We start from the raw sequence: 72,089 nt of genomic DNA on the forward strand, positions 1-72,089 counted from the left end.
CTTTTCGTTGTACTCTTGATAAAGTCTGCATTTCATATGCATTTTTAGCCAATTCATTCATGTGGGGGATTGTTGGTAATTTCATAAATTTGAGCTAAGTTTCAAGTGGGGCCCACATATTATTAATAATGGTTAATGGTGGAATTATTTTAGCTCAAAGTGTACTTTATTGTCATATATTCACTTAGTCAAATCCATGAAGAGAAGTGAATGAAAATTGGCTCTAAAGTGGGTATCATGGCAATGGTAAATAAAGAAAAGTAAGTTTAGTACCATATTGGATATTTGAGAAATGTTTGTATGGTATATAAGTAACAAACTTCTTATGGGCTTTGGGCCCCAAAAGGGGTACCTATTTTGTGGGTAAAGGTTACTATGCAACTTAATTCACACACGCGCGCCGCCCGGCTCGGTTCGGTTCGCACGCACGGGTCAAGTCCAATTTTTATTTTTTGCCTGATATGGGTTCAAATCTGGTTTGATTCGGGATCGAAGTGGTGTGTCCCTTCGATAAACAGTTAATCAGTCAGTTAGTTGGTTGAACCCAACCTGAAATGATGCATCCCTTCACAATGTAACTATTAATTAGTTTCAGACCCGAAATGGTGCATCCATTCGGTGACATTTTGCATCTTTTCGTCAAGCCTGTTTACTTCTATAAATAGGCTGGCAGTCAGCATAATAAGACATAACATCAGACAGGGAAACTTGGTTCATTCCTTCTAGAGTCGAGTCTTTAATTTTGAGTCTGTATTTGAGAGAGAGTACAGCACGGTTCAGGTTTAATCAAGGCATTAGAAAGCTGCTTCCTTTCCAGTGCAAGGCAGTCGTTGTATCCTAGGAGACCGACGTCTACTGTTCCAGAAGCAATCAGTGGAGGGCGAATTGGTCTTAAGGAGATAGTGTCCAACACTAGACTTAGCTATTCAGAATTTTATTTTGTAATCTGTAAGTTTATTTAATTTAATTTGATCAAATTTTTTGTGACTCTTTGGAATCAGATTGTTACCGCCAATAGTTCTATCCTTTGTAATTGTAACTATTGAAATCATACACCTTAGCAGTCATTGCCAACTTATATGCTTTCAACCAAAGTCAGAGAATAAAATATTAGTTATGAGCTCATTCTAAACATAGTAAATAAATATTAAAGAAGGTAATGGCATCTCGCAATTGTACATGGCTACGCCACAATCGTTCCACTGTATCTCCAATTATTTTATAACTTTTGTAACTTCTAATAAGATTTGCGTCGTGTATCATTGGTACATTGATTTATACGTCCTAAAATTGAGGTCTCAACTCTACTCCATCAACTTTTGAAAATGAGTTTTAACTAATAATTGTTTCCTGTACAAAGTAGTTGTAACGTGTCTTGGAGCTTCCTAGGTAAACTTGCCTACCAATCTTAATATGAAGACTCCATGAAGTAAATAGATAGTGCCAAGTATAAAATGCATAGCAAGGATAAAGTTTAGATAAAAAAAACGATCAAATTCGCCTCACTTGAACGATTATGGAGTATCTTGGTCTATTTACATTAATACCCTTACAATAAGTAATGATAATCAATACAAATTCAACTACTTTACATGAAAGAAACAAAGAATAAAGAATTTGCGTAACATAAGAAAATATTCCAGTATACATGTATATGTTAAGGTTTTCTAACAAAAGATATCATGATAACTATTTACCTTATTAATCCTCATGACTAAATTGGGAGCGTCACGACTAAATCAGGAGGAATGTACTTTGTCAGAGGAGTTTTTTTTTTTAAATAAAAGAAGGATTTTATAAATTAACTTCCACAGTTACAAAATGCTCCGTTAGAGTCGGAGGCCAACAACTGTAGAAGATCAAAAGGAAAACCCCTATCGCAGATACAACTATAGCCATTGGTTCTACCAAAATTAGCAAACCAATCACCAGGATGATTGACCTCTCTAAAAATATAATTAACTTTATAATTTTGGTAATTTCAAGTTAGGAATTTGATGTCAGACACTATAGCCTCTACTAACCACGTAGGCTTAGTTGCATCATTCAAAATGTTAACTGGAAGGAGAGTCTGATTCGATGATGATTCTTTGACAGTCTTTGTCCCTTAGGAATAGAAGCGCCTCCCTAATTGCTACTGCCTCTACTATCAGGACTAACGGGTATAATAAACAGCGAGCACCTGCAAAGAGAGAGGCGCAGTTAGTGTGTCAAACCACAAAGCTTGCACCTCCAATTTTCTCATTACTCTCAAAAGAGCCATTGGTGTTTATTTTCCACCAGCCTGGAGGTGGTAGTTCCCATTGAATGAAGATTTCAAAGAAAATAGGTTTCGTGTGTTCGACATATCTAGTACTCATATATTTGTTGGCTAATGGGATGAGACATGAGCAAACTTTATTGAGGTTTTTTCTCTCCTTGTTGAAGACTACTCAATTACGGTATTTTTATATTGTCTAAAAGGATACTGCAATGAGTGCCCTGAACCAGGCTCTATCTTTTGCTGGAAGCCTTTCCGCCTCATTGAGCCAAGTGCTATCGGCCCAACTGTCTCAAAGTCTAATATTCTGCGCCGTATACGATATTCTAGTGTATAGCAGGAATTGGAGCGAGCACTTGCGGCATGTGCGGGAGGTATTAAATATCTTACGACAAAACCAGTTAAAAATCAAGATGAGCAAGTGTCTTCGGGGAGAGCCACGAGTGGAGTACTTAGGGCACATAATCTCAGCAAGAGGAGTGGAAGCCGATCTAAGCAAGATCAAGAATATGGTGGACTGGTCGATTCCTACTAATCAGCGAGAATTGAGGGGTTCCTTGGGTTGACGAGGTACTATCGACGATTCGTTGCCAACTACGGTAAAGGAGGGTTTTAATGGACGGGCAAGGCAACGGAGGCCTTCGAAGTCTTGAAGACAGCTATGTCTACCGCTCTGGTTCTAGCACTATCGAATTTCAACAAGCCCTTTGTGGTGGAATGCGGCGCTTCGGGTGAGGGCATTGGAGCAGTTTTGATGCAAGAGGGAAGACCCGTGGCATATATGAGCAAGGCATTGTCAAACCATTCGCGACAGCTATCCACCTACGAGCGCGAAATGCTAGCGATTCTCCACACCGTCACCAAATGGCGACCCTACTTGATTGGCCAACGGTTTACTATCCGCATGGACCAGCGTAGCTTACCCTACTTCATGGAGCAACGTGTGCACACCCCAGCCCAACAACGGTGGGTCATGAAACTCCTTGGGTATGACTACGAATTAGTCTACAAAAAGGGGATCGAGAATTGAGCGGCCGATGCCCTTTCTTGCCAACTGGACACAAGTGAGCTTGCCTCTTTTTCAGCACCAACATTTCCCCTATTTTTAGATATGTGGGGAACCAATGCAGAAGATCATACCATGGAGGAGCTTGAGTCAGAGTTCAAAGATCGCTTCCCAAATTTCAAACCTTGAGGATAAGGTTGCGGAAGCATGGTGGATTGATACGATTCATACTTTACCGATATCGTCTTGAACATGGATACACTTTAGGAGTGTCTTTGTTTCTTGTTTTAATATTTAATTTCTAAGAAAATAAGTTTTCTGTAAGTCGCGTTCGAACGCGGGGGGAGTGCGTTCGAACACGGTTGTGAACGCGGTTGTGAACGTGGTTGGAGAGTGTGAATTGTGCGTTCGAACGCTCCGTTCGAATGCACTGTGAACGCCTGCATCACGTTCGCAAATCCAGAGAAGAGCGAACTCGGTGCATTCGAACGCGGTCGACGAAATTGTATTGTTTAGGGTTAATTTTGAGTTGTTTGGTTAGCCTTTAAAAGGGATGTGGATGGCAACCAGAGATTATTATTGATGAATTGAGTTTTGCCTTGCCTCCTTCATCTTCTTCGCTCTTGTTCTCTCAATCCCCGGCGACGCCGCTTCTAACCTCCCTCGACCAGCCAATCACCCTAGACCCTTAGGGGCGGCTCTCTCCTCCCCCTTCTTCCAATCTATCCAACACTTGCCCTAACCCTTCTATCAATCATAACCCTTCCACAACCACTTTTCACCGGTGCCACCCCATTAACGCCGGTGCTCCACCAACCACCACCACCTAGGATCTTATGCCTCCATCCACGGATCCTAAACATACCACCTTGATGTTCGTCCACTTGATTTGTTGGAAAGCTCTTTCTGGGGTTACAACATATCCAAATTTCATGTCGATCTGACGGCGGTATATTTCGCGATCTTATTTCAAAGTTTCATGCCAGATCCAGTCCAGATCAGAGAATTGGAAGAGATCGAACCTTAGCCCAAGGGGAGATCGTATCAGTTTGGTGGAAATGCTCTAATAATTTCTGCCGCAATCCATCATTTGCAAGCACTCGAATGCATCCGCGGTCCAACAACAAACTGCCTCGATTCTCCAACTCTAGATGGCGCTCCGGATCATCCAACACCTCCTACAACAATCTCAAAATATCTGGGTCAGATCTACATGCATACCTCAGCTCGTCAAGCAAGGGAAAAGTAGGAGAAGAATATGCTGCGAGCTCGGCGGTATCAGGTTGGTGTGATAGTGCATCAGCCGATCTATTTTCCGTTCCCTTCTTGTATTGGATTTCGTAATTATACCCTAGCAATTTTGTGACCCATCTCTACTGTGCCGAGTGTGTATACGTTGTCCCATAAAGTATGGAAGACTCTTTTGATTAGTTCAGATGATGAATCGCCTACCGATCAAATAAGGCCTCTACTTTGTCACCGCATGCAGAATTGCCAACATCACTCTCTTATAAGTTTTTAACTGCTGAGATTTTTATGATAAAGCCTTACTAAGAAAGGCTTTGGGATGTCCTCCCTATATTAGTACAACTCCTATGCCAACACTCGACGCATCACATTCCACTATGAACTCTTTAGTGAGGTCCGGTAGAGCTAGAACAGGCGCCGTTGTCATTGATGTTTTTAGTTTTTCAAAGGCTGTAGTGGCTGTATCCGTCAATCTAAAAGAGTCATTCTTCAACAAAGAAGTGAGAGGAGCAGCGATTTTGCCATACTCGGTGATGAAACGGTGATAATATCTGGTCAACCCCAAAAATCCTCGCAATTCTGTGGTAGTAGTAGAAATAGGCCAAGCAGTCATGGATGCAACTTTTTGAGGATCCGCTGAGACGATGTGGCCTAAATACTCCACTTGTGATACTCCCCATACGAACTTGGACTTCTTTATCTTCAGATGGTTTTGCTTCAACAAATTTAGCATATCCTCCAAATGCTGCCAATGCTCCAATTCACTCCTACTATATACTAAAATATCATCAAAGGATACCAAGACATACCTTCGCAATAGAGGCCGAAATATATCATTCATGAGGCCTTGAAAGGAAGCCGGAGCATTGGTGAGACCAAAAGGCATCATCCGAAACTTGTAATGCCCATCCGTAGTTCGAAATGCAGTTTTGTGCACATCCGCCGGATGAACTCTAATTTGATGATACGCGGCTCTCAAGTCAAGCTTGCTGAATATAGTCACCCCTGCAAGCTCGTCCAGTAGCTCCTCTATAATTGGAATGGGATACTGATCCTTGACGGTAATAACGTTTAGTGCCTGATAGTCGACATAAAAATGCCATGTCCTATCCTTTTTTCGCACAAATAGCACGGGCGATGAGTATGAGCAATCACTTAGTTGAATGAGGCCTTGCTCTAACATCTCAGCTACTATCTTAGAAATAACTTTTTTTACACATGTGGGTACCAATATGGCCTCACGTTTGCCGGTGCAGTACCGGGTACAATCTCTATGCGATTGTCCGCCGTTCCCCATGATGGCAACTCCTATGGCTCCTCAAACAGTCTAGAAAAGTTATCTAATAAATTAGACAATTCAATTGTAGTACTTGAACTCGTTTGAGGCTCATCTCCTACTGGTCCTAATTGAAGAAGATAGACCAAATCATACGCATAAGGCAGCCCCACCATAGGCTGCATCGTAGGAATTGATGAAAACCAAACGCCATCAAGTCGCACATCTTTGTTTACTTGCTTAAATTTCATCCACATGCTCCGGAAATCAAAAGTGACGGGTCCCAAGCTTTGTATCCACTAAGTGGTAAGAATAATGTTCGCTCCTCACAGCGCCAATGGATACAAGTCCACAATGATGTCGTGTCCTTGCACCCATATACCGACTCGGCGACACAAGCTCTCTGCCTTAAGCTTTATGCCATCTCCAATAGCAACGTCAAACCCTGTGGTCGGTTCGGCATCCATGCCCAATCTCCTCACTAATATCTCGTCTAGAAAGTTGTGTGTACTCCCGGAATCGATGCGGATGTGCACACAATGCTTTATAATGAGTCCATCTACCCGTAATATCCTCGACACAGATGTACTTGAATATGCATGCATCGATATTTCAGCTTAGATATCTTCCTCCACGCCCTTCTCAACGGCCTCCTCATGGACCTCCTCTGGACACTCTCCATCATCAACAACCTCATCATCCTCCTCAAGATCATCTATAAGCATCACACTCCCAATCGGTTTGGAACACCGATGACTGGGGGTGAAACGTTCATAGCATCGAAATCAAAGGCCCTTCGCTCTTCGCTCCTCCACCTGGGCAGGTGTGAGAGTTCGAACAGGGGGTCTTGTGCCTCCTCTAACATCGAAAGAAGGTCTCAAAGGTGGTCGTGGTCTAGTGCTAGCAGTCGCTGTCTTTGAACCTACAGAATTTTCAACCGACGTTCTAGGTACAAACTACCCATCTCGGTTGCCCCAACTTGTTTTTGCTGCAATCTTGAGAGCCTTATATTTTTGCTCCATCCTCATGGCCTTCTTAAAGGCCTCCTTAAGAGTGAAAAGACATAGAACACGAAGATCCGCTTATATCTCCTCTCGCAACCCTAAAATAAATGTGCTCATTAATGTCGGTTCGGGCCAAGGTGGCTCACATCGACTACTAATTCTTTCAAATTCAGCTTAGTACTCCAACACGGTCGTCCTTTGAACCATCTTGTTTAATGTGGCAGCAAAATCTTCATATGCTGCTATCCCAAATCTACGTATAATCCTCCTACGAAAGTTAACTCAACTGGTAAATCCTCCACCACGAATAACCGATCTATACTAATGCAATGTCGTTCCTTGGAAGTGAAAGCTTACCATCTGGACCTTTGCGTCCTCCGCTGTCCCTTGACAATCAAAGTATTGTTCAACTTGAAACACCTAATCCGTTGGATTGCCGCCTTAGAATTTTGGAAATTCTAAGCATGCAATTCTCCCCCGAATAGCATTGTTGGGCTCACGAAAGATCCTTGGTTAGGTCTAAACTTTTGTGCATATTGATCTCCTTTTCTAAATCCTCGAAGACCTCCATCACCATCTCCGAAGGGATCAACCTCATCCTCAAAGTGCTAATCCTCCTAATCGACGAAGCACATTGGTGTCGCGCGCCTCTCGGGTTCCACCACCGTCGATCTTGGGTTTTGTATCAGAGGTGGGGTATGATGTGTAGGCATAGGTAAGAGGGGATCATTGACACTAACATGTCGCACCTGGATCTGTGGGGTATCGGTTCAGTGTTGTCCCATCACTGGTCCTTCTTGAGGCACTGATCGTCGTCGAGGAGATGACGAAGCCGATCGGTTCATGACATATTCCTTTAGATCATTGTGATCCTTTTGCATTATGTCAACTCTATGCAGCAATGTTCGGAACATGCCCTTAAGTTCATCTGCCAAGCTCATATTCACCGATGGACATTGGTTGACTCGGTCCTACCGTGGTCACTCTAAAGGAATCGTCCTCACGGTTCGGGTTATCGTGAATTGAGTCTTCTCTTGTCGGTGTGCTCTCCATTGGTCTCCTTATTGATGTCATCTTCCTTGTTTCAACCATTAATAGAGGTTTGAGGTTTGCCTGGCTTTGATACCACTTTGATGGGTTCTTGTACCAAAAGATAGGCTACAGAATAATTTCTTCAAATCTGGATTTATTAGAAAAATCAGTCCGCACAACCGTTGTAAAATATTCGTCAAATATTATCCTTTAGTTAGAAAATTATGACACTACATAAATTAGATCCATAATCCCTGATCTATAATTTTTGTATCTACGTCCTTTGTAGATTCGAACTGCAACAGGGAAAAAAATATGAAAGAATGTAGGTGATGGTGGTGGTGACGGTTGGAGTGGATGTTAGGGTTATTGATGATTATGGAGATGAAGGTGGAGGGTGGATGTGTTTAAGGGATATAGACGAACGGGAAAAAGTGGTCAAGATCCCAAAGAAGAAGGAGGAATCGACAGTCGAGGGAGATTAGAAGTTAGAAGAGACCTTGCCAACGGTAGTGGTAGAAGGATGGTGAAGAGGGAGGAGGGAAATTAGGGTAGAAAGATGATAGGGAGGCAAGAAATCAATATTCTAATAGCATAATGAATTTGACTGTCATCCACATATTTATAGAGGCTAGCCAACAAGTCCTAAAATAATAAGTAACCCTAATTCTAGAGGATTTCCGCCGATCACATTCGAACATGCCCGATTGCGTTCGAATGCACAAAAGGCTTACTCTGTATGTGCGAACATGATGCAGGTGTTCGAACACAGTGTTCGAACTCGCTTGACCATGTTCGAATGTGCATTACACGTTCTTTATATTTGTGAACCTGATGCAGGCGTTCGCAAAGGTGTTCGAACGCGACCCCTCCTGCGTTTAAACACGACCTACAAGAATTTTATTTTAATGAAATAAACAACTAATGCAATAAGAAAATATCCTAATTAAATGTATCAATTGGTGATCATGAGGCCATAGGATCAACTCTACTGGAGCCATTAGAGGAGATAGAGATCGTAGAGCCAGTTCGAGTACTTGCTAGGCGCCGACAACATCATGGTACCATATTAGAGATGGAGATTCTAGTTGAGTGGCTTGGCAAGCCATTCGATGAGGCTACATGGGAGTTGGAGACGGACATCTTGGAGCGTTTCCCAGACGTTACACCTTGAGGGCAAGGTGGGGGAAGCGTGGTGGGCTGATACACCTTATTAGAGTCTTTTCTTATTACACTAGTTATTTATTTTTATTAAACTAAAATTCCCGTAGGTCGCGTTCAAATGCGGAAGAGGTCGCGTTCGAACGCTGTTGCGAACGCCTGCATTAGGTTCGCAAAAACAACACGAAATGTGCATTCGAATGTTGTCAGGCGCGTTCAAACGCCGCGTTCGAATGCCTGCATCATGCTCGCATTGACAGAGAATGTTTTTTGTGCGTTCGAATGCGATCGGTGGGATTCCACTTGGATTAGGGTTAGTTATTATTATTAGGGCATGTTGACTAGCCTCTATAAAGATGTGGATGGCAGCCAAAATCATTATGCTATTAGAATATTAGTTTCTTGTCTCTCTATCTTTTCTCTCTATCCTAATTTCTCTCCTCCCTCTTCACCAACCTACCATCTCTACTGTTCGCAAGGTCTCTCCTAACTTCTAATCTCCCTCGTATGTCGAGTCCTCCCTCTTTTCTTTGGGATCTCGACCACTTCTTCCTCTTCATCTTTATCCCTTAAATGACATCACCCATCCACCCTCATCTCTATTATCATCCATAACCCTAACTTCCACTCCACCCATCACCACCACAATCATCCACAATATATCATGTTTTCATCCCAGTTGCAGTTCGAATCTGTGAAGGGCGTAAATACAAAAAACGTAGATCAGAGAGTTACAGATCCATTCCACTTGGTTTTGTAATTTTATTACTACCAGAGAATATTTGATGAATATATTTTCTTGATTGCATGGACTGCTTTCTGTAATAAATTAAGATCTTAAAGGAATCATTCCGTAGCCTATCAAATTCCTCTTCCTCCTAAATTTAGTAGTTAAATGAAAATTTGTTGTATTCTCATCACCATCTAAAAGCCAATTGTTACGAGATTTGCTACGCCATTTCATACATATTCTTTTAAGAAAAGCCGAACACCGACGATTTTTAATATATATATATATATATGTGTGTGTGTGTGTGTGTGTATCTCAAGTTGTAGAAAATTAGTTTTAGACCTAGTACCTTTCTATCATTTAGAATGTTATTTGGTTCACCCTTTTCGTCAGACATGTATACTCTTAAAGTTATTTCCATTTCTTCTAGTTTGTCATCACTATCTTATATTTTTATTTTGTACCATTACATTATATACATATTTTTATTTCGTACCATTTAATTATTTTTACATTTATATGCCTCTCCGCCTAAGCTTCTTTTTTGTATGTGAGATCATCAAGCACTCTCTACGACTTAATTTTCGGCTCCAAACTTATGAGGGATATTAACCTAGTCTGTAGAAATGAATATTACTATGACAATCTTCCCCTAATATACCAAAAAGGTCACCTTGGGAGGTATGCGTTTCAGTGATCTTAGAATAAGAGAGTGCAATTCGTAATCACCTTTAATGGTTCATTGCTATAGTTGGGAAAATCATTTATAATTCCCTCTCATGGTATTCTTCCAATTCTTCTTTTCTTTCATCACTTTAAGGCCGAGTAATGCTACACATGTCATCAATGCTATCAAACTTGATCCTTATAATTTTTCGATCTATTTTCAATATGGCAAGATGAACTTTTTTTTATTCTATGCTTATTTTTTCTCTCTGTGAAGAATTTCTTCATCATCTTTAGATGAGCTATCGATTCATCTATACCTGTCCTCAAAACTTATAGTTGTCAAGTTCTTCACCACTTTGCCATTTAGTGTCATGTCAAAAAAATCTTCCTATTGAGGAGCAAATCTATACTGAATAAACTTTTTCCATGCTATTCTACTATGCTAGAGGTCGTCCAAGTTGACATTGTCAGCAACGCCATGATGGTCTTAACCAGCTTGGCACAGTCATTGAATAGCCAATATTTGCTTCCATGATTGAACGAACAGATGTTTTAAAGACCAAGCCGAAGTGAATCCAAAAAATAGTCTTCATGAGGCAAAAGAGTTGGATCTCGATTACAATACCGGTGCCACCTTCGCGACCTCCTTTCTAAGCACCATCGACCCAGTCCGCCAGATCACCCTTTAGAAGGGAGACGGTAGTGCAAGGGCAATAGTCTAAGAGGAATTAAGACAATGAGACGATATTGTAGTCGTTTCAGTATGCAAAGGCCAATAAGAACATATATTAACAACATTCTCCACCATAGTAGTGGGCAAGACTCTAAACACTACGTTGTTTCTTGCTTTTCAGATATTCCAAAGAGATGTTAAGCATAGGCAAGGTACACAGGTTGTAGTTGAGGAGCGAGAGCGAGAATCCAAGAGCCTATTCTGGTGGGAAGAAGTTCTGTTCGTAGCCCAAGTGGACTATAAAACCAAACAGCTTTGGCAAATGAGCAACTCAAAAATAAATGTTCAGCAGATTCTGGGTCAAGTGAGCAAAGAGGACACAAAGGATCTAAGGATTAGATTTGTCAATGAAAGAGACTTTGACAAAAAGGACACCAACCATCGCTCTCCAAACGAAGGCCTTGACTCTTAGGATAGATAATTTGTATTGCCCACTAGCTAAAGAATATTCTCTAAAATATTCCTTGATATTGCATAGGGAAGCCTAAGTCCAAGAACAAAGGTGCTTCAACCAAGCCTCACATAAGGTGTGAGCAAAATACTAACTCTTATTCACTTTGGAAATAATTTTCTTCTTATCATAGAATACAACTCCTTATTCTAAATTAACAGTTAAACATTATAATAACATTATTCTATAATACAAACAGTATTTATCAAAATTACATCTTATACCACAGAGTAATCCAATTACTAATTTATCTTTAATATCTATTCCATCAACCTACGTTATATCAAATCAAAGAGTAGTTATGGTAACTTCGTAAAAAATAAAAATATTTTTTTTCACCTTTCCTTCACTTTATATCACATTAAAAATAATTATTACTCTCTTATTTCAAAATATAAATAAACATAATAATAATTATTTAATAAATAAAAACTTTATTTTAGAAATAATAAAGAGGAATATCTATTTTAAAATTAATCTTATTGTAATGCTCCCGCCTGGCATAGACATATGCACGCCCACGCACCCACACGGCACGCGCGGCGCACGCGATAGGACGGGCGGGGCTCATCATACACAGATACACTCCTGTGCACGTATATAATGATATTATTAAATACTACCTGCTAACATATTCATGCTCACATAATCCAACACCAAATAAATATTATTAACTAAGTAAACTTGTTAACATACGAATATCCAAGTCCACAATAATATATACTATACCACTACATAATCTGACAGAACCCACACAACAAATCATCAAAATACAACTAAACAACTGATACATGAGTACTCTCCGACCCGGGTTTGCACTTCCCTCCCCTCCTCTTTCTCTTCTCTTCTTCTTCTTCCTTCGTTTGTTTGTTTCTTTCTTTTCTTCTTCCTTTCTTCTTCTTCTCGCTTAAGTGCTTGGCTCGGCCCAACACTAGAGCAAATAGTGCTGGGACGAGCCGAGCACTATTGCAGAGAGGATTATTATTATTTTTCTTTTATGTTAATTATATAATTATTTTTCTAATGTTAGGTAACTCACTAATATAATTTTACTAAGTATTTTTAGTATAATAATTTATTAATTATAATTATAAATATTGCCTATAAATTTATAGTTTAGTTATTATTTATTAGATTAATATATGTAGTCTTATTGATAATAATCTTATATTTATATATATATATATATTTATATTTTATATAACTATTTTTGGTATATTATTATTGTCTAATAGTTTGTATAAAATGGAATACTAGATTTGCATATCATTTTTGTATAATAAGATAATCATTATTTTGCGTATAATTTATGATTAATTAAATAAGAGTAGATATTACAAAATAATTATTAATAATATTATTTTTTATAATTATATTTTTATTAAATCATATATAGTCGCCTTTGGTTACTATATACTTATTACTTATTCTATAATTAGCAAACTAAGATTTTTATTAAATAAATATAAATTATGATAATAGCATATTAATATTATCACAATTAAATTTATCCTCTAAATCAATCAATTTTAAACCTAATAAAATATCATATTTTACTTGAACGGATTATAATCGGATAAACGACTAACTTTATGTTAAGTATTTTTAGACTATAAATCTCCTTATTTGAGACCCCGGAGATCTTACTAGCGATGAGTGGTGGATGATTGATGGATATGAGGGATACGTGTGTTGGGTCTTCTGATCTTATCCCCTAGATGCCTTTCTTAAATTAGGATATATTATATATTATATACATGCATGTTTTGGCCACCAGCATGATTATATGAGTTCATCTAAAGATGATTACAGTCGAGCACATTTTATCATGCATATAATTCAGTTGATCTTGGATATGAGTATGATGATGATATATAGAGATGATTAGAGATGACTATATTGTTATAATTTTATGTTCAGTTGATCTGTAGCATGAGTATGCATGTGATAGATTATCATGGATATGCATGTGTTGACTATATGGTTGGAGACTATATTGCATTATTTTTCTCTTGATTCCTATTCCACCTAAATTTCTGTTATGCATTAACTTGTTATTGTATTAGATATATGTATATGATCTGTCATTTAGAAAGAAAGCATGAAATGTGATTGGTAGGATAGTTGATAGAAAGCGTGAGGATACCCGAGTGGGCGTGAGGGTTAGGATACGCTTGGTGGATGATTGATCACTCGACATAGTCGCGATCCTATGGCCTTATGTCTGAGGTCATTAGTCTCTATGCGCAGTAGACATTCAGGCACATGCCATTCGTTAGGGTATATGTGGTAAGTGTTAGGTTTTTATTTGTTGGCAATTGTGTACAAAATATTCTAAGTGTATTTTTTCATTATATGAGCTTTACACAAGTCTAGAATATCTCTCATTTGAAGAATTACAAGATTATTGGAGAAAAGCTGTTGAGTTCACACCGCGTTCACAAACGCGTTCGAACGTGGTGTGTTCACAAACGAGTTCGAACGCGGTGCGTTCACAAACGAGTTCAAACGCGAAATCTGCGTTCACACAGACAGAGAGCCGCATTCACAAACGTGTTCGAACGCGGGCACTGCGTTCACACATACCGAGAGCTGGGTTCACAAACGCGTTCGAACGCAACCTGAAGAATTCAAGCTGTCGCGTTCGAACGCACTCGAGCCCGTTCGAACGCACCAACAAAGTTTAAGAATATTGGACTTTCATGAGTACGGACAAGATTTGGGTTTGGCTCTATCTTGTACTTTCGTGAGTACGGATAAGATTAGGATTTGGCTCTATCTTGTACTTTCTTGAGTATGGATAAGATTAGGATTTGGCTCTATCTTGTACTTTCTTGAGTACGGATAAGATTAGGATTTGGCTCTATCTTGTACTTTCGTGAGTACGGATAAGATTTGGATTTGGCTCTATCTTGTACTTTCGTGAGTACGGATAAGACTTAGATTTGACTCTATCTTGGAGATCATATATAAGAATTATGATGCCCTATCTTAAGGGGAGTTGAAGAAGCATTATTGAAGGAGACTTCTTGAGGCTACATCGGTTCTTCAACTAACAAGGTTCCACTCATCTACAAATCTTAATTTTTCGTCTTAAGGGTTATCTAGACGAAAGATCAATCTCGAGGGCTACTGAGATTGGACTTCAATCACAAGAAGCAGTGAATCGTGGGTTCTAGCGATCAAGACTGAGAGGAACAAAGTCGTTTGGATCAACGGGTTGTTTTGTGAGTCAGTCTTGTAACTGCTACTATTCTAGTGATTAGTTTTGATCCGAGTTTGGATCCGTGGTTTTTTCCCGTTTGGGTTTTTCCACGTTAAAATCTTGGTGTTCATCTCTACTTTCGTTTTTAATATTTCTTCCAATTTTTACTTAAGCGAACGAGCGAGATCATTGCCTAGTATTTAGATACATACTTGTGTCTAGGGATTTTTTCAGTAAGTTATCCTCATAAGGTTTCTATCAGCTATATTATTATTCAGGACACATTCATATACTCATTTATGACATGATGCTCTTTCTGATTCATATTATCCAGTACATGATGCTCTTTCTGATTCATATTATCCAGTACATTATGCTCTTTCTGTTTGGCATCATTGATTTGGGGTAAGGTCTATTCATTGAGTCTTTTGGTAATGACTCTTTTTATTTCTTTTCTAACCCCCCCATATATTATGGTACGTGATAGCGACTTGAGATATCCTAAGGAGATATTTTAGAGCAAAGATCAGGTGAGCTATAGACGTGAGATGGTATAGAAGATAGTTTATCTAGATATTGAGTTCATTATTTGATATTTGTACTCCATTGTATAGACGATGATTTGTATAATACATGTTAGATTATAGTGTACTCATGCATTAGTGATTTTAGTTGTATCTTAATGGTTTGTCGTGTCCTATGTGGGCCTTGCCAGATTATATAGTTGTCTAGTATGGTTGTTGTAGACTTGAACATTCAGATGTTAACAAGTTTATTTGGTTGATAGTCTGATTGATCTCTAAGATGGATTATGTTGAGTATAGGTGTATCTATGCGTGACGGGCCTTGCTCGTCCTGTTGTGTGCACCATGCGTTCTGTGTGGGCGCATGGGCGTGCATGTGCTCGTGCCGGGCGAGGACGTTACACCTACCATTATTAACTATCAACTAGATTCTCTAATTAGTATTTACATTTCCTACACTTGGTCCTTCTTTTCCCTTTCTAGTAGTTGCCAAGCCACCAGAAGTTGGTAATTTTTAAAGCCGTGATGCTTTCACATATCTAGGAAGTTACAAATGCAACAATTTATTACTGACTAATAAATTAATAGAGACCAAACAAAGAGAAATTAAACAAAAACATTAGTTTATCAAATATTCATCAAATATTCTCCTCCAGTCAAAAAATTACAAAACTAAGTGTATTAGATCCGTAACTCCTCGATCTACAGTTTTTGTATTTATGCACTTTGAATATTCGAACTGCAACTGGGACGAAAATATGAAAGAACGTGGGTGATGGTGGTGGTAACGGGTGGAGTAGATGTTAGGGTTATGGATGAGTATGGAGATGAAGGTGGAGGGTGGATATCTTTAAGGGATATAGAGGAAGGGGAAGAAGTGGTCAAGATCCCAAAGAAGAGGGAAGACTCGACAGATGAGGGAGATTAGAAGTTAGGAAAGACCTTGCCAACAATAGAGGTGGAAGGATGGTGAAGAGGGAGGAGGGACATTAGAGTAGATAGAAGATAGAGAGGCAAGAAATCAATATTCCAATAGCATAAGGAATTTGGCTGCCATCCACATATTCATAGAGGCTAGACAATAAATGTGGTTGCCTTAGCCCTTTGAAGCTGAAGTAATCCGGCCGGTTTCAATGTGGTTACCTAAGCCCTTTGATAGACTTCGCAAACATGGACAAAACTCCTCACATCTCGTCTCAATCCTGGCCAAGTGTAACTCTAATATATTCTCCTATAAGTCCTCAAAACACCCTCATGAGAAACCTCTAGAGTTTGGTGGAACTGCTCCAACAATTTCTACCGCAATCCATCATTTGCGGGCACCCGAATGCATCCGCGGTCCAACAGCAAACCACCTCAGTTCTCCAACTCTGGATGGCGCTCTGGATCATCCAACACCTCCTGCAACAATCTCAAAACATCTGGGTCCAATGTACATGCATACCTCAGTAGTGCATCTGCTACTCTATTTTCCATTCCCTTCTTGTATTGGATTTCATAATCATACCCCAACAATTTTGTGACCCATCTCTGTTGTGCTGGAGTGTGTATACACTATCCCATAAAGTATGGAAGCCTCCTTTGATTGGTTCGGATAATGAATCGCCTACCGATCAAATACGGCTTCCACTTTATCACCGCATGCACAATTGCCAACATCTCTCTCTCGTAGGTAGATAATTGCTGGGATTTTTGTAATAAAACCTTGCTAAGAAAGGCTATGGGACGTCCTCCTTGTATTAGTACAACTCCTATGCCAAGTCCTGACGCATCACATTCCACAACGAACTCCTTGGTGAAATCCGGTAGAGCTAGAACAGCCGCCATTGTCATTGCTATTTTCAGTTTTTCAAACGTTGTAGTGGCTTCATCCGTCCATCTAAAAGAGGCATTTTTCAACAAAGAAGTGAGAGGAGCAGCAATCTTACCATACCCGGCAATGAAGCGGCGATAATATCCGGTCAGCCCCAAAAACCCTCGCAATCATGTTGTGATAGTAGCAATAGGCCAAGCGGTCATGCATGCTACTTTTTGAGGATCCGCCGCTACACCTTCCGCTGAGAAGATGTGGCTCAAATACTCCATTTGTGGTACTCCCCATAGTCACTTGGACTTCTTGATCTTCAAATAGTTTTGCTTCAACAAATTTAGCACATCCTCCAAATGTCGTCAATATTACAATTCAGTCCTGCTATACATCAAAATATCGTCAAAAAATACTAAGACATCTTTGCAATAGAGGCCAAAAAATATCATTCAAGAGGCCTTTAAAGGTAGCTGGAGCATTGTGAGACCAAAAGACATCACTCGGAACTCGTAATGCCCGTCCGGAGTCTGAAATGCAGTTTTGTGCACATCCGCCGGGTGAACTATAATTTGATGATACCCGGCCCTCAAGTTAAGCTTGCTGAATATAGTCGCCCCTACAAGCTCGTCCAGTAGCTCCTCTATAACTGGAATGGGATACCGGTCATTGACGGTAATAGTGTTTAGTGTCCGATAATCAACACAAAAATGTCATGTCCCGTCCTTTTTCACACCAATAGCACGGGCGATGAGTATGAGCTATGACTTGGTTGAATGAGGCCTTACTCCAACATCTCGGCTATCATCTTGGAAATAACTTCTTTTTTCACATGTGGATACCGATATGGCTTCACATTTGCCGGTGCAGCCCCGGGTACAATCTCTATGCGATGGTCCGCCGTCGCCTCGGTGGCAACTCCTGTGGCTCCTCAAACAGTCCAGAAAAGTTATTTAATAAATTAAACAGTTCAATTTTAGTACCCGAATATGCATGCATCGATATTTTAGCTTGAATATTTTCCTCCGCGCCCTCCTCAATGACCTCCTCATCGTCATCAACAACCTTATCATCCTCCTCAAGACCGTCGATGAGCATCACAATCTCGATCTGTTTAGAACACCAATGACTAGGGGTGGAACGTTCATCACATCAAAAGCAAAGACCCTTCACTCTTCGCTCCTCCACCTGGGCAGGTGTGAGAGTTTGAACGGGGTCTTATGCCTCCTCTAACATCGGAAGAATTTCTCAAAGGTGGTCGTGATCTAGTACTCACAGCCGCTGTCTTTGAACCTGCAGAATTTCCAACCGGCGTTCTAGTTGCAAACCGCCCATCTTGGTTGCCCCACTTGTTTTTATTGCCTTCTTGAGAGCCTTATGCTTTTGCTCCATCCTCACGGCCTTCTCAAAGGCCTCCTCAAGAGTGATAGGACATAAAGCACGAACATCTGCCAATATCTCCTCCCGTAGCCCTAAAATGAATATACTCATCAATGTCAGTTCGAGCCTAGGTGGCTCACATCGACTACTAACTCTTTCAAATTTAGCTTGGTACTCCAATATGATCATCCTCTGAATCATCTTGCTTAGTGTAGCAAAAAAATCTTCATTTATCACTATCCGAAATCTGTGTATAATCCTTCTACAAAAATCAGCCCAACCGATAAATCCTCCACCACGAATAACTGATCAATACCAATGCAATGCCGTTCCTTGGAGGTTAAAGCTTGCCATTTGGACCTTTGCATCCTCCGCTGTCCCTTAACAATCAAAGTATTGTTCAACTTGAAATACCAATCCGTTGGATCACCGCCTTGGAATTTTGGAAAGTCCAAGCATGCGGTTCTCCCCCGAATAGCATTGTCGGGTTCGTGAAAGATCCTTGGTTCAGGTCTAAACCTTTGTGCATGCTGATCTCCTTCTCTAAATCCTCGAGCATGTCCATCACCATCTCCAAAGGGGTCAACTTCATCCTCAAAGTGTCAATCCTCCTTATCGACGAAGCGCACCGGTGCCGCACGCCTCTCGGGTTCCACCACTGTCGGTCTTGGGTTTTGTAACGGAGGTGGGGGATGATGTGTATGCATTGGTAAAAGAGGATCATTGACACTAATATATCGCACCTGGACTTGTGGGGTATCGGTTCGGTGCGGTTCCACTGCTGGTCCTTCTTGAGGCACCGATCGTCGTCGAGGAGATGACAAAGCTGATCGGTTCAGGACATATTCCTTTATATCATTCTGACCCTTGTGCATTTCGTCAACTCTATGTAGGAATGTTTGGAACATGCCCCTAAGTTCATCCGCCAAGCCCATGTTCACAACTATGGACGTTGGTTGACTCGGTCCTGCCGTGGTCGCTCTAAAGACATCGGCTTCACCGTTAGGGTTATCGTGGATTGAGTCTTCCCTTGTCGGTGTGCTCTCTATTGGTCTCCTTAGTGATGTCATCTTTCTTTTTTCAACCATTAATGGAGGTCTGAGGTTTTCTTGGCTCTGATACCACTTTGATGGGTTCTTACACCAAAAGATAGGCTATGCAACGATTCATTCAAGATCTGGATTTATTACATGAATCAGTCTGCGAAACCATTGGAAAATTTTCTTCTAATATTCTCCTATAGTTAAAAAGCTACGAAACTAAGATTATTAGATCCGTAACTCCCTGACCTACAATTTTCACATTTTCGCCCTTCGTAGATTCGAATTGCAACTTGGACGAAAACACGAAAGAACGCGGGTGATGGTGGTGGTAACGGGTGGAGTGGATGTTAGGGTTATGGATGAGTATGGAGATGAAGGTGGAGGGTGGATGTGTTTAAGAGATATAGATGAAGGGGAAGAAATGGTCGAGATCCCAAATAAGAGGGAGGACTCGGCATACGAGGGAGATTAGAAGTTAGGAGAGACCTTGCCAATGGTAGAGGTGGAAGGATGGTGAAGAGGGAGGAGGGAGACTAGGGTAGATAGAAGATAAAGAGGCAAAAAATTAATATTCCAATAGCATAATGAATTTGGCTACCATCCACATATTTGTAGAGGCTAGCCAACAAGTTTTAAAACAATAAGTAACCCTAATTCTAGAGGATTCTCGCCGATCGCGTTCGAACGCGCCCGATCGCGTTCAAACGCACAAAAGGTAAACTCTGTATGTGCGAACGCGATGCAGGCATTCGAACGCGGCGTTCGAGCTCACTCGACTGTGTTCGAATGCGCATTACGCGTTCTCTATATTTGCGAACCTGATGTAGGCGTTCGCAAGGGTGTTCGAACATGACCCCTCCTGCGTTCGAACGCAACCTACAGGAATTTTATTTTAATAAAAATAAACAACTAATACAGTAAGAAAAGATTATAACTAAATGTGTGATCCATCTAAGCTATTCAGTTCATCAACTTCTTGGTTAGTGTACCATGCCTCATCATTCTAGTAGTTGTCTCTGCAGTAGTTGCCTCCTCAGCTGCACTGTTGTAGCCTCTTCTTGTGCAAATACTTCATCATCACTTGAACCTTCTAAACCATCATTAAACCAGCTAGGATCATAATCACTATCTTTTTCTTCTTCCATAATAGCATCTGTTGTAGCCTCTTCTTGCTCAATTTGGTTGAGTAAGATTTCAGTTGCAGCTTCTATTTCTTGCTGAATTGAATTCTTGCTCAATATGTCCACCTTAGTTGTTGTATCTATTTCACTCTCAACTAGATTGTTGTGTTTTCCAATTGCAGCCTCTATTTCTTCAGTCTGCTGCTGAATTGGAATGGACAAAACTCATTCTCTATATGTGCAAATGTGTTCAGGTGTTCGAACTTAAATTCGAGTCCCTAGAATGAAATTGTTGCGATGGAAGTTTTGAGATTAGTTGATTATGCCCGTTCGAACACACCCTAGAAGAAAGCCTTATTCTTCAAATAAAATTTATTCCTTCTGATACAACTTGGTCCAACCCTAGTTGTATCAATCCACCACATTTCCATTACCTTGACCTTCAGGTGAAAAGTTTAGAAAGTGATACGATCACGCCTCTGGCTATGGAGCTCTGATACCAGCTTGATACGATCTCTCCTTTAGGGCTAAAGATCGATCTTTTCTAATTCTCAGATCTGGACTAGATCTTGCACGGAACTTTGAAATAAGATCCCGAAATATTCCGCCATCGGATTGACGTGAAATTTTGATATGTTTTAGTCCCGGAAAAGAGCTTTCCAAAAAATCAAGTTTCAGGCGAATCGGAGTTGGGGATATTGAGATATCATTCGTTTAGTGGACGAACATCAGGATGCTCTGTTTTGGATCCGTGGATGGAGGCACGAGATCCTAGGTAATGGTGGATGGTGGAGGACCAGCGTTAATGGGGTGGCACCGGTGAAAAGTGATGGTGGAAGGGTTGTGGTTGATGGAAGGATTAGGGCAAGTGTTGGATAGATTGGACGAAGGGGGAGAAGAGGGCCACCCCTAAGGGACTAGGGTGATTAGCCAGACGAGGGAGGTTAGAAGCGGCGTCGTCGGGGATTGAGAGAACGGGAGCGAAGAAGACGAAGGAGGCAAGGCAAAACTCAATCTCAATAATCAATAATAATTTTGGTTGCCTACCACATCCTTTTATAGGCTAACCAACAACTCAAATTAACCCTAAAAACACAATTTTCGTCGACCGCCTTCGAACTCGCCCAACCGCGTTCGAACGCACCGAGTTCACTCTTATGGATTTGCGAACGCGATGCAGGCGTTCGAACGTGCCTGTCGGTATTTGCGAACGCGATGCAGGCGTTCACAGTGCGTTCGAACGCACAGCACATTCTCTGGTGTGTTCGAACGCACAGCACATTCTCTTCACCACGTTCACAACCCCGTTCACAAACCGCGTTCGAACTCACTCCACCCGCGTTCGAACGCGACTTACAGAAAACTTATTTTAATGGAAATTAAACACTAAAACATGAAATAAAAACACTCCTAAAGTGAATCCATGCTCGAGACGACGTCGGTGAAGTCCGAATCGTATCAAAAAGCGTACCGAAATGTCATCCTCAGGCTCCCACGTCGCCTCATTAGAATGTCGTCTGAGCCACTCTACAAATATCTCTGTCTCCATTCGTCCCTCTCGGCATCGCCACCGTCTCACGAACACGCATACTAGCTTGAATACCTATGTCTCATCAAATGGATCATGTATATCTGTGCCAACTGCCTGATCCACCCCTACTCTCACCCGTAGTAGCGATACATGAAACACGGGATGAACCCGAGATCCCTTCGGTAACTCCAATCTGTACTCTACTGCTCCCACTCACTCCAATACATGGAATGGTCCATAATACCAACGCGCTAACTTAGGGTTGCATATCGAATGTAGAGTAACTTGCCAATATTGCTGAACTCACACGAAAACAAGATCTTCGCTCCCAATGTTGACGATCGTATACTTGTTTCATGCAGTTTTGGGTCATTGTCATGTCCTCCCGTAGCCTCCATAGCACTATATCCCAATCTGCTAACTCTAACTTTGTCTCCGTCCTCACTAATGATGCTCGAGGTCGTATGTCCTTAGGGTAGGTGGTGGTCTACCATACACTGCCTCAAATTGTGTCATCCCAATGCTGCTGTAAAATGCAGTATTGTAGGACCACTCTGCTTTTGGTAAGTAGTCGAGCCATCTCCTTGGTCTTTATACCCCAGTTGACTACCTTAGTTTGGCCATCCATGGATGATAGATTAAACTAAGGTATAACCGGGTACCCTAGAGTGAAAAGTACTCCATCTAGAAGCCACTAATGAAGACTCAATCTCAGTCGAATACTATCGAATGCAGCATGCAGTGAACCTTGGCAATGTCACACACAAAGACCTCTACCACTGTCCTCGCCGAGTATAGGTGCGCCAAGGCTGAGAAGTGAGTATACTTATTCAACCTGTGTACCACCACAAATATGACTGAGTACCCCCTCACAAAGGGCAAGCCCTTAATGAAATCCATGGATCAATCCTCCCAAATCCTCTTCGACACGGGCAAGGACTAGAGTAATCCTGCTGGCCTTAGTGAGTTGGTCTTTGCCCGTTGGCACACATCACAAGCACGCGCAAATGCCCTCAACTCCCGCCGTACTCCAAGCCATGTACAACTCTATAACAATCTCCTGTAAGTCAGTAAAAGTCCCCCGTGTCCTGCCTTAGGGCAGAATGAAAATGCTCCATCACTCTTCGCTACAGACCCATGTCCACGGGTACTCAGATGCGCCCGTTGTCCAATAGCAACCCGCCTCTACTCATGAGCCTAGAATGGCTCAACGGGTCACCCTCTATCTCCTACAAGATCCTCAAGATATCCGAGTCAGCAGTACCCGCCCGCTGTCCAATAGCAACTCGCCTCTCCTCATGAGCCTAGAATGGCTCATCGGGTCGCCCGCTATCTCTTGCAAGATCCTCAAGATATCTGGGTTTACAGTACTTGCTACTCGGATGTCATCCAAGAAGGGAAAGATGATACGATTCGGACTTCACCGATGTCGTCTTGAGCATTGATTCACTTTAGGAGTGTCTTTGTTTCTTGTTTTAATATTTAATTTCCAAGAAAATAAGTTTTTTGTAAGTCGCGTTCGAACGCAGTTGTGAACGCAGTTGTGAACAAGTTGTGAGAGTGTGCATTGTGCGTTTGAACGTCCCGTTCGAACACACTGTGAATGCCTGCATCGTGTTCGCAAATCTAGAGAAGTGGGAAACAGGCGCGTTTGAATGCCTGCATCGCATTCGCAAATCCAGAGAAGAGCGAACTCGGTGCGTTCAAATGTGGTCGACGAAATTGTATTATTTAGGGTTAATTTTGAGTTGTTTGGTTAGCCTCTAAAAGGGATGTGGATGGCAACCAAAAGATTATTATTGAAAAATTGAATTTTGCCTTGCCTCCTTCGTCTTTTTCGCTCTCGTTCTCTCAATCCTTGGTGATTCCGCTTCTAACCTCCCTCGATCGGCCAATCACCCTAGACCCTTAGGGGCGGCCCTTTCCTCTCCCTTATTCCAATCTATCCAACACTTGCCCTAACCCTTCCATCAACCATAACCCTTCCACCACCACTTTTCACCGGTGCCACCCCCATTAACGCCGGTACTCCACCAACCACCATCATCCTAGGATCTCGTGCCTCCATCCACAGATCCTAAATAGACCACCCTGATATTCATCCACAAATCGGATGATATCTTGATATCCCCATATTCGATTCACGTGAAACTTAATTTGTTGAAAAGATATTTTCTAGGGCTACAACATATCCAAATTTCACATCGATCCAATGGCGGCATATTTTTGGATCTTATTTTAAAGTTCCTTGCTAGATTCAATCCATATCAGACAATTAGAAGAGGTCGAACATTAGCCTAAGGGGAGATCGTATCAAAAGATAAGCATGGTCAGTGCTGCTAGCTCGGCTAGTTCAGGCTATCGTGATAGAGCTACCTTGTTCTCTACTCCCTTCTTGTACTGCAACTCATAGTCATATCCCAATAGCTTGGTGACCCACCTCTGCTATGCAGGCGTGTGAATCCGCTGCCCCATAAAATAAGGTAAGCTCCTATCAATCCAGATCACAAATTGCCTCCCAATCAAATATGGTCTCCACCTCGGCAATGCATGCAAAATAGCGACAATCTCTCACATATAGGTGCGCAGCTGATGAGATCTCCCCGTAAAGGCCTTGTTAGGATAAGTAATAGGCCTCCCCGACAGCATTAGAGCAGCCCCTATGCTCACTCTTGATGTGTGGCACTTGATCACGAATAGCTTTGTGAAAGAGTCGGGTACTACCAACATCGATGCTGTCTCCATTGCCAACTTTAGCTCCTTGAATGCCTTTGTCGCTACATCAGTCCACTCAAAAGCATCCTTTTTTAGCAAGGCCATAAGTGGTGCTGCGATCTTCCCATAGCTTGCCACAAATCTACGGTAGTAGGCTGTCAAACTAAGAAAACCACGTAACTCCTGTACCGTCCTCGTGTTATGAGCCGACTTGATCCGATTCCTAGCGGTTCTGCATGGGATTGGGATCCGCAGGTGGAGGCACAAATTCCTAGGTATAGGATGGAGGTGATGATGGAGTGGATGATAAGTAGTTGATGGAGGTGGCTCGGCAATAGATGAAGGCGGCGGTGGTTTGTGGATGCGGATGCGATAGATGGTTGAAGGCTATGATTGGTCTACAACCATAGTAAAAATCGTACGGAAGGTAGAGACAGTTAAGATAAAGAGATGAAGGGAGAGAATGATACGATCTCCCCTTTAGGCGAAGGTTCAATCTATCTTGATTTTCAGATCTTGATAGGATCTGATACGGAACTTTGAAAATAGATCCCAAAACATGCAGCCATCGGATCAATGTGAACTCGAAAAGAGCTTTCCAACAAATCTAGTTTTAGGAAAATTGGACGGTGGGATCTCGAGATATCGTCCTATCAGTAGACAAACATCAGGGAATCCGTCTTTAGATCCGTGGATGGAGGCACGAGATCCTTGATGATGGTGTAGGATGGTGATCGCGATAATGGGGTGGCACCAGTGAGTAAGTGGAGGTGGAAGGGTTAGGGATGATGGAAGGGTTAGGGCAAAGTGATAGATAGATTTGAAGAAAGGGGAGGAGTGGGCCGCCCCCTAAGGGACTAGGGTGATTGGCCGGTCGAGGGAGGCTAGAAGCAGCGTCACCAAGGAATGAGAGAACGAGAGAGAAGAAGATGAAGGAGGCTAGGGAAAAACTCAATTCATTCAATAATGATTCTACGGTTTCCATCCACACCTTTAGAGGCTAACCAAATAATTCAAAAATGGCAATTATTAACCCTAAAATAGTAGATTTTTGCTGATCGTGTTCGAATGCGCCCGATCACATTCGAACGCACATTTTGCATTCTCTGTATTTGCGAACCTAATGCAGGCGTTCATAAGCGTTAGAATGCGGCGTTTGAACGCGTCCGATCGTGTTCGAATGCACATTTTGCATTCTCTATTTTTGCGAACCTGATGCAGGTGTTCACAAGCGTGTTCGAACGCACTCCTTCCGCGTTCAAACACGACATATAGAAAACTTATTTTTATATAAAATAAATACTAAAATAAGAATAAAAGACACTCCTAAAGTGTATCCATGCTCGAGACGTCATCGGTGATGTCTGAATCGTATCAATCGTTCGAACGCGCCCAATCGTGTTCAAATGCACATTTTGCATTCCCTATTTTTGTGAACCTGATGTAGGCGTTCACAAGCACGTTCGAACGTGACATATAGAAAACTTATTTTTTCTATGAAATAAACACTAAACCAAGAATAAAAGACAACCCTAAAATGTATCCATGCTCGAGATGTCATCGGTGAAGTCTGAATCGTATCAATCACCATGCTTCCATACACTTTGTCCTCAAGATGACTCGAGTCAAACTTGCTATGTTCTGTGGGTCATCCTTAATCGAGTTTGGATACTTGTACTCCTACTGGCCCAAGGTGAGATTCGGGTCCGTCTACATTGAGTCCACTTGGTCTCGGGTGGTCGAACCAACTGACTCAATGTCAGTTCAGCTATAGAAATCTAGTGCATCTGATTGCGCTTGGGAGGTCGAGTTAGATGTAGTTGGGGGATGCTTATTAGGTCTACCTAGTGACTCGAGTTAGGAACAACCAGCCGAACTGATTGTTGGTTGTGCTCATAATCGTTCTGCCCACTCCATGGATTAGGATCCAAGTCAAATGTGTCCTCGTATAAGCAAACTCAACTTAAGTTAAGTAGAGGGTTTCTAATCAGGTCCCTTATTTGACTTAATTGACTTCCTAAGACCAGAGATGACTCACACTTGACTTGACCCCTTTGGCTCTTAGGTCCAACCCAGCTCATGTCTAGCAATTCAACCTGGTCAAGCCCAACCATGTAGCCATCTTGAAATTTTAACCACTTAGGGTTTTCAAAAATTTTTGGAATCCCTAATATTTCTCCCATAATTCCATCTCCATCAGCCATTGCCATAGGAGTTGCCTTGGCATGTGGCAGCCATGGTTGAGCAGTGACCACCTCCAGTAATTGCTCTGGCAGGGTTCCCGGTGGTGCGATGGCGATCGGCGACGATGGAAGGCCGAAGTTGGCCCAAAAATATGAAATCTTTAAGTCCTTCTCTGTCCCGTTGTAGCCACGGCAAGGAGCCTTCGGCCATCTGGAATAAGAAAATAGCTACCAGTGAGGTCCCTCTTGGGGTGGCGGTGGTTGACTGTTGTGGAAGGCTGAGGTTGACAAAAACAAAATCTTTATCTCCTTCTTCTTCATTTAGTCGCAGCCATGGCAGGAAGCTTTCGGCCATAGCAACCCACGAGGTCTTTACGGGGCATCGCTAGTATTACCGTGGGTGGAAGATTGCGGCCTTCTCCTTCGAGTTGTAGCGCGGTGGGGAGTTGCAACATCATCGCCGGTGACGACGCTGTCATAGTCGACTGTTGATTGACCGACAGGAATGCTGGAAGGTCGCTGGAGGCCATACGCGATTTCTTCCTAGTTGTCGACTCGCTATGGTTGCAAAGGGAGGTGGTGTAAGGCGGCCCAAGTGCTGGAACTCGCGGTTTGGGATCATCTCCCTCACCACTGATGAGGGATATCCAACGGCCATGCGTGGTCTTCCTCCATTCAATAGTGGTTTGCACGGTTGTCGACTCATCAAAGAACTTCGTTTTGACGTCGAAAGAACCTTTCCAATTGTCGACCTCGCCAGAGGAAACTACTGCCTTGAAGTTGGACTCTTCGTCGTTTCTGCAGGGATCGGAAAAGGTGCGGCTTGCCTTTCGTAGTTTGTCGGTGAGGTCTTCGGTGCATGGGAAGATGTGGAGGTCCTAGGGACTGCTATAATGGTTGAGGATCCCATTGTAGTTGGTGGCTGTTCGTTGCGGCTAACCATGGGTCGGGGTGTAGAAGCTCGATCTTGCTGGTTAGCCGAACTCTCCCCTATTGTTGTGGGGAACGGGGAGGCTGTGGAGGATGTTGGGTATGCTACGAAGGGCTCCCCATGCTGCCTTGCGATTGTCATGCTTGTTGAAGAAGGTTTCGGCCACGCCACTATAGCGTCGGTCGATCTCTGGCTAAAGTCGTGACTTGTGACCTTGTTTGACGTTAGCGTCTGTCTATATGGTGAAGGGTCATATTCGTATGCCAGTGTTCGTTGCCGCAATGCCTCTTTCTGGGTGGTGTTATGGGGATTGAACACAACCCGTTCTGCCTTGTCGGTATACGCGTACACGGTGGTGGCCTTGCTGTAAGGCACCTGCATCTAAGGAGACCACCATGACATTCGCATAGAGATTTTGGGCTCCTCCCATTGTATAACTTGAGTCTTGGTATTCCAGAAGAAGAGGTATCCCATCTCATCATCGATCAAGGCCTTCCAAGGCTTCGGCAAGTCCGGATCGATCGGTACATATCTTGGGCATTTTGGATAAGTCGACGTCCTTGACATTGGTGCATTCCCGATCGTCAGAGCTTCTCTTCTCTCCCGTATTTTCCGCATCATCTCCATCATCATCTAGTTATTGATGGCCATTTGTTCGGAAAGAGACGCAATCATGGCTTGAACGCTAGGCTCTTTCGTATTCAAATTTGGTCGGGTGGTTCCGTGGGTGGAAGTTCCCACAGCTGTTTCCCCCTCCTCTAATAGGGAAGTCTATTCTTCCTCATCTCGCCGTGCGGCCATGGCTCTGGTTGTTGTCATAGGAAGTGCGTGTCCGAGAAATGGTGGCTCTGATATTATATTGATACGATCTCCCCTTTAGGCGAAGGTTCGATCTCCCCTTTAGAAGATGAAAGAGGCTAGGGCAAAACTCAATTCATTCAATAATGATTCTATGGTTGCCATCCACACCTTTAGAGGCTAACCAAACAATTCAAAAATGACAATTATTAACCCTAAAATAGTAAATTTTTGCTGATCGGGTTCAAACGCGCCCGATTGCATTCGAATGCATATTTTGCGTTCTTTGTATTTGCGAACCTGATGCAAGCGTTCACAAGCGCGTTTGAACGCACTCCATTTGCGTTCGAATGCGGCGTTCGAACGTGCCCGATCACGTTCGAATGCACATTTTGCATTCTCTATTTTTGCAAGCCTGATACAGGTGTTCACAAGCTCATTCGAACGCACTCCATCCACGTTCGAACGCGACATACAGAAAACTTATTTTTCTATGAAATAAACACTAAAACAAGAATAAAAGACACTCCTAAAGTATATCCATGCTCGAGACGTCATCGGTGAAGTCCGAATCGTATAAGAGAAGTAGGCTTGCCCTACGGGACTAGGGAAATCGGCGGTAGAGGGAGATTAGAAATTAGACGAGACCGTGTAAACGGAAGAGGTGGCGCTGGTTTGTGAAGAGGGAGGAGGGAGATGTAGAGGCCTGCATCCTAGTTGAGAGAGATGTCAGGGCAAAAGCCAATTAATTTTTCATTCCAAGCATGCCTAAGATACAAGCCATAAGGCCCCTATTTATAGAGATTAAATCAAAAAGTTTAAAACAAATTTTACTAAACCAATCTTCCTTATATTATTAGATTAACCCTTCGATTTTCATAGATAGATTCCAAATCTGGAGAAGTTGTGAATACCAAAGTTGTAGATCTAGAGATTGGAAATCTTTTCCAATAAGTTTGATATTATTTCGATATCTGTAAAATATGCTATGAATATTTTTCTAAAACTACGCAGAACTGAATTTAGCTAATTAAATAAAATCCTAACATACTAAGACTTTGACTAAATCATATAAGAATAATAAATAAGATAACTAGACTTGATCTATCAAGCCCAATGTCTTTCGAGTCACATCATTCCACCATGCTTCCGTTCACCCTATCCTCAAGGTGAGAAGTAGTCCTCGTCTATGAAAAGATGTCCCTTTAGTAACCTCGAAATTACCTTCATGATGTTTTGGTGTGGTCTTTCTTGCGGTCAACATCTGGTCCGAGGAAGAAATGCTATGATACTAATTGTTACGAACCGGCTTGTTCCAATTCGTAGCGATTTCGCACAGGATTTGGGATCTATAGGTGGAGGCATGGATTTCTAGGTATAGGATTGAGGTAATGATGGAGTGGATGATGAGTAGTTGATGGAGGTGGCTCAGCAATTGATGATGATGGTGGTGGTTTGCGGATGCAGATGTGATAGATGGTTGAAGGCTATGATTGGCCTACAACTATGGTAAAAACCGTACGGAAGGTAGAGACGGTTAAGATAAAGAGATGAAGGGGGTAGAAGTAGGCCTGCCCTACGGGACTAGGGGGATCGGCAGTAGAGGGAGATTAGAAGCTAGACGAGACCATGCAAACTATAAAGAGTCATAAGCAAAAGACTCAATGAATAGACCTTACACAAATCTCTTACGTCCATCAATCAACCGTCACACATCAATAGCAAGGTCCAATGGTCTCAAATAAGGGAGTTCAGAGTCTGAAAATGTTTAAGTAATATAAAGTTAGTTGTTTATCTGATTATAATCCGTTTGAGTAAAATATAATATTTTATTAGGTTTTAAATTGATTAGATTCATAAGATAAATTTAATTGTGATAATATTAATATGCTACTACCATAATTTATATTTATTTACTAAAAATCCTAGTTTACTAATTATAGAATAAGTAATAAGTAAATAGTAATTTATCTTATTTTTGTAAATAACCAAAGACGACTATATATATATGATTTAATAAAAATATAATTAAAAAATAATATTATTAATACTTATTTTTTAATACCTACTTTTATTTAATTAATCATAAATTATACGCAAAATAGTCATTATCCTATTATACAAAATAATATGCAAGTCTAGTATTCCATTTTATACAAACTATTAGACAATAATAATATACTAAAAATAGTTATATAAAATATAAATATAAATGTAAGATTATTATGAATGAGACTACACATATTAATCTAATAAATAATAATAAACTATAAATAAATTTATAGGCAATATTTATAATTAAAATTAATAAATTACTATACTAAAAATACTTAGAAAAATTATATTAGTGAGTATAAATTATCAAAATAATTAATTATCCAAATAGATTAATTTACCTAACATTAGAAAATAATTATATAATATATAAAAAAATACTCCTCTTTGCTACAGTGTTGGGCTCAGCCGAGCACTATCTACTATAGTGTTGGGCCGAGCCCAGCACTGTTGCAGCAAGAGGAGGAGGAGGGACCGAGAATAGAGAAGAAGAAGAAAGGAAGAAAAGAAAGAAAGAAAAAAGAAAGAAGAAGAGGAGAAGGAGGAGGGCGCGGACCCGGGCCGGTGGGGAGGGCGCCGGTTGCTACTTGCTAGCCAGTGGCTCGGCTCCGGCGAACCCGAGCTAAGGAGGAAGAGAGAGAGAGAGAGAGAGAAAAGAAGAGAGAAGAAGAGAGAGGAGAGAGAGCTCACCGGTGTCGGTGGGCTAGTGCCGACAATGAGGAGAGAGAGTGAGAGAGAGTAGAGTGAGAGGGTGAGAGAGAGAGAGAGAGAAGGCGATAGGGACGTCGGCACTACAACTGCGGCGCCGGTGGGCCCACCGGAGCTAGTTGGCCTGGCCTAGTTGGATGGGGGTGCGTGGCACCCTCAACTCGCGCCATGTGGTCGGCCACGTCATGCCATGGAATTTTTTTTTAAGAATAGGTTGTTACATTTTTCCATCCCCCCTTATAGAAATTTCAACCCCGAAATTTAATTCATTGGTATTGCAAAAAATCAACATATCTAGTTCCACTACCTTCTAATCAAATAAACAATTGTGTAATCTCACTTTTTCAGATTCATAACTCATACTTCGTTCACTAACTTACTCATTAACTCCTAACATTACACAACCACAAGTAACTCCCTTACAAGAATAAAATTCATCGATCTAGGTCAGTCAGGTAATCATACTATGTCTATAGACATCAATAATACCACTGGTCTGCAAAAAAGAGTACATTCATTCTACAATATAAAAAGTGTTGTCACTTGTTAATTGAATCATATTCTTCTCCAAAATACCTCAAGCTATCCAAATCTATCACTTTTTCTTCTAACTGCAACAACATAACAACGTAATGCTAAAATTACCTATGATAATACAATACAACATATTTAAGCAAATTATCTTCAATCTACTGAATGTATTACTTCGATCCCAAACATGCTCAATGATTATCCCTCAATACTATCACTAATACCAAGTAGAATGATAAATACAAGTTATTTCAAGAACATCCGAAATACTTAACTCATGCTTCTCTTTCTAGACAAATAATATTACTAATCTAAACATACTCACCATCATCCGATATCCTCATAAAATTTAAGCGATAGCACAAACCTTCTGATTGTTAATCCTAATGCAACCTCAAACGAAATTTATACATTCTTCTGATTCTCCACATTCTTTTGATTCTCCACATAATCCTAATGCAACCCCAAACGAAATTTATACATTCTTCTTAATCTGCAATATATGAAAGGTTAAATTCAAACTATCTCAAGAAACATACATGATAAACTTTATAATGATCTTTCTATCAATCATTTTCTATATCCAAACTATTTATTCCTCGATTCACATTACTTCAATTTGATCGTTATCTATTTAATTACTATCACTACTAGTATATCCACCAAAATATCACTTAATAATAACAATATTCAAATTCAAAGATTATCCACTGAGTTCTACTAAGTAATCCAATAATCTCTTCAATATCACGAGAGATATAATATTCAATTCATAATATTAATCCATTGCCACACAACTATTTACTAATCCATCATACTTGATCTTTAAGAATACATAAATATGACTTAGACAAATTCTCAAAAATATTGTACATGAACTAAAGCTACTAAGATTAATCTCCCGAATTGGTTATGCTATTATGATCTAACAATAAAATAATTGACACTAACTGATTCATATAGATTAGAAGAATCCCAAAAATATAAATTACAACCTTACTAGTATATCTTCCATTTTACTTTAGATCAACTCACAACCTTAACGTTGCAATTCATTAAAAGATCAAATTTTCACAAACTATAATGGGACCAATCATGAAATCATTATCTCTCAATCAAATATCTTTATCTTAAGACTCAAATGCAAACCTGTAAGTCTTTACAATTATTAAGATCAATCTCATCATTCTAAAAGGCTCGCTCAATAACCTCTTGTAATAATCGAACATGTAAGTCAATGGTTAAACAAATGCTAATATAATTACTTTCCTATACATCATTATCTATTTATCATCTAGCAGTATAATAAAAATCCATCAATACACTGTATATGAAATATCATAGTTCTCTGTATTTTTTTCATTACCGTCCTATGAAGTAATTAGTTCAACTTTCAAATCATCTATCAGTCATAATAAATAATCATATCTATGGGCTCTATTGAATAACTCTATCAAATTATCTTTCCAATTAGTATCATCAAAACAACTAACCTGTCAAAGCACATAATATCTTTAATATCTATGATTAAAAACCAACATATCTCATTTCTAATTAAATCATTTAAATCTCATATTTCTTCGAGAGTCTCAACTTAATATTCTATCACATCCTCTATATAAAGTCCACATATATTGAACAATTTAATCTTGTAGCATCATCAAAAATCCTTCTACAACATCATTAATATCACCTAATAATCATAAAAAAAGTCTGTATATTTGTAATTAAAATTCATCACCCAAAATATACGAACGTCATGCTATAATATTCTTATCCTCTAAATCAATGTCTAAAACTAAACTAATAATCAAAATATATTTTTACTGTCATATATGTCATGAGACCATCAACTTAGTAACTATCATCACTCTATATAATTCCTTTCATTATCATTCTTTCCATCTAATCATATTCACATAATTAGCAACTACTAAACTAAACCTACTATTGTGTCATCCAGAAATACATACATTAAGTCTCAACTACTAACATCACTCACAATCCAATAACTGTATCCATGTCATATTTTTTATGCTCATTACCATATTTGGTAATCATCAACTTAAAGATGAAAAAAAAGGCGTTAATCCTCTAGCAATATTATTGGACAAATATATCCCTATTAAATCATCAATCTTGTCGGTACAATCAAAATTTTATACCTACTAACATAAGTATCTTGCAAACATAATTTATCATACTAGTCATCTAAAAAAAAAATTTCTATATAACAATCTACAATCATCTATATCACATCACCTAATATCTTTTCCACTATACAAAATCATCATATGTCTTACTCATCCATCCACAATCAATAATTATAACATTCACAAAAATTAGAATAGTCTCTCTGCACATATATCAGAATGGTGGAAGGTCGCTGGAGGCCATATGTGATTTCTTCCTAGTTGCCGACTCGTCATGGTTGCAAAGGGAGGTGGTGTAAGGCGGCCCAAGTGTCGGAACTCACAGTTCCGAATCATCTCCCTCACCACTATTGAGGATTCCTGATGAGGGATATCTAGCGACCAAGCGTGGTCTTCCTCCATTCAATAGTAGTTCACATGGTTGTCGACTCGTCAAAGAACTCTATTCTACCGTCGAAAGAACCTTTCCAATCGTCGAGCTCGCTAAAGGAAACTGTTGCCTTGAAGCCGGACTCTTAGCCGTTTCTGCAGGGATTGGGAAGGGTGCGGCCAGCCTTTCACGGTTTGTCGGCGAGATCTCCGGTGCATGGGAAGATGTGGAGGTTCCGAGGGCTGCTACAATGGTTGAGGATCCCATTGTAGCCAGTGGCAGTTCGTTGCGACTAACCATGGGTCGAGGTGTCGAAGCTCGATCTTGCTGGATAGCTGAACTCTCCACTATTTTTTGTGGGAAATGGGGAGGCCGTGGAGGATGTTGGGTATGCTGCGGAGGGCTCCCCATGCTGCCTTGCGATTGCCATGCTTGTTGAAGAAGGTTTCGGCCACGCTCATATTTCCTACATCAGCTCCATCATCATCTGAGTATTGATGGCCATTTGCTCGAAAAGAGACCCAATCATGGCTTGAACGCTAGGCTATTCCATATTCAGATTTGGTCGGGTGGTTCCGCAGGTGGAAGTTCCCGCAGCCATTTCCCCCTCATCTATTTGGAAAATCTCGTCTTCCTCATTTCCCCGTGCAGCCATAGCTCTGGTAGTTGTCATCAAAAGTGTGTGTCTGAGAAATGATGGCTCTGATACCAATTGATACAATCATGGATTGGGGCATCCGTAGAATGTATCGAATCCAACCGTCAGTTCTTGGATATGGTGGATGATTGGTTAGATAGAGGATGATTATGGAGGATTAAGGATGAATGGTGGAGATGGAATGGCTATGAATGGTAGATGAAATGTGATGGAATGGAATAGGGAAGATATGGAAGGATATTTAAGGAAATATAGTAAAGAATTCGAAATAGATGATGATTGAGATCTAATTTGGATCTAAATATAGTTGTATCTTCTAGGCTGATTTACTGATGATCTAGCCGTTGGATACTTATCAAATTTGGATGGAAGATATATCTCTAAGTCAGCTTTCTGGAATGGGTTGTGGGATCTGGGGCGATATGGGAATTTCTAGATATCAAGGTTTTACCAAATACTCCGCTGGATCAAAATAGATATAGATGTGGATATTTTGAGATAAATTTTGATCGATCTAACCAACCAAAAGATCTGATATTCCATAGGTTGTTCCCCTGGAAGTCAGGGATCCAACGAAATTGAAATCAGATTGAACCGATGAGTAGATCAAGAGTTATGGTAAAAATATTAACCGAAGGGCAAATGGTTGCGAGATGGACGTGAAAGATGGAACCTATGGATTAACGGGATGGAGGTCGTCGATCGGGGTGCTGCGCAAGGCAGAGAAGATGAGGGAGAAGAGAGTCGGCTCTCAAGGTCGAGAGGAAACGACTAGTAGAATACGGGGGAGAGGGACATAACCATAATGAGTCAAGTTCTAGACTAATAGAAGAGAGAAGTGGGCTCAAGCCAAAAGCTTCATAATAATTCATCCATGATCCTCAAGTGAAGATCAGCCCTCCTATTTATAAGAGGGAGATACAAGTGGCTTAACCCATTACCCAATATGGGACTAAACTAAAGCAAATGCAATAATTAAATAAGCAAATATAGTGGATAAATGTATTGAGCCCAGCCCAATACCATTTGAGTGGACCAATTGGCCTAAAGCCCATCTTCTACACTGACCCAGCTCATCCGGATCATATCATCCAACTCATCCTCATAGCCTCTTTCAAAGCAGTATACTTCTGTTCCATCCTTGTGGCAATCTCAAAGGCCTCCATCAAAGTCTGCAACTACATGGAATAGACGTCAGCTTTTATCTCCTCGCACAGCTCCTCCAAAAAATGTGCTCTTCAACGCTTCTTGCGGCCACCTTGGAAAGCAACAACTACTAAGGCGCACAAAATCTTCTTGATATGCTGCCATAGTAGTCTTTTGTGTCAACTTAGAGAGTGTAGCACCATAATCTTCATATCCAACACTCCCAAACTATTGAGCTAATGCAAAAGTGAATGCCATCCAATTGTCGAACTGTTAGTGGGCGTGTATCGATTGGTACCAATATAAGGCCACATCCTCCAAATGAAAGCTCGCAATAGGCACCTTAGCTACTTCCAGTATGCCACGACATGAAAAGAACTATTCGGCACAAAAAATCCAATCAATAGGATCACCTCCGTTAAGCTTTAGAAATTCCAATCAAGTGGGTCATCCGCGGATGCCATAGTCATGCCCATTGTCTAATGGGTGCTCCATCCTTACTGTTAGCGAATGAAGGATACGAATCTCTGGACCACGACGCCTCCTTTCATCTTCCTTGCGAGCAGCTTCACGTTCGTCATCATATGGCCACGCTGCTCCCGGTTCGCCCTTGCCTTGATGGTGCTCGATTCTTCCTCCGGCCACACCATGGTTCACCCCCAGTGGAGCCTGGTATGGCATTCGTGCCCTATGAGGGTTGGGCAGCAACGTGTCCGTCTTCCGAAGGAAAACTCTCGTCGTCGGTGCAATTTGGTTAGCCACCAGTGTAGCTACGGCGAGTTCCTCCAGCGTCAGTCCTCCTTGCGATATCAATTGAATCTCCTAGCACAGGGAGTGCACAAGGGCATCCTACATACGTTGCTGCTGGTCCATCATCCTTTGTTGTTGATCCATCATTTGCTAGATAATTGCTACAGCATTAGGTTCGAGCGGTGTGGGAAGAGACACACTCAGCGTGATGCTAGTGCTAGCATCGCTGGTGTCACCAACGATCACCGATGTGCTTGGGTCTTGGTCCAAGTTGACATCCATCATCCCATGCCTCACCATCGACCTTGTGTTAGTCATGGTCCGAGAACTAGTAGCTCTAATACTACTATTATCTTCTTGGATTAAAGAGGGGATTTGGTTAGGTGTTTAGAATGAATGTAGCTCTTTAATGGTGGTGGAAGGAGGTGAAGGTGGGGTGAACTTGGAGATGTCAATGCGTGCAAAATAGTAAAGAGATAGAATGAGGAGGAAGAAGGGGTCACTCCTAGAAGAAGTAAGGCAGTGACAAAAGAAGAGAAGGGTCTAGTCGGCGTCGGCTACGGGTCGACGAGAAGGTTATGGCATAAGGAGGAAGAGAGACCAAGAAAGGGAGATAGAGAGAAAGTAGATTCATTCAAAGCTAATCTAACTTGGATGCACTCCATAATACTTAGAGATTATCTAGTTGACTAAAACCATTAAAGAAACCCTAAAACAATGCATCCTCACCTATTAAAGAAACCCTAAAACAATGCATCCTCACCTCAACGCGTTTGAACAGGCCCGAGGATGTTGACGTTGCTCTTCTCTGGTTTTGGTTGTGTTATTTGTGTGTTGACCCTTATAAGGTTATACTTGGTTGTTTCTGGTAAACACTTTTCCTCACTTGATTATAGCGATTATAGTTTTTGGCTGTGTGCAAGAGTATTGTAAGAAGTTTGCATATAACTTTTGTTGCCCGGCAGGTGCTGGCCGCTGGGTGTTTTCTTCAGTAATGAAACTGAACCTTAAATAAATAAAAATTGGACCTCCTACTTTGGTACCACAATAACTCAACAATTACTGTAAAAACTTTAGAGCTGTGTTTTATACGTGGAGGATAAATACCAATTTAATGTCAGATATTTAATCCATAGAATACATGCAACTAATGGAAGCTTTTATCAAAGTTGGATGAAACTTCCTCAAGTACATATGTGCTCAAACATTAAAATAAAGAGTTGTTCTGATGACACTACTTCTATCAATGCTGAAATCTTTTACAGTTGCTAAAGTTTTCTATAATCAATGGAAGCCAATAAGGTTTAAATTCTGCAAATAAGCTCACCTCCCCTTTCCGCAAGCAGCAACACCACAAGCGTGCTGGGATCTAGCATTTCCCAAAAGCTCTTTGGCAGTAATAATGCTTGAGATGGATGGCTCAACTTATTATTTACCATCCAGCAATAAGGAGTCCAATTCCTTACACAGAAGCTAATAGAAAGATGACTTCCAAGAGGTTCTGCTGTTAAATAATAGTCTGATCTCATTTCTATTGGTGATCTTTACACTTGTAAGTTGTATTTAAAAAGCTTACTAAGCACAGATCTGTTCTTGTCATATTAGACAAAGAAAACATAAAGATAATAATGCAGTATCATATATTACTTGGGCACTTGATTGGAGCAGGCAGGATAGGGATTTTTCATGCAGAAGCATGTTCTGTATGATAGCCTTCTAGGGGAAGAAAATACCACCTTGTTGTGTTTCTCGATCTTTGGACATAGAATACAAGCAGTATTGCATGAGAAAAATCTTCTTCGTAGCGTCAGAAAATTTGAAAGACAGCTTGGCTTCCTCCCAGATTCTTGAGTGCTGACTTGTTGACACCTCTCACCTCGTTCCTTCCAAGAATCAGTTTCTAGACAGTGTCCTTTTGGTAAATCCTTCGATACTAATGCGCTGGTTGAATCCAAATTCTCTTGTTTTATTCCCAAATGACTTACTAAGCAGGATGATAGTTTCTCCGCTACAGGTGTTTTACTTCCAGATGTGGGAGCAAGATTGAATCTGATATCCACTTTGCGCCCAAGAACATTCTTAAGAGAATGAACAACTGGTTCTCGATATTTCTCTGCCCTGAGTACATGTTCAGGATGATAAAATTCGATCTCAGCAATTGTCAGACCTACAGATTGCAGAATAATGCATATTCAGAACTTTTATTTATGTCAAGGGTATAAAAATCTCAATTATACAAATGACAGAGATCAGAAAAAAAGACAATTGTTATGTCTAACAACGTCAAAGTAAACACTAAAGTCAATGAGCAGACTCCACCATGGAAGCTAAAAATGGCTTATAGTAATAGTTCTACTGGTAAAATTGCAGTGCGTCCAAGTTACAGCACAGTTCAGACTCAAACCCAAGATATGATAGGTTAAATTCTGATTATGTATTGAAAATTGAGCTTCACTGCCAAAAAATGGTGTAATACAGTGTTTCCTCAAGTCCAACTTCCTTCCTGCTTTGAGAATCTTCTTTTTGCTCTCCTTTGCCTAAAACTAAATTTTGCATAATTTTTTTGAAATTGTCTGATACACAGTCTTTTCTTTTTACATTAGCTATATGTTTTCGTTAAAATAAATTTTCTGTAAGTCGCGTTCGAACGCAGTTGGGGGGCGCGTTCGAATGTGGTTAGGGGCGCATTCAAACACTTTTGCGAACGTCTGCATCAGGTTCACAAAAGCAGAAAACGCGAAATGCGCGTTCGAATGCAGTCGGGCGCGTTCGCATCGACAGAGAACACCTTTTGTGCGTTCGAACGCGATCAGGGGGAATCCACTAGAGTTAAGGTTAATAATTGTTATTTTTACTTGTTGGCTAGCCTCTATAAAAGTGTGGATGGCAACCAAAATCATTATGTTATTGAAAAACCTCTCTATCTTCTCTCTAGTCTCTCAACTCTAGTCTCCCTCCTTCCTCTTCACCAACCTACCACCTCTACCGTTGGCAAGATCTCTCCCAACTTCTAATCTCCCTCATCTGTTGTGTCCCCTCTTCTTTGAGATCTCGACCACTTTTTCTCCTTCGTCTTTATCCCTTAAACAATATCCACCATCCACCCTCATCTCCATTATCATCCATAACTCTAATATCCGCTCCACCCGTTACCACCATCATCATCCGCACTATATCGTGTTTTCATCCGAGTTGTAGTTCAAATCTGCGAAGGGCGTAAATACAAAAAACGTAGATCAGGGAGTTACGGATTGATCCCACTTCGTTTCATAATTTTTTGACTACGGAGAATATTTGGTAAATATTTTTCCTCGATTGCGCAGACTGTTTACTACAATAAATCCAGATCTTGAAGGAATTGTTCCGTAGCCTATCATTGGTATCGAGCCCAGGCAAACCTCAGACCTCCATTAATGGTAGAAACAAGAAAGATGGCATCAACAAAGAGATCAATGGAGAACACAGTAACAAGGGAAGACTCAATCCACGATAATCCTAACCGTGAGGCCGATTCCCTTTGGGGCGACCACGGCAGGATCGAGTCAACCAACATCCATGGGTGTGAACATGGGCTTGGCGGATTAACTTAGGGCCATGTTCCAAACATTGCTACATAGGGTTGGCGCAATGCAGAATGATCATAATATTTAAAAAAATATGTCATGAACCGATCGACTTCGTCATCTCCTCAACGAAGATTGATGCCTCATCTTTTACCTATTCCTACACATCATCCCCCACCTCCGATACACAACCAAGACCAGTGGTGGTGGAACTCGAGAGGCATGCGGCACCGGTGCGCTTTGTCGATAAAGAGGATTGGCACTTAGAGGATGATGTTGATCCCTTCGGAGATGGTGATGGACATGCTCGAAGATTTAGAAAAGGAGATCAACAAGCACAAAGGTTCAGACCTGAACCAAGAATCTTTTGCGAACTTGACAAATGCTATCTTAGGGAGAATCGCACGCTTGGACTTCCCAAAATTCCAAGGCGACAATCTGACGGATTGGATGTTTCAAGTGGAACAATACTTTGATGTCAAGGGACAATGGAGGAAGCAAAGGTCCAGATGGCAAGCTTTTACCTCCAAGGAACGACATTGCATTGGTATAGATCGGCTATTGGTGTTGGAGGGTTTACCGGTTGGGCTGACTTTTTTAGGAGGATTACACACAGATTTCGAACGACATATGAAGATTTTGCGGCCACATTAAGCAAGATGGTTCAGAAGATAACCGTATTGGAGTACCAAGCAGAATTTGAAAGAGTTAGTAGTCGTTGTGAGCCACCTTGGCTCGAACCGACATTGATGAGCACATTCATTTCAGAGCTGTGGGAGAAGATACAAGCGGATGTTTGTGCTATCTGTCCTACCACTCTTGATGAGGCTTTTGAGAAAGCCATGAGGATGGAGCAAAAGCACAAGGCTCTCAAGATGGCAGTGAAAACAAGTTGGCGCAACCGAAATGGGCGGTTTGCTCCTAGAATGCCGGTTGAAAATTCTACGGGTTCAAAGACAATGACCGGTAGTACTAGACCATGACCACCTTTGAGACCTTTCGATGTTAGAGGAGGCACAAGACCCCCCGTTCGAACTCTCACACCTACCCAGGTGGAGCGAAGAGTGAATGGTCTTTCCTTTCGATGCGATGAACATTTCACCCCTAGTTATCGGTGTTCCAAACCGATCGGGAGTGTGATGCTCATCGACGATCTCGAGGACAATGATGATATTGGTGATGGAGAGTGTACAGAGGAGGTCAATAAGGAGGCCGTGGAGGGCACGGAAAAAAATATCCAAGCTGAAATATCGATGCATGCATTGTGTGCACATCCTCATCGATTCGGGGACTACACAACTTTCTAGATGAGAGGTTAGTAAGGTGATTGGGCTTGGACGTTGAATCGACTGTCGGGTTTGACATTGCTATTGGAGACAACGCGAAGCTTCAGGCGGAGAGCTTGTGTCGCTGGGTTAGTATACGAGTGCAAGGACACGATATCATTGTGGTCTTGTATCCGTTGGCTGCGAGGAGCGAACATTGTCCTAAGCACTCGGTGGTTACAAAGTTTGGGACCTGTCACTTTTGATTTCCGGAGCATGTGGATGAAATTTAAACAAAAAAACAAATATGTGCGGCTTGATGGCATCTGTTCTCCGCCGATTCCAGCGATGCAATCGATAGTGGGGCTGCCTTGTGCGAGTGATTTGGCCTATCTTCTTCAGTTAGGACCAGCAAGAGATGAGCCTCAAATGAGTCTAAATACTATCATCGAGTTATCTAATTTATTAAATAAATTTGCTGGACTGTTTAAGGAACCAAAGGAGTTGCCACCAAGGCGAACGGCGAACCATCGCATAGAGATTGTGCCCGAGGCTACACCAGCGAATGTGAGACCATATCGGTATCCACATGTGCAAAAGGAAGTTATCTCCAATATGGTAGGTAGCCGAGATATTGGAGTAAGGCCTCATACAACCAAGTCATAGCTCTTACTCATCACTTATGCTATTGGTGCGAAAGAAGGATGGGACATAACATTTTTGTGTCGACTACCGGGCATTAAACGCTATCACCGTCAAGGACCGATATCCCATTCCGGTTATACAGGAGCTATTGGACGAACTTGTAGGGGCGACCATATTTAACAAGCTTGACTTGAGGGCCGGGTATCATCAAATTAGAGTTTACCCGACCGATGTGCACAAAACTGTATTTAGGACTCCGAACGGGCACTACGAGTTCCAAATGATGCCCTTTGACCTCACCAATGCTCAAGCTACTTTTCAAGGCTTCATGAATGATATTTTTTGGCCTGTACTGCGAAGGTACATCTTGATATTCTTTGACGGCATTTTAGTGTATAACAAGATTGAAATGGAGCATTGGCGGCATTTGGAGAATGTGCTGAATTTGTTGAAGTATTTATCATCAAAAGGTAGCATGCATATCTGCTTAGCCAATACCTACTACTACCATAGGATTGCGAGGATTCTTAGGGCTAACTAAATATTATCGTCGCTTCATCGCCGGGTATGGCAAGATCGTTGCTCCTCTCATTTCTTTGCTGAGGAAGGACTCTTTTAGATAGACAGATGAAGCCACTATAGATTTTGAAAAACTAAAAACAGTAATGATAACGGCGCCCGTTCTAGCTCTACCAAACTTCACCAAAAAGTTTATTGTGGAATATGATGCATTAGGAGTTGGCATAGGAGCTGTACTAATACAAGGAGGACGTTCCATAGCCTTTCTTAGCAAGGCTTTATCATAAAAATCTCAACAATTATCGACCTACGAGAGATAGATGTTGCCAATTCTATATGCGGTGACAAAGTGGAGGCCTTATTTGATCGGTAGGTGATTCATTATTTGAATTGATCAAAAAAACCTTCCATACTTTATGGGATAACGTATTTACACTTCGGCATAGCAGAGATAAGTCACAAAATTGTTGGGGTATAATTATAAAATTCAAACAAAGGGAATGGAAAATAAAGCGGCGAATGCACTATCGCGCCAACCCAATACTACTGAGCTTGTAGCCTATTCTTTTCCTACTTTTTCTTTTCTTGACGAGCTGAGGTATGCATGTACATCTGACCCAGATGTTTTGAGATTGTTACAGGAGGTGTTGGATGTTCCAGAACACCATCTAGAGTTAGAGAATCAAAGCGGTTTGCTGCTAGACCGCAAGTGCATTCGAGTGCCCACAAATGATGGATTGTGGCATAAATTGTTGGAGCACTTCCTTTAAACTCCAGAGGCTAGTTATGAAGGTATCTTGAGGACTTATAGGAGAATATCTCAAAGTTGCACATGGCCAAAATTAAGGAAAGATGTGAGGAGTTTTGTCCATGCTTGCGAAGTCTGTAAAAGGACTAAGACAACCACATTGAAACCAGCCGGATTACTATAGCCTCTACCGATACTGGACCGTGTTTAAGAAGACATTTCTATGAACTTCATAGAGGTCTTTCGTTGATATATGGTTATTCCGTTATTTTTGTGGTGATTGACAGGTTGAGCAAGTATGCGCACTTTTCTGCATTGTCCCATCCATTTTCAACCAAGTCAGTAGCTAAAACTTTTGTTAGAAATGTTGTTCGGTTACATGGCATGCCATGCACGATTGTCTCTGATCGTGATCGTGTACTTATGAGCAATTTTTGGATGAAATTTTTCAAATTGCAGAGGACTCGATTGAACTTCAGTTTGGCCGAAGTGGTCAATCAAGGCATTGAGCAGTACTTGAGGTGCTTTGTTGGAGAGATGCCATGACGATGGTTGGAGTTCTTACCGTGGGCGGAGTAGTCTTACAACACCGCCTACTACAACCGCATTGGCATGACTCCATTCAAGGTGGTGTATAGGCGCACGGCTTCAACATTACGCGCTTATAACCCAGTGGCATCTGCAGATCGGACGGAGGTGGACTTAGCTTTGATGGATAGAGACGCCACATTGAGGAGGTTGCGTGCCCATCTTAAACATGCTCAAAATCGCATGAAGTAAATTTATGATCGCAGCCATAGGGAGGAGTTCAACATCGACAGTTGGGTGTCGTGAGGGTGCAACCGTATCGATAAGTAACCTTGCGTCCGATGCAAAACCAGAAGTTAGCACATCACTACTTCAGTCCGTTTCGGGTGTTAAAGCGTATCGGTCCGATTGCATATCATTCGGAGCTACCTGACGGGTCGAGAGTGCATCATGTCTTCCATATTTCATAGTTGAGGGAGCGGATTGGAGATCAGGAGATCATTGGATCAATTCTACGGGAGCCATTGGAGGAGACAGAGATCATAGAGCCAATTTGTGTACTTGCTAGGCGCCGACGATGTTATGGTACTAGATTAGAGATGGAGATTCTAGTCGAGTGGCTTGGCAAGCCATCCGATGAGGCGACATGGGAGTTGGAGACGGATATTTTGGAGCGTTTCCCCGACTTTATACCTTGAGGACAAGGTGGAGGAAGAGTGGTGGGCTGATACACATAGTTAGAGTCTTTTCTTATTGCATTAGTTATATGTTTTCGTTAAAATAAATTTTGTGTACGTCGCGTTTGAACGTGGTTGGGGGCTTTCAAACGCTTTTGCGAACGCCTGCATCAGATTCGCAAAAATAGAGAACACGAAATGCGTGTTCAAACGTCTGTATCACGACAGGGAACACCTTTTATGCGTTCGAAATCGACAGGAGTCCACTAAAATTAGGGTTAATAATTGTTATTTTAGCTTGTTGGCTAGCCTCTATAAAGGTGTGGATGGCAGCCAAAATCATTATGCTATTGGAATATTAGTTTCTTGCCTCTCTATCTTCTCTCTAGTATCTCTACCCTAGTCTCCCTCCTCCCTCTTCACCAACCTACCACCTCTACCGTTGACAATGTCTCTCCTAACTTCTAATCTCCCTCGTCTGTCGAATCCTCCCTCTTCTTTGAGATCTCGACCACTTCTTCCTCTTCGTCTTTATCCCTTAAACATCCACCATCCACCCTCATCTTCATTATCACTCATAACCCTACCATCCACTCCACCCGCCACCATCACCATCATCCGCATTATATCATATTTTCGTCCCAGTTGCAGTTCGAATCTGCGAAGGCGTAAATACGAAAAACGAAGATCAGGGAGTTACGGATTGATCCCAAATTTTCGTAATTTTCTAACTACGAAAGAATATTTGGTGAATATTTTCCTGGATATGTGACTAATTCTATCATCCAACAAGCAAATAGAATTGCTCTCACTTGATTATGTACTTTTAGGGGTGCGCCATCTTAGGCATAAAAGAGGGGTCTTGCTTTTTAATTCAGCTTTACTTTAAACTCGGAAGATATTCGTCCTTCAAGAAAGAAGAAAGTTAAAGAACATGAATGAAAGGTAAACTGTCAACTTCTATTAGATCACGTAAGTCCAACAGATTAAAAGGATTTACCTTCATTAGCATGGATGGATGATAATTTTCCATCTTTCAGCAAGAACGTTTTAAATGAATCAGATGTGCAATTCTCAATGGCTCTCCTCCATATCTGATAGAGAACTTCTGCTCTTTCACATTGCTTCTCGGCATAGCTCGCCTTATCATGGTTGCACGTTTCAAATAATCTTTCAAAATTCACATCCGTTAAGCTTCTGCTCACAAGACCATCATCTGTACAGAACAAAAAGTCCTATCATCAACAAAACAAAATAAATTCGTGAATGATGAGAAGCATATAATAAGTGGCCAACTTGTGCTTTGAGAGCTTAATTCAGTATTAGAGAGCTTATCTCTATTTTGTTATTACTAACTGCACTGTCCTTGCTAGAATAACACCAACAAAAAGCATAAGTGAAAGGGTAAACAAACAATTTTCATGCCCTACCTGTCAAATGTTCCCCTCTCGTGAACTCATTTGAATTACAGCAATCCCTTGGACAAAACGATTCTCCAGTATTGAACTGTAGAAGTGCAGCTGTGAGCCATGTGGACTTATTCTTTGTTGTTCTCAGTTGCTTCTCAGTTTCAGAAAGTATTTCCAATCCATGCCTCAGTCTATGCATGTCAACTTCAGCAACTGTTTCATTCAAAAGCAACTTAAATAACTGTAAGATAGTTTGTTCAAAAGAAACTTAAATAACAAAGGGTAGATGAGAATGAATTAATTATTAGTGGACAGATATATAAGAAACAGGCAGTTGAGAGTAACAGCACATGTTTAATCTCGACTCTTGAGTTTTATAAAAGATGTCTGATGCTGCAATAGAAATATAGAATCATGTCATACACCTCATATAATGTATCCTGAAGTGGAAAGCCAAACAATATGGTAAAAAAACTGCGCATAATGAAACAAGATTCAACCCCTGCTGAACAGAAGGCCTGCATTTTGCTAATGTAACTTAATTGTAATATAGTATTTACTATTTAAAATTTTGATTCCAGACCTAGTAATAGGGACGCGTCCTCACCTTGTACAAGTTTGCGGTTCTTTTTTATCTCTTTACATTTTTGGTGCTTAATCAATATAGATTATACTTCAAATTTTAGAAATTAAAGAGGCATTTATCTTTTCCTCAAGTTATTTGCCCCAACTAAGAAAAGCTGAGAAAATTAGGAAAATCATGATATTAGAATCTAATTGCATATGTCACACTAATATCTAGTGTTAAAAGAATATAATTTAGCGTTTGAAAATTGAAACAAATTTTAAGGCCCTAGAAAGTTTTAAAATTATTTTTTCAATATGCCAAGACTATTTAGAATGTCAACGGTGCACCAACTCGATACCACATACGTCAGCAGTACGTACCATGTCAAGCAAAGGTCAATACACTCCATGCCTCTGGCACAACAATCCTTACACAATATCTCTAAACAGCAAGAAATTATTCTAGAGAAATATTAGAACACTCCTTGAGATATATTAGAATATAAAAGATAAAAATCACCATTCTCTAACAACTTAAACTAAGTTGGTGAGATACCATAGTATCAACGTAGGAGACGTTACTTATATATTTAGTAAATACTTACATAGTTGCACATGAAAAACAAGATAGTTGTTTACTCCATATGCATAAGGGCTTGGGCAAGCAATAATAACTAACTACTTAAATTAATAAATAATCCATAGAAGTATATAATGCATGCAACATGTTCCAAAAACCGAAAAGAAACATGGAAAAGTGTGCCAATTTGTGCCATCTCTCACCAAAAACTCTTCACAAATGAATGGACCGACACCAATATGCATGCATCACCTGGTCCAACATGGACATGGCATAACAAACAACCTTCTCCCACACAAACCATGACATACACGCCATGCTCCATTGGTACTCCTGTAAGTCTTCATGTGCTCTGCATCAAACTAAAAGAACTTATACCCGCATTTCTGTCACAATACTTGTTTTTCTCATGACTCTCCATGCCTAGCCTCTCTTCTTAGGTCTTCCATGGCATCTCTTAGATAACCTCTATCAGGCTATTTATAGTCTCCAAATTGCTTCCTTTCCTACTAGGAATAGAACTCTACAAGGAAACAAATTATCTCTCCTAATTGGTATAACTCAGATAGAAAGATTTTCTAAATCTAAATTGGATTAGGTCACCTCCTCATTAGATGGACCCAACCCAATTGCACAATATTGGTCTTGAGTAGGAATTTCTCAAACAAGTCTTTTATCAGCTTGCCATAACAAGTAAAACCTTAAAGTCGATTACAAAACATAGACTTCATATGAATATGTGAAGTCTTATTTAGCTGATTTGATAGTCATGTGAAAACACCCATTTCTAAGAATTTCATGCAAATAAAAGATTTGATTGCTAATAGTGGCTTAATAAATATGTTCAAGGGAAGCAAAAACAAATAGTAATTAATCTTATAAATACTATCCTAATATGGTGCACTACCATAATCCAAAACCCGAAAGAGAAAAAGAACATGCCGAAATGTGCCAATGTATAGCAATTGGAGTCCCTCTTTGTCAATATCCTTGCCAGATATACTTTATTTTTTGGAAATTGTACCAAGATATATCCCTGAAACGTACTATTCTTTTAGATTTTATACAGACCTGTCACAACCATAGTTCCCAATTTTAGCCAATCCCAATCCCACCCCGAAACTAGTCTATTCTTAAATCTTATAAATACTTCCCTAATAGGTGCACATGCAAAAATGTGTCAATGTATGGCAATTGGAGCCCTTTTGTGTCAATATCTGTACCAAAAGTACTTTCTTTCGTGGAAACTATACCAAGACATGTCCCTTATACATATCATTCTTACAGATTTTATGCAAACTTGTCGCAACCGTGGTTCTCAGTTTCGGCCGGATAGACTGATACTCGATCTGAATCAGCTAAGTTTTGGTTGTTTCGGTCGAAACAAACAAAATCGAGAGAAAAAAAAAGGAGAAAGAGAGGGAGGATAGCAAAAATGAAAGGGAGAAAGAGAGAGGAGAGAGAAAAAAAGAGAGGATAGGAAGCTCATTGGAGAGAGGTCGACGGAGCTTTGAAGGAGTTCACCAAACGTTGATGGAATTCTGAACTAAGTCGTAGAAGCATTGCTTAGGAGAGAGAGGGAGTAGAAGAAAGATAAGATTGAGTGGAAAAGAGGGATGGGAGAGGGAGGGAGAGGTTTGAGGGTTTTCGATGTTTTTTTTTATGTGAGGGTGAGAATGCAAATAAAGATACGAAGGAGATAGAGAGAGAGTTAGTGGGACAGAGAGTTAATATGAGAGAGAGTAAGTGAGAGAGAGAGTTAGAAGAAAAAATTATTTGTATAACGAGAGAGAGTACATGAGTGATAGAAACCAAGGTTCCAAGTATCGGGATTGAGATTGAAGTCGATCGTCTGAAAAAACAATATGTATCGGCTGTTCATATCAGCCATTCATATTTTAAAATAATAGAAAATTAATAAAAATTAAAAAATAATAATAATAAGATATAATTATAAATTATTAATATATGAAATCTAAAAGATAAAATTACTATTTTCTTAATCTTAATCTCTTCCTCCCTTTATAATTTCTACCACTCATGCACTCTCTCTCTCTCCCTTCTCGTACAAACAATTTTTTTCCTCTCTTCCACTATCCCTCACTCCCACTCTCTCTCCCATCTCCTCCTTATCTCTATTCTCACACTCCCACTTCAAAGAAAAGACCCTAATCCCTGAAATATCTCTCTCCCTCTCTCTTACTCCTCATACAAATAATTTATTTTCTAACTCTCTCACTAACTTTCTCTCTCCCACTAACTCTCTCTCTCATCCTCTCCTTATCTTCATTCTCACTCTCACACCCACTTCAAAAAAAAAACCCTAATCCCCCAAACCTCTCTCTCCTTATCTCTCTCTCACGCACCCCCATCTTCCTCTCCTACTCCCTCTCTCCTAAGCGATGCTCCTCCGATAAGCTCCCTACACTCTCTTTCTCTCTCTCGATTCGATTCGATTTGTTTCGAACTTGGCCAATCCGTATCGAGCATCGACCGTTTCAGTTGATACCCTACCGAAACTAATTAGTTTCAGGGTGGACCATAGTAGAAACTAGAAAAGGAGAAAGAGATTGAGATTAAGAAAATAATATTTTTATTTTTTAGACTTCATATATGAATAATTTATATTTATATCTTATTTTATTTTTTCTAAAACTTTTATTATTTTTTTGTATTTTAAAAATTATTTTAAAATACATGCCGGTATGGACAATCGATACCGCCGATACTAATTCTGGAACCTTAGTCACAACAAGTAAAACCTAATAGTAGATTACAACACAAACTTCATACCAAGATTATATTTTCCATTACCTTAAGAAAATATTTGAGGAAGATATTTTTGGCATGATCTTATTGGAGCTCACAAATTGGACATGCGAGGTGGACTTTGTCAAAATATACTATCTAATTATCCCACCAACAATATGACTCATTGCAGGATACTTTTCATGGATGATATTCGAACCAATTGTTGAATCAGTTGTGGTGGCTAACAAAACAAGGATTTGAGTCATAATCACCATATTGAAGAAAAATCCTATTTTAGCATTACAGCTTAGCAAATAAAATGTACTTTAAACAAAAGGAATGGCAGCACAAGTTAACACGAAGGAATAATTTTGGACATTGTTCATGCTAAGCTTAAATAAAAACAAAGCATCACAAAAAATGAATAGCGGCAATTGTACATACAAGCATGTCTATCAATGATATTTCTTGATTCAGAGGCCCCTGCTTGACATCTTGCTAAAATATCCATGATAAGATCTGCAAGCTGAGATAGTAGCTGCATCGGATCAACCTTTGAACTCATAATCTCTCTAGCCCGTCTAACTATACTAACTGCATCTGATGTCAGGGCCAAATAAAGCAGATCAAGCAACTCATCATCTGATACATCTCCTATCTGCACAAACAGAAATTAGGAAGACTAAATAATGACATAGCAATAGTGTCAGACTACAGTACATGGAGAAAGTAATTTGGAAGTCAAAACATGGAGTAGTAGTTTCCAGCAAATTTAAAAGATCCATAACTCACTAGCTCATGTACAACAGATCTGGTGATTTTTTGCCCAAGTAAGCTCAGTTGATCAAGTTTTATCTCTGCATCTCGAAGAGAACCATCGGCTTTGTTGGCAAGGAGGTGCAATGCATCCTCTTCAAAATCAAAACCCTCTTGTATGCTAATCTTCTTCAACCGGCAGACTATGTCAGAACTTGTTATCTTAAGAAAGTGATACATTTGGCAAAATGAGACAGAACTGCTTGGCAATTTATCTATGTCTGAGGTAACCATCACAAAGACAGTATGTTTAGGAAACATATGAAGGTTATCACAAATGGAAGACCATGTCTCTCTACTTAGATGCTGGCATTCATCAATAATGATGACCTTGAATCGTGAGGAGAAAGGGGCAAGGAAAACACCCTTCAAAATAACACTAATGCCTTTGCAATTCATTTTCGCAGCATCTAGTTCTCTGACATCCCTACTCTTTCCAGGGTATATAGCTGTGCATTCCCGGCAAAACCCACATGGCCTATGTTCCTCAAAAGATAGGCAATTCAAAGCAGCAGCAAGTATTCTCGCAGCTGATGTCTTACCTGTACCATGAGGGCCATGGAAAAGGTAGAGGGGAAAAACATTACCTATAGAAATGGCATTTGAAAGAGAGAAAACTACAGAATTCTGTCCAACCAGCTCTGAGAAAAATCTTGGTCTATATTTCAGACTCAAGGTTCTATAATTCTCTTGATTTTTAGAAATTTCTCTACAAGCTGTACCTCTACGTTCTCCTACTAATAAAGGTTGTTCTGCGCATCTCATGTCTAAAGGAAGTTCTGTATCCCTATATTTCGATTTTTCTGACCAGCATTGACCAATTTCACACCCATTATGATTAGCAAAAAGAGCATTCACCTCATCAGTTGGATGTGCCACAGAAAAATGACTCGATCCATTTGCAGAGCCTTCAGAGACAGATGTAGCTGATCTTTCTTCATGAGTTACAAGAAAATCTACACCGTCTCTCGCCCATGGTTTTCTCGTTTTGTCCTGCCTGGACTTGTTCTGTATTAACTGATTGATGTTCTCATCTCCTAATTTTGATTTACTATTGGAGTCGACTCCATCTTTATAATGTTGCGCAGAGTCTAGCCCGCACCTTGAATCTGGTGATATACAGCTGCTGTTTGGACAAAATTTATGAACTTTCTTAGCTGTGCTATAGTACTTTTTGGAACTGATATCAACATTTTTAGTCTTAGATGGACAACAAAGAAAATTAGACCTAGAATGACCTCCAACATTTTCTCTCTTGTCTATATTGTTTTCCTGCATTTGGCTATAACTAAAACTGTGACAACTGGAACAATTCAACTCTATAATTTTGTTATTGCAGGACTTAGAGTCACACTTCATGCTATCAACCAACCCAGCATATTTGTCTAGCGAGTTTGTATCAGGGTCCCTTAGAGACCTAGATCTCCTGAGGGCCACCAGAGTTCTTGAAATAGGGATGTCAACAGAATGTCTCCTTGCCTCAAACATTTCTAAAATGGTATCAATCGACAGACTGAAATTAAGCCTTTATCAGATTGCAGTCTTGTTTATCCTGCAGGACAAGAATTTGGAGGCAGTGAACAATATTACAGCAAACTGCATAAAGTTGGTTATTCAAAGAAATTGACATTTGGACGACAAACTGCAATACTCAACAAGTGAATCATTAAGTAATAGAAGAGGAACATTCTATTTGTCCTTTGAAACATGAAAGAACTACAGTAAAGGAGAACAAAAACATAGAGACAAGGAACTTGGCTAAACGAGAACTCTCATAAGCAGTAAAGGAAGCTCTCTCTCTCTCTCTCTCTCTCTCTCTCTCTCTCTCTCTCTCTCTCTCTCTCTCTCTCTCTCTCTCTCTCTCTCTCTCTCTCTCTCTCTCTCGTTTTCTATGAATCCAAAACAAAATACATTACGAAGTCAAGAAGACTAACAATATAATCCAACAATATTAGGCACAAGCAGGACTTATTGTCATTGTTCAATTTAATAGAGCAAATCCAGAAGCACATTGACACTTGAGGAACAGTAAATCTCGAGGCATGCTTATGAACCTATTTCGGAATAAATTAGGACGCAAATCGACGAGGTAATTGCAAGCAAACGAAATCCACAATGACAGAACCAAACCAGAAGTTCATCAAGAATGCAATCATATTGTAAACTATGAAAACAAGAGAACTAGCAAGCTCCCAATAAAAAAAACTAAATTAGAAAGCTCCCAATAAGAAATTAACTACAGTTCAAAAAATACAACAAAAAAAAAAAAAGAATCTTCAGCATCTCGTCCTTAAAAGAAAGAGGAATCGTCCAAGGACTGTACCACATTCATTCTGACCCTCCAATAACACAGAAGCACTGGTGGGATTGCACACAAACCTTACCAAAAAGCGAGAAAGAATCTCTAACATGCATCACAGTTTGCCCCAAACCTACTAGCTAACAACCCAAGAAAAGGCATAAAACGGTGAAAAGAGTGAGAAGGAGAGCAGACAAGAAGACATATTAGAAGCTTACCAAGAAGACACATCGTGCAGCAGTTTGCAGTGTCCTCCAAACCCCAAGAGAGAGAACAGTGGCAGATCCGTAAATAAAGACCAAGGGAGGGAGCGAATGTGGTAGCATCGTTTCAGGAACCGTGCAGCGGTGGGTTTTCAGTTACGGACGGCGGTAGCTCTTGAATGCAACCTGGCGGGAGGTCAAAAAGTGTCGCCTCGGGAACCGTGCCAGTGGTCGTTTTGTAATTTTGTATGGCGGAGGAGGTTGAACTCGGAAGTGTAACGGACGAGAAAGGAAACAGTTATTGGGGGGTCGATGTCATGTCAGAGTAGGCGAGGGTTCCCGTGTACGTCTATCATAAAGTTTTGTTTTCTTTTTTTTGTTAAACAAAACCTATCATAAAGTTGGCAATTATATTCTTGGTCGTTCTCTATTAATTTTTTAAAATTTGCATCACCCGCTTGATTTCTAATTTTGTCGCTCTAAGTCCATTTTAATATTTTTTTTCTTACAAGTTAAGTTGTCTAATGGGATGGCCCAATTGTACCGGACTGTGAATTCGTTCTTTTTTTTTTCTTACAAGTTTAGTATTATGATGGGATGGCCCAAATGCCCAATAGTGATGGCCGAGTAGATGAAGAAATCGTAATTAATGAGCTCAAAATAATAAACTTATTGTTATAGTTTATAATAAAATAACAAAAAAAATAGAATTCCGCTTTATCCTTCGTCAGTTGTTGTTTTTTTCTCGAAATTTCTTCTAGAGTTTAATCAAAATTTATTTTACATCACCTAAAACAAGATCTTTTATTCGATTATTTTAGTAAAATGTCTAACATTCTCACAGTAGAAGATTGTGTTTCCTCCTGTCTATCATTACTCTTTACTTATTTTTAATGAATGTATTACAGTGTTAATCTTAAAATTTAACATTAGTAATATTTTGAGATTTTTATTAATTTATTTTTATCTTATATTTTTTTTTTGGTTAGTTGATGTTGTTTGTATTTCTCTATGTTACCGTGGTTAAAAAAAACAGGGCTATATAGTATTTATACATTTTGTAAGAATTTATGTGACCACTTATTTTATTTTCATCCACGGCCCATTTGAAAAGTACCTAATTCAAATTCAAAGAAATATAATTATTGTGACGGATAGGGTTAGGATAGATATAGTCATTGAAAAATATCTCATTTACGAAGACTTTAGAAACAGTGGAGATATGTTGATTTTTTTTTTAACATGTCGATGAAGATTTTGTGCATATCTGTTTCTTTTAAAAGAACTCCTTGCAAACCTACCTGTATCAATAGCCAGTTTGACTCGGTTAACTTGAATATTTCCTCTCACTTAGGAATAGGTAGTTTCTTCAATTATTCTTCAGTCCTCTTATTAATGAGCTCCATGAGTTGCCAACTAATGATCAGGATAAAAATAGGTCCATTTATGAACACATCCCACAAAAACACTATCTCCTTTAATCTAAACCAGCAAGCTCTGTCAAGAATCCATGTTAGTACTAGAATGAAATTATTTCTTTGGAGGCTTTCTTGGGGTGTAGAATCTCCACTATTGCTTTCATACATAAACCTCAAATATGGGATCAATGTTCTAAATGTATCCTTTGGGAGGAAACTAGCTAGTAAGCACTTGTTTGGCTATTAATTCTTAAAAAAAAAAGCACTTGTTTGACCATCACCTCAACAACAACGACAACAAAAAGCACTTGTTTGACCACTACAGTTTCTCAGAGAAGGTCTGGGACATTGGTCACTGCTTATAGGGAGTACGATAGCTTATAACAATTCAAATTGGCACAACTCAATAGTGCAAATTTTGATGAGATCAAAGGTGCCCTTTGAAGTATGTCCTCTTAGAAAATTCATGGTTTGAACATGAATTTATTTACAATTTTTAAGCCCAAAATTAAGTTGGATACACTAATTTGTTGAGATGGATTAATGCTCGAAGAAATATTATGATCTAAGTATGATTTGAATCCGAGTAAGAAATTAATCTAAATTTCTGAATTGCATGAAATTACAAACTGCACAGTTTCAATAAAATATTCATAAGATATATTATGCAACAAATAATATGAAACAATATGGATTAGATCAGTGACGTCATGTCGGTAAATTTTGTATTCATAATTTCTTCATATTCATATTCTATTTATGACAAAACGGAATTGCAATCCGAGAGAGTTGGATGGCAATTTAGGTAGATTTAATTGTTTATTTTGTTTAGGAATATTTTTGTTTTATTTTCTATAAATATGGCAGTATAGTTTGTATCTTAGGCATGTTTATGAATTAAATTTATCTTTCTCAATCTCGTGTTCTCTTCACTCTTTAGTTTTCTCTCTATCATCTAATAAGTTCTTCTCTTCCCTTGCCGCCCTCTCATCTTAGTAGCTTCTCTTTTACCGCGCCAGTATTCTTTCTCATTATATGCAATCATACCAAAGCCATTACCCATGTTTTACTATTATCTACATCAACTCTAGCCCTAATTCATCTACCATCTACCGCATATAAAACATATATTTAGTACACAGTGCTTCCAAAAGGACAACAAGGGGCTTATTTGTTATCTTAGGCTGACTTGATCATGATATTTAGTTGGGTTGTAATGCCTTCACCTGAGAGAATATATGCACGCCCACACATCCACGCCTGGCACGCATAGCACACGTGATAGGAGGGACGGGACCGTCATGCACAGATATACTTGTATTCACATAATCCATCTCAAGATAAATCATATTATCATCCAAATAAACATGTTAACATATTAATATTCAAGTCCACAATAATCATCTTGTTACGAACCGGCTTGATCCGATCCATAACGGTTTTAGACTAGTTTGAGGATGAGACTTTCAAAGGAAGCTGTAGATGATTTAGCCATTGGATCTTGCTGAATTTTAGATGTGTTATTGCCCTTGAAAAAAAATTTCCAAAGAATCTAAGATCGTAGGGTTTGGATGGCCAGATCTTAGGATATCGGTCGAAAAGTGGCCGAAGGTTGGATGAACCCTAGCTTGTTAGCCCTTCAATGGCTAGATAGGTGCTAAATTAATTCTTTCGGAGTGAAGAGGGAGAAGTTGTTGTAGAAGAGGGGAATTAAGAGTTAGAGAAAGCCAACCAAGAACTTGGGTAGTGGACGGAAGGAGGTTGGAGAGGGCGCCAATGGCTAAAACAAGAAGGAAGAAGATAAAGTGTAACGCCCTCGCCCGGTAAGGGCATGTGCACGCCCACGCGATCACACGGCACATGCGGCGCAAGCGACAAGTCGAGCGGGGCGCGTCAAGCATAGATACACTCCTATGCTCAACATAATCCATCTCAGAGATAAATCATACTATAAACCAAACAAACATATGAACATATGAATATCCAAATCCACAAAAATCATACTAGACAACTACATAATCTGATAGGGCCTACACAAGTCATGACAAACCATCAAGATACAACTAAAACAATTAAATATATGAGTACACTATATTTCGACATGTATCATACAAATTATTGTCTGATACAAGAAAGTACAAATATAACAAACAACGATACAACTCAATTTCTATACAAAATTATCTATACTGTATCGCACCTATAGCTCACCTCATCATTCTAAAATATCTTCTCAAGATATCTAAAGTCTCTATCACATACCACATATTTGAGAGGGTTAGAAAAGAAATAAAGAGAGTCATGACCAAAAGGCTCAGTGAATAAGCCTTACCTCGAATCAGTGATATCAAACAAAGAGTAAATTATGTATTGGATAATATGAATCACATAGAAGCATTATGTCATGAATAATAAGTATATGAATGTATCCTCAATAATATATAAATAAAATATAGATATCATGTCATAACTAATCAAAGTATATGATAATGTATAAACAATCTTCATGTCATACTATCAGTATAACTCTCTCTCAAATATAACACATGTGATGCATGCCTACCATGACCATACTATGATAACAAATGCAACCACATATGATGTATATTGACAACTCGATAATCAGATATATCAGATGATAATGAAATAATATATATTTCTCAATATCTTAATCATCAATAACATCTCTGTATAATATTATCATGCTAGACCACTATGCATAGTCAACATCTAGTACCCCGTCTCATAATCCAGCCCGAAGGCTCAAAGCATACCTTGCTAACCATTAAGGGTATCTCAATCATATAATTATACCCTGCCAATCGTTAAGAGTATCATCATCATTAAGACCTGGGTACCCAACTAGCTTGATAGAAATCACATGAGGATAACTCGCCACATATGCTCTAGCGAATGACATGTGTTCGAATGTCTGTTACACACACAGACTACTGATCTTGGACGTAAAGCTATAGGATCGTGACTATGTCGAGTGATTAATCATCTCCATGCACGCCCTAACCCTTGCGCCCAGTCGGGTATCCTCATGTTTTCTATCAACTATCATATCAATTAGATTTTATGCTTTCCTTCTAAATGACAGATTATATGTATTTTATCTAGTACTATAACAAGTCATGCATATTAGGAATTTAGGTGGAAGAGAAGTCAAAAAAGATAAAATGTGATGCAATCTCGAATCATACATTTATCACATGCATACTCATGTTAGTCTATTACAACATACTAATATCCTAGATCAATATAATTATATGTATGATAAAATATGCTCAACTGAAATCATCTCTAGATAAGATCATATAATCATGCATATACATAATTATATAATATATCCTAATTTAAGAAAGACGTCTAAGGGATAAGATTACTCACCATCTGATTAAAAAACCTAACACGAGTATCTCTTATGTCCATCAATCAACCATCACTCATCGCTAATAAGGTCATTGGGGTCTCAAATAAGGAGGTTCGGAGTCTGAAAATATTTAAATAACATAAAATTAGTCGTTTATCCACTTAGAATTCATTCGTGTAAAATATAATAATTTATTAGACTTTATTAATTAATCGGGTTTATATTATTAATATATAGTTATGATAACCTTATATTCATTTATTAAAGACTCTACTTTCTAATTATATATTATGCATATAATGATTATTCCCTTTTGATATAAAAAAAAAGATATAAAAAATAAAAGGATCAAATAAAAAAGTAAATTAAATACTATATCTAATTATAATTCAATTAGTTTACAATTACTACTTTTACTTAACTAATTACTAATTATACATATAATAATCATTATCCATTAATATAAAAATAATTATCTGAGCTTAGCATTTTATTGTATAGAAAATAATATATAATAATAAGGTGCTAGAAATACATTATATATTTATATATATTAAATATATGCATGCATAAGTATACATAAACATTAATAGACACTTATATAATTTAATTATTTTTAATAAAACTAAATATATAAAATATAAGATTATTATCAATAAGATTACATGTATTAATCTAATAAATAATGGCTAAACTATAAATAAATTTATATGCAAGTATTTATAATTATAATTAATAAAATATTATACTAAAAATACTTAGCTAATACCTATACTAGTGAGTGTAAATTATCAAAATAATCTACTATCTAAATAATCTAATTTACCTAAAATTTAAAAAATAAATTATACAATTAATGTAAAAATTTAAAAAGGAGCAACCCCTTACTACAGTGCTGCCACTATCTGCTATAGTGCTGGGTCGAGCCCAGCACGGTTGTAGAAGGGGCGAAAAAACTAAGGAAGAAGAAGAAAGAAAGAAAGGAGAAGAAGAGAAGAGAAGAGAAGAAAGAGAAGGGAGGGGAGTGCGGACCCGGGCTGGCGGGGAGGGTATCGGCCGCTGCTGGGCAGCCAACGGTTAGCCTCTCGCTGATGGCTCGGCTCTGGTGAGCCTGAGCCCAAGGGCAAGAAAGAGAAGGAGAGAGGGAAAGAGAGAGAGAGAGATAGAGGAGGAAAGAAAAAGAAAGAGAGAGAGACCGAAAGAGAGAGAGAGAGGAGGGAAAAAAAAGAAAGAGAGAGAGAGAGGCGGTGGAGAGGGAGGATAGTAGCGGTGGTGGGGCTCATCGCGCCAGCTGGCTGGGCAGTGGCATGATACACCTTATTAGAGTCTTTTCTTATTGTATTAATTTTTTATTTTCATTAAAATAAATTTTTTGTATGTCGCGTTTGATAGCGATTAAGAGCGCGTTCGAACGCCTTTGTGAATGCCTACATTAGGTTCGCAAATATAGAGAACGTGAAATGCACGTTCATGTTCGAACGCCTGCATCATGTTCGCACATACAGAGAACATTTTTTGTGCGTTCGAACGCGATTGAGTGCGTTCGAACGCGATCAGCAGGATTCCACTAGGATTAGCGTTAGTTATTGTTATTATAGCTTATTGGCTAGCCTCTATAGATATGTGGATGGCAGCCATAATTATTATGCTATTGGAATATTGGTTTCTTGCCTCTCTATTATCTCTCTAACCTAATCTCCGTCTTCCCTCTTCACCAACCTACCACCTCTATCGTTGGCAAGGTCTCTCCTAACTTCTAATCTCCCTCGTCTATCGAGTCCTCCCTCTTTTTTAGGATCTCAACCACTTTTTCTCCTTCGTCTTTATCCCTTAAACAACATCACCCATCCACCCTCATCTTCATTATCATTCATAACCCTAACTTCCACCCCACCTATCACCATCACCATTATCCATACTAAATTGTACTTTCGTCTTAGTTGTAGTTCGAATATGTGAAGGACATAAATACAAAAAATGTAGAACAGGGAGTTGCCAATCGATTACACTTGGTTTAGTAATTATCTGACTATAGGAGAATATCTGGTGAATATTTTCTATTGGTTGTATGGGCTGCTTCCTACAATAAATTCATATCTTAAAGGAATTGTTCCGTAACAAATCATGGCGCGTGGTGGCACCACAGCTTGCCACATCAGGTGAGAAATTTCCCACCTGCTAGGCTTGGCTTGGGCACGAAGCCGGCCACAACATGGCTTGTCGCATCATGCCCAAAATTAATTTTTAATTCATTTTTTAGGGCTGGTTGTTACATAAAGGCACAATATCATTTCAATTATTAGATAGACTCCAATTAGGTTTCCTCTATATGTTTATAGAGGCTCACCCTTGTGATCCAAATAACCAAATTAAAATCCTAACAAACTAACAATTCTCATTGCAGTCCGTTCGAACGTGCCCGATTATGTTCGAACGAGCAAATATCGTTCTCTATCTTTGCGAACGTGTCCAGGCATTTGAAAGGGCATGTTCAAATGCAGGTCCCCGACATTCAAAGGCCCACTCCAGCTAAAGGCCTTATTTTCTCAAACAAATACAAACTAGATACATAGGCTCATCCCGATGATCCCAATGTGCCGCGAATGGGTCCAATCCGACCGAGTCATATTATTCCACCACGCTTCCAACCACCTTGTCCTCAAGGTGTCCATGGTGGTTTCCAAGCCTTATGTAGTTGCTTTATCGAGTGTGCATCCTTTTCAGTTTGTCCATGCTCTTCCCGTGATTGGTTCTTCATGTCGCCTTCTTGATCATCCTTGATCATCTCCTCCATGAGCATAATGGTAGTGGGCTGTTTGGCGCATTTATGGCTCGGTATGAAGCGCTCATCGCAATAGAAGCATAGGCCCTTCGAGCGCCAATCTTCAATCTTCGCTGGAAGGAGGCGTCGACCTATAAACCTCGGCTAGTCCTTACGGTATGGTCCGGTTTGAGGTGCGGCTGGCCCTCTTGGATTTGGCCAAGCCTATCCCGAATATGGCACACTCAAGGTTGGCGGTCTCGGGTTGCTCCACGACATTTGATCCATGGTTGTCGACTCTAATGTGGCCCACTTTGGTTGGTTTGTCGATGTGCTCTCCATTATCTCCTTATTGATGCCATCTTCCATGTTTCCACCATTAATGGAGGTCTAAGTTTCACCGAGCTTTGATACCAATGATAGGCTACGGAACGATCTCTTCAAGATTTGGATTGATTGTAGGAAGTAGTCCGCGCAACTGAGGGAAAATATTCACCAAATATTCTTCCATAGTCAGCAAATTACAAAACCAAGTTGGATCGATCCGTAACTTCCTAATCTACTATTTTTGTATTTATGTCTTTAACAGATTCGAACTTTAACTAGGACGAAAACACAATAGAGTTGGGGTAAATGTGGTGGTGACGGCCAGAGTGAATATTACGGTTATGGATGATAATGGAGATTAGGGTGGATGGTTTATGTAGTTTAAGGGATAAAGACAAAGGGGAAGAAGTAGTTGAGATCCCAAGGACGAGGGAGAACTCAACAGACGAGGGAGATTAGAAGTTAGATGAGACCTTGCCAACGGTAGAGGTGGCTGGTTGGTGAAGAGGGAGGAGGGAGATTAGGTAGAGAGACTTGAGAGATGATAAAGGAGGAAAGAAACCAATATTCATTAAGCATAATGATTTTGGCTACCATCCACACCTTTATAAAGGCTACCCAACAAGCCAAAATAATAATTATTAACCCTAATTCTAGTGGACTCCCACCAATCGCGTTCGAACGTGCCCGACCGCATTCAAACGCACAAAAGGCGTTCACTGTTGATGCGAACTGATATAGGTGTTCGCACGCGGGCGTTCGAACGTGCCCGACCGCATTCAAATGCACATTTCGCATTCTCTATTTTTGCGAACTAATGCAGGCGTTCACAAAGGCGTGCGTCCCTTCTGCATTCGAACGCGACCTACAAAAAATTTATTTTAATAAAAATAAATAACCAATGCAATAAGAAAAGACTCTAACTAGGTATATCAAAAGCCTCCACTTGGTGATCGCATGGAAGATGGCTAGCATCTCCTTTTCATAAGTGGATAGCAGCTGCGAACGCTCTAAAAGAGCCTTGCTCATGTAAGCCTCGAGTCTGCCTTCTCGCATCAAAACAGCCCCAATGCCGACTCCTAACGCGTCGCACTTAATGGTGAATAGTTTAGTGAAATCGATTAAAGCAAGGACCGGGGCTGAGTTCATCGTCTTCTTCATGGCTTCAAATGCTTTCCTTGCTTTGTCTATCCAAGTGAATGCACCCTTTCGCAGCAAGGCTGTGAGGAGAGCTGCAACCTTGCCATAGTTCGCCACAAACCGATGGTCATAGCATATTAAGCTGAGGAAGCCGCATAGCTCCTTGGTAGTCTTGGGCAACGACCATTCCACTATGCTTTGGATCTTCTTAGGGTCAGCTTCCATGCCATATTTAAATATGATGTTATCCATGTAGTCGACCCTTCGCTGCCCCCATGAACACTTAGAGTCCCTGGCCTTCAATTTGTATTGTTGTAGTAGGCCAAGTACCATCCGAAGATGTCGCAAGTGCTCCTTCCATGTGCGGCTGTATACCAATATGTCATCAAAGAGTATCAGCACATATTGCCTCAAATGAGACCTAAAGATATCATTCATTAAGCTCTGAAAGGTGGTGGGAGCATTGGTAAGACCAAAACGCATAACGAGAAACTCGTAGTGCCCATCATAAATTTAAATGTCGTCTTGCACACATCGGATGGTTCTACTCTGATTTGATGGTACCCCACCCTCAAATCAAACTTTGAGAAGTAGCATGCACCCACCAATTCATCCAGCAGCTCTTCGATCATCGGTATGGGATACCGATCCTTGATGGTGATGAAATTGAGAGCTCGATAGTCCATGCAAAACCACTACGATCCATTCTTCTTCTGCACGAGCAAGATTAGTGAAGAATAAACGTTTCAACTTGGTTTTATCACCCCACTGGACAACATTTTTTGGACCATCTTTGTTATAGCCTCCTTTTGAATGAAAGGGTAATGGTATGGCCTAACATTTGCTAGACCCACCCCGGGCATAATCTCGATTTGATAATCTTGCATCCTAGGTGGAGGTAATCCATGTGGCTGTCGGAATACAACTTTAAATTTCTGCAAAATAGCCTTTAAGTTAGCGAGTAACTGCATTGGATCGCCCACGTCTTTAGCCCCTTCGATGAGTTGCATGAGGAACCTGTGGTACCCCAATTTCAGCAACCCTTCTAGGGACTGCAGTGCTCCCTTGGCCTCCTTGCTTGATGCGGCTAGTAGTAAGATCGGTTGGCCTTTATGGCTGGACTCCATCTCCATGGTGGTGAAGTCGAAGGTGACCGGTCCAAGATCCCGAAGCCATTGCACACCAAGCACCAAGTCAGCTCCTCATACAGCCAATCGATATATATCAATTCGAAAGACATGGCCCTGAATTTGTAGATGGACCTTGAGACATATGCCCTCTGTTCTCAACATGGTGCCATCACTGATAACCACATTGAAACCGTTGGAAGGCTCCGACTCCAATCCCAAACACCGCACCATCCGAGAATCCACAAAATTATGGGTACTACCTGAATCAATAAGACTTAGGACTTTATTCTTCTTGATCATACCTTCGACTAGAAAAGTTTTCGGAGTTGACTCGTCGGCGAAAGAATGAAGGGAGAGCTCAGCTTATACCTCAAGCGGGTTGTCCTCTTCAGTCTAGCCACCTTCCTCCTCTTGCTATACCTCAAGATCTTCAATGGGATCATCCTCGATCATCTCCTCCATGAGCATGAGGGCAATGGGTTGTTCGGGGCATTTATGACCCGGTACAAAGCGCTCGTCACAATTTCTATCTTCGCTGGTGTGAGGCGTCGGCCCATCATTCGTGACTGTCCCCTAGGGTCGGGCGTTGTTCATGGTGGAGGTGGCCAATTGGGATTTGGTCAAATCCACCCCGAACGTGCCACCCGAGACCGGCGATCTAGGGTTGGAGTGCGAGTTGCTAGTGCTCCACGATGGACGGTGTGTCACCTTTAACTCCTTTATCTTCTCTTCCATCATTTGAGCCACTAAGAAGGCTTTCAACAAGGTAGTAAGACGCGTCACCTTGTCTTCCGCTTGGATATCAGGACGAAGTCCAAAGACGAAGGTGCTTTTAAGAGCACAGTCCGACCACCCATGGACTCAATTGCTAATTCTTTTGAACTCCTCTTAGTAGGCTCTTATAGATGTCTTTTGGGTTGTCTTCATCAAGGTGGCTTGGAAGTCTTCATTGTCAGAGGGTCCAAAATGCACATAAAGCACATCGAAGAACTCCTCCCAAGTAATAAAGGTGCGCACGCGATGTGCTGCTTGAAACCACCTCACCGCTACGTCTTCATGGTGGAAAGAGGCCAGAAGCACCTTTTGGTGGTCAGGTGTCCCTTGATAGGTGAAGAATTGCTCCGCCCTATAGATCCAATCTAATGGGTTGCCCCCGCTAAATTTAGGAAAATTGACTCGAACAGTTCGGGGTTGTAGCCTTCGATCGAGTCCATTCTCGCGTCCTCGGTGAAGAGGCTCATGTTGCTAGATCCTTGGTTGATATGGGGCCTCCTCCCACTCCTCCCAAGGTTCCTCATCTGGGTATGGGGCTATGGGAGCCCTTACGTGCAAGGGTGGCAAATCGGTGCGGCACCCTTGTGGTTCATCGCATTGCTGCCAGGATGCAGCCAAGATCGGCCCTCGCTAGACCCGATCTTGTTGTAAGGGATGATCCTCTGATCTTTGATAATGATCACAGGTAGAGGTCGACGTTCTAGTTGGACAGCAACCGGTGCTGGGGTCACTGAAGCCGCACCCTAGCTGGTTCTTCCTCATTGATTCTAGGCAAGATGCCACCTTGATTAACTTCCCCACGGTTGATATGCTCAGGGGTATGCCTTGGAAGATTTTGGTTCATGTCCACCATAGTTGCCTTGATCTCTAACATCGTTTGTGCCACGAGCGCCAAGGTTTGCAAGAGATCAGAAGGGCCTTCCGTTCGTCCTCGCGAACTTTGTGGGGATGGCAATCTTGACGGAGCCATGTGGTCTGTCTCCAAGCCTTAGTCACTCGTTTGCTTTGCTACCTTCGATTTTGTGGTAGCCATGACAGTCCAAGGAATGTTCACTCTAATACCAGTTGTTACGAAATGGCTTGATCTGATCTGTGACGGTTTTGGACCAGTTAAAGGATGTGAGTTTCAAAGGGAATTGCGGAAGCTCTAGCTGTTGGATCTTTCTGAATTTTGGATATGTTATCTCTTTTGAAGAGACTTTCCAATGAATGCTAGATCGCAGGGATTGGATGGCTAGATCTTGAGATATTGACTGAAAAGTAACCGAAGGTCAGATGAACCCTAGCTTATTACTCCTTCAATGTCTAGATTGGTGCTAGGGGAGCTCTTTTGGTATGAAGGGTGAGAAGTTACTGTAGAAAAGGGGGATTAAGAGTTAGAGGAGGCCGACCAAGGACTTAGGCAGTGGAAGGAAGGAGGTGGTCAATGGCTAGAGCAAGAAAGGAGATAAGGGCAACAATGCCATTCTAATTACCAAATAAACTCCAATTAGGATTTCCTCCACATATTTATAGAGGCCCACCCTTGGGACCCAAACAACCAAGTTAAAACCCTTACAAACTAATAATTTTCGCTGCGATGCGTTCGAATGCACCCGATCACGTTCGAACGCGCAAATACCGTTCTTTGTCGTTGCGAACGTGTGCAGGCGTTCGAATAGTCACGTTCGAATGGGCTTGTGGCTATTCAAACACACAAATCATGTTCTCTGTTTTTGTGAACGCGTGCGCATAACCCATTCAAACGCGGTTCTTGGCGTTCGAACGCCCTCCGACAAAAAGCTATTATTTCTTCAAGCAAAAATCAAACTAGATAAATAGGCTCATCCAATGAACCCAATGTCACGAGTGGAGCCAATCTGATCGAGTCATATCATTACTAGTAGTAACTCTTTATTTTCTCTAATGCATGGTTAATTTATGTAAAATGTGGATTTATAACCTTGCATAACTCCACAATATATATTTATATTATCTAGTATGTGGTTATTTTACATAGAGTGCAGGATTATTTTCTCATAGTGCGGACTTATAACTTCTCATTACATGGTTCTTTCTTATAGTGCGGGTATATAAAGTATTTTAAGTTCTCAGTTGTAATAAAAGATAATATTATTTTAAAAAAATACCATTTACTACTATCAATTTAACATACACTCAAGAGTATTTTTATTATTTGGTGTAAAACATCACCAATTTCTAATTCAATTTCATTATTCTTTAATATTTTAATATTAACTTTATATCACATCAAATATAAGTATAATTTTTATATTAGTATTGAAATTAAATATTAAAATATGTTATACTAGTAAGTCTAGTATTAGTTTTCTTCTATGGTGTTAAAATTTAGAATTGTTATATCTATTCCACAAGTGAACACTGCCGCGCATAAGGAAGAATATTAATCTGAATCATAACTCTGATAGACTGTAAACCATTAAACATATCCTTCCTAGTTGGAGAAAAACTCTGGCTTTTATTTCTAGATTACAATGTAAAAAGAACACCTAGAACTCCATATTTCTTCTAAATGGGAGGAACTAACCAGTTACTTCATTGATCCACCTACTGGACTGGCCACTGAAGCTGCAGCTTCTTGATTGATTCAATTTGCTTTACCGGGTTCAATCCCTTGGGGCAGGCATGGACGCAGTTCTTTACATTATGGCAGCGATAGAGCTTGAACTCCTCATTTATGGACTCTAGACGCTCCTTCGTATATCGATCACGGCTGTCCTGTATGCACCTGCCCAACCAGAGGAAACAAGCAAATTTCTCAAAGAAAAATATACATATATAAGAAAAGAACAGAATACTTCAAATTGTGTATACGTATACTTCAGAGAGAGTCTACAACGACAACTTTTTTTCTCCAAAGGAAGATTAATAAATGCCGTGTGAGGTACGGTTGCAGACCTGCAGGATGTGGCACCCGGCAATGTACAATGTTATATATGTCAACTCTGTGGAAGTTATTCCTTACCTTCTGGGAATGTTCAGCAAGTTTAAATATATGTTAGAAGTTAAGATTTAGTTGTTTCTCAGAGCTTGCACAAACCTTTCCTACTTCATTCCATTGATGGGTACTCAGTAAACATACAAATACTCTAATACCTTAATAGTACAGACACAAAAGTTTTAATAAGAGCATTTATATAGCTCACTTGCGACTTGCGACTTGCGACTTGCGACTTGCAGCGTACTGTCCTCATTCTAGTGAGAACATAATAGTTATTGTTCTTCCAGCTGGATAATATGTGATGGTCAATTTACTTGGGGTGGTAAGGTAAATAGGAAGTTAAGGATATGAATTAGCACAAAAGATATCTTGCTGTACAAGTAGTATACATACCAAAATGGGCTCTTCAAATTCGAACTCCAAGTAATGTACAGAACAATTATGCAATGAGAACAGTTATTATTTTCTCTCTTCTCCCATTCTTCTGCAGTTCAAGGATGACACCATGACTCAACATCAAGAAACAGTATATAAATACAGTCTAGAAAAGCAAACGATACTACTGATTATTAAACTAAATAGCATACAAAACTACAAGTGAATATCACTACAACAAAATTAAATTCTTGTGACATTTTATGTGTATGGCAAAAAATAGAAAATGCATCACAAAAAGTATTTGCAATGACTTAAAAAGTCGTCAGCAGGTTGTCGCAAATATTGCCGTCACAAAAATATTATGATAGTATAATACTGAGCCGATGCAATTGAGTAATTATTTGCGACGCTAATTGCCATCACAAATATTTGGGAATGTGGACGCGATTAATATGTTATTGTCACCATCTGAATTAATTGTGTCATTGCGATCTCTTTTTGTGATGGTTTTTTGTAGCAATAAATACATGAATTTACATCAGGTATAATATGGGTTGCAAATAATATTTTTTAAGGACAACTTACATCCTGTAACGCCCCCGCCCGGCACGGGCACGTGCACGCTCATACGCCCACACGGCACGCATGGCATACGCGACAGGTCGGGCAGAGCCCGTCACACACAGATACTCTCATGTACGCATATAATCATGACATCATCAAATAAAACCTACTAACCTATCCATGATCACATAATCCATCACCAAATAAATTATACTATTAACCAAATAAACCGGTTAACATATGAATATCCTAGTCCACAATAATATATATTAGAACACTACATAATCTGGCAGGATCCACACAGGCCACAACAAACCATCAAGATATAACTAAAATAACTAATACAAGAGTACACTATGATTCGATTTGTATTATACAATTCATCATCTAATACAATAGAGTACAAATATCAAATACTGGTACAACTCAATTCCTATATAAACTATCATCTATACCGTCTCACATCTATAGCTCACCTCATCATCGCTCTAAAATATCTTCTCAAGATATCTCAAGTCGCTATCACATACCACGTATCTGAGAGGTTAGAAAAGAAATAAAGAGAGTTATGAGCAAAAGGCTCAATGAATAGACCTTACCCCAAATCAGTGATATCAAACAGAAAGTAAATCATGTACTGGATAATATGAATCAGAAAGAGCATCATGTTATGAATGAGTATATGAATGTTTCTCAATAATACATAAATGAAAAATAGATAACATGTCATGTCATAACTGATAGAATATATAATCCTCGACAATGTGAAGAAGAGAGGAAGAAGAAGAGAAGGAAAGAAAGAAGAGAAGGAAAGAAAGAAGAAAGAAGAAGAAGAAGAGAAGGAGAAAGAAAGGAGGCTCACCTAGGCTGCGGCGGTGGCGGCGGCGGCGACGGCGATTGGCGTTCATAAGAGAAGGGAGAGAGCTCAAGAGAGAGAGAGGTGATAGAGAGAAAGAGAGAGAGGAGGGTAAGAGAGTGAATGAGGGAGTTAGAGAAAGAGAAGGTGGTGCAGCGGCGACAACGGTGATGGCGGTGGTAGGCCGGCGTCAGCAAGGGAAGGAGAGAAAGAGAGAGAGAGAGATCGAAAGAGAGAGAGATTTAAAGGGAGAAAGAGAGGGGCGGTGAGGGTGGTGCTGCGACGAAGACGGCGACGGTAGACCAACGTCGGCAAGAAAATATGTGAGAAAAGAGAGAGAGAGAGGGGGGGAGAGAGAGAGAATATTTGAGAGAGAAAGAGAGAGAGAGATATAAAGAGAGAGAGAGAGGGAAGGTGGTGGAGGAGGGGGAAGGGCGGCGGTGGGGCCCGCCGCAGCTAGTTGGTCCAGCCCGGTTGGCCGGGCCGGCGGTTGTGGGCACACGTGGCCCCTCCAACACGCGCCCACGTTGCATGGCATGAGCTCGTGCCATGCAACACCAATATATTTTTATTTTTTATTTTTTTTATTTCTTTCTTTTTGTCTCTTTTTTTTAATTTATACATTATTATTATTTATTATATTAATAATTATTTATTATTATTATTTTTATTTTATTTTATTTTATTTTTTTTGGTTATTACACATCGGACACGAAAGATAATTTAATTAATAAAGTAAATTTTATTTTAGCTTCTTTTGCATCCTAGTAGGTGTCACAAATGGTACAATATTTTGTAACACTATTTAGCTTGCCATAAAAAGTAGTTTTTTTATAATAAAATTATATTTTTATCGTCGTTGTTTATATGTTGTCACAAAAGGTAGTTTTTATTGAATTTGTTTTTTGTCAATTACATTCTTTAATACAAATATACAATATAGTGATATTTTTGAGACTATCTAAGACAAACGACAACTTATCATCCACAACAGTGAATAAACCTGTAGTATAAATTTAGCAAAGTATCAACCAATAATTGGATTAACAAAATAAAAGCTTCATAAACATAAGAACTTGTTTACAAGTAAATGATAAATTAAATCATACATGACAAACTAAATCATCTCACTAACTAATTAAAGCCATTCAAGATATCAAATTTGATTCTACAAGTAACTCATAAAAGCATATCACACTCCACAGTAAGCACTTGAGAAAGAACTATCAAGGTTCTCCAAGATTAGTCTCCTGTAAAAATTCAAGGAATAAACTATTTAGAATTTGTACATGTATTTGATATCATTGAATAAGATCATAAATAATATTTATCTCTCTTTATACGCAATTAAATAAAACAAAATATCTAAAACAAAGGTGTCTAATAATCTTTAATTAATTTGTATGTAGTAAGAGTATTACACAAATTCATATACCTGATCTTGTACTACCGGTGATGATTCAGATGGTAGAACTATATAAGAATTTGGGTGAGTTGTGATCCCAAAATGGATAGCATTCTCGGAAAAGCAAATCACATATGATCCATCCATGTTTGTACCGAACTCACTAATTCATCCATGCGATTTCGCATCTCGATAAGTTGTTCTCGCATTGTTGCACATCTTTTGTTTGCTTCTGTAGCTTCTTGAACAGCTTGTTCATACTTTTGGGACAACACTGTTGACCTAGAAGATGTTTCACCATAATATAACTTGATAGTCTCACTTCGAGGGGCACAACGAATACGACTAGACCTATTAGGACCCATGCCTTCAATGAATATCTCTTCACGGGTGGGAGCAGATTCTTCGGCCTCTGATGCTTGAGTAGCAGATTGCACCTCTGATTCATAAAAATATAACTTGTATGTTTTCCTAGATTCATAAAAATAGAACTTGTTAGTTCATGTCGTTCGACTATCTAAAAGAGTAATTAAGATGCATACCCAACACGTTTTAGCCTCTTTATTAACCCACTTTCCATCTTTCTTTCGCCAACTCATCTCAAATATTTCAAGTTGATCAAGTTCACGATGTAGTGTTTCCTCCTATTCACAACAATAGTATCAAATTAATTATCTACATCTGAAAACAAAAAGAATAAAAGTTAGGATTGACATAAAATAACACATATGAAAATAATTACTTGGAATTCTTCGGAGCCCTAATATTCACAAAGCCAGGCCCAATCATCTCGTGATATATCGGGAGGACGAAGAGCAAGCCGCTCGTGAGGTGTCTTTCCTTTGCTATAGTAGAACTTCACTAATTATGAGCAATAGTTTTTATATAACCTGTTAAGAAAGCAAAATATACCCTTTTGAAAAACCCCTAGACACAAGTATGTATCTAAATACTAGGCAATGATAACACTCGTTCGCTTAAGAAAAAGTTCGTAGAAATATTAAGAACGAAAGTAGAGATAAACGCTAAGATTTTAACGTGGAAAAACCCAAACGGGAAAAAACCACGGATCCAAACTCAGATCAAAACTAATCACTAGAATAGTAGCAGTTACAAGACTGACTCACAAAACAACCCGTCAATCCAAATGACTTTGTTCTTCTCAGTCTTGCTCGCTAAAACCCACGATTCACTGCTTCTCGTGATTAAAGTCCAACCTCAGTAACCCTTGAGATTGATCTTTCGTCTAGAT

The 72,089-nt window shown here is 40.0% G+C and overlaps 1 protein-coding gene across 4 annotated transcripts; it reads right to left on the reverse strand.

Annotated features, from left to right (window-relative positions):
- Positions 1-38,675: 38,675 nt before the first annotated feature.
- Positions 38,676-53,920, reverse strand: LOC140792447 (protein STICHEL-like 2). 4 transcript variants are annotated; one of them, XM_073143454.1, is made up of 6 exons: positions 53,762-53,920; positions 51,221-52,796; positions 50,873-51,086; positions 46,552-46,743; positions 46,122-46,337; positions 38,676-39,343 (listed from the first exon to the last, which is right to left on the reverse strand). In XM_073143454.1, exons 2-6 carry the CDS (start codon positions 52,730-52,732, stop codon positions 38,820-38,822), a joined length of 2,658 nt encoding a protein of 885 aa, XP_072999555.1. In that variant the 5' UTR covers positions 52,733-52,796; positions 53,762-53,920; the 3' UTR covers positions 38,676-38,819. The 4 variants fall into 4 exon arrangements, with proteins under 4 accessions (XP_072999555.1, XP_072999559.1, XP_072999556.1 ...); XM_073143458.1 differs by lacking the exon at positions 53,762-53,920 and adding an exon at positions 53,624-53,746; XM_073143455.1 differs by lacking the exon at positions 53,762-53,920 and adding an exon at positions 53,568-53,730.
- Positions 53,921-72,089: the final 18,169 nt, after the last annotated feature.

This window comes from Typha latifolia, chromosome 7, assembly GCF_019914945.1.
Source record: "Typha latifolia isolate L0001 chromosome 7, TyphaL0001v2, whole genome shotgun sequence".
Classification (NCBI taxonomy): Eukaryota; Viridiplantae; Streptophyta; class Magnoliopsida; order Poales; family Typhaceae; genus Typha; species Typha latifolia.

Coding starts and splice junctions, on each gene's coding strand:
- LOC140792447 (XM_073143454.1), bottom strand. CDS start 52,732: ATGTTTGAGGCAAGGAGACATTCTGTTGACATCCCTATTTCAAGAACT. Junction 46,744..50,872: donor TATCATTGATAGACATGCTT/GTATGTACAATT, acceptor TGAATGAAACAG/TTGCTGAAGTTGACATGCAT. Junction 46,338..46,551: donor GAGAGGGGAACATTTGACAG/GTAGGGCATGAA, acceptor TGTTCTGTACAG/ATGATGGTCTTGTGAGCAGA.